At 43.6% G+C, this 72,089-nt stretch overlaps 1 protein-coding gene across 3 annotated transcripts; it reads right to left on the bottom strand.

Moving 5' to 3' along the window:
* Positions 1-44,150: 44,150 nt before the first annotated feature.
* LOC119295899 (protein ABERRANT POLLEN TRANSMISSION 1-like) lies at positions 44,151-67,661 on the bottom strand. 3 transcript variants are annotated; one of them, XM_037574330.1, is made up of 22 exons: positions 67,278-67,661; positions 67,068-67,179; positions 66,666-66,983; positions 66,328-66,593; positions 65,369-65,576; positions 64,485-64,658; positions 64,329-64,406; positions 63,422-63,667; positions 60,403-62,511; positions 58,362-60,159; positions 58,080-58,183; positions 57,016-57,372; positions 56,779-56,897; positions 55,535-55,793; positions 55,098-55,322; positions 48,358-48,497; positions 46,544-46,616; positions 46,194-46,295; positions 45,821-46,099; positions 45,511-45,678; positions 44,971-45,355; positions 44,151-44,514 (listed from the first exon to the last, which is right to left on the bottom strand). In XM_037574330.1, exons 1-22 carry the CDS (start codon positions 67,424-67,426, stop codon positions 44,378-44,380), a joined length of 7,806 nt encoding a protein of 2,601 aa, XP_037430227.1. In that variant the 5' UTR covers positions 67,427-67,661; the 3' UTR covers positions 44,151-44,377. The 3 variants fall into 3 exon arrangements, with proteins under 3 accessions (XP_037430227.1, XP_037430228.1, XP_037430229.1); XM_037574331.1 differs by having other exon boundaries at positions 66,666-66,962; XM_037574332.1 differs by lacking the exons at positions 66,328-66,593; positions 66,666-66,983; positions 67,068-67,179; positions 67,278-67,661 and having other exon boundaries at positions 64,485-64,653; positions 65,369-65,504.
* Positions 67,662-72,089: the final 4,428 nt, after the last annotated feature.

The following is a 72,089-nucleotide window of genomic DNA, read 5'->3' as shown; positions in this document are numbered from 1 at the left end:
AACGGGCATAATTGTAGCTTACGATCAAACACGTGATCATCAATGTCTCACAGATAATAGCATAGTATCTCAAGCAATCAAAAGCAAACAAAGTTTAACCACCAAAGCAAGAGAGAACAAAAGCAACACACTCTCTCTCAAAGCCTATGATCTATACATTTTTCTCCCCCTTTGGCAACAAGTTACCAAAAAGTTCATAGAAAATGCATAGTGCTAGATCGTCTCTTAGGCTTGATCTTCAGGTGGTGGTGTCCGGAGAACTCCAAGAACGAAGGCTTCAGTTGATGTAGAGGGAGCTGGAGGAGTTGGTGCTGGAGTTGGTTGCCCTGGAGCTGTAGGAGCTGTAGCTGCTGCGGATGATGTGGCTCTAGTGTCTGTCATAGGCACGGCAGCTGACCTTCGAGCTCTAGGCACTCTGGCAAATGCATCAGTGGTTGTCTTGCCCTTCCTCTCCTGCATGTCTTCCTGAAGCTGCTCCACAACTGACTGAATCTTAGTTACTTTGACATCTAGATCATAGAATTTTTGTTACATGATTCTTTCCAAGCTCTCCTAGTTTTGAGTTAGGGTGGCCAACCCCTTCTCAATCCTCAGTGTTGATGCTATCAAGTAACCAAGCTGCTCCTGCTTGTTCTTCAAAAAGTACTCAGATGCCTCCTCTTGAGTTGGCATCTTGGCAGCCTTCTCTCTCTTTGCTTTATCCTTCTGCTCTTGAGCTTGCACTGATGATGGTTCATTCTCATTCATGACAACCTGATTGTCCTCAAAGTCTGGATAAAGAGCAAAATGTTCCTTATCCAACAGATATTTCCATGTGCCCATCTTTGAGTTAATCAACTCCTGAATCTATGGGGCATATCCACAACTTCTCTTCTGGTCTCCTGCAGTTCTCTTAATGGTCTCAACCATAAGGCTCATGACCTTGAATTTATGTGGCACATCAAACAAGTGCAGCAAGTTGATAGCATGCCCTCTAATCATGTTGTGGTCACCTGACTTGGGAAAAAGAGTGTGCCTTAGAATCCAGGGCAGCCCTGACAGAAGAAAGTGGACTGATCCAAACTTGAAAGTCTCAAGAGCTTTGTTTGGGATGTCCTTGTACATATGTGACATAGTATTGTGTCCCATTTTCTTCTTGGCATAGACATCCAAGTCATCTTCACTCTCCTTGGGGGCATTGATCAGACTAGCCCATTCCTCTATGGTTGACTGGTACCTCGTACCTTCTGACATCCATACTATCCTGCCATCTGGATAGAAGTGTGTTGTGGAGTAGAATTGCATAATGAGTTCATCATTCCAGTTTGTGAGCTTCTGCCCAATAAAATCTGCAACTCCACAAGCTTCAAAACTGTCATACACTCCAGGATAGTGTTCTTCATTCTCCTTCATGTAGGTCCAGTCGACCCACCTCATATCACACACTATGGGCTTCTTGTCCAACAAGATTGTCTCATAGAAGTCCTGATGTTCCTTTGTATGGAATCTGTAATCAACAGTAGTCCTTCTCCTGGTGGCATATGGATCTGTCATTCTCCATAGCCTCAACCCCAAGTCTCTCCTGATATTCATGTCCTCAGCCACAGGATGAGTATCATTGTGGTCTGGAATCTTGGGCTTTAGCTTCCTCAGGACTTGTCCTTCATCCTCTTCCTCATCAGCAACTTCAGGCACTGGGGCCTTGTTCTTCTCAGCAGCTGGAATACTCCTGGTATTCCTCTTTGGTGCATTCTTGGGCTTGGGGGCAGCTTTGGGTGCTTCTTTGGGCTTTGATGTTGCAGCCCCTGATCTTATAGCATCACCCATCAGTTTTTGTGCCTTGGGTGCTGGTGCAGCAACCTCTTCTTCCTCTTCCATCATGGAAGGTTGCCCAATAACTCTGGCTATGGTCTTTTTGACCATTTCCTTCCTTTTCTTTCCTTCAGCATCAGGCTCTTTGGAATCAGGCTTTTCAGGTATTTGAGTTGACCCTCTGACCTTCAGCATAGGTGTCCTCTTGGCAGGGACCTTCCTATTAAGTCTAGGCTTAGTGGTCTTTGCTGAGCCATACTCCTTTTTGAGCACTACCTTCTTGGAAGTAGCCTCATCTTCTTCTGCCATATAATCCTCATCCTCAGATTCTGAGGTTTTCTTCTTCCTTGACCTGGTGGCAGCTTTAGGCAGATTGCTTGGGGTGCTTCTGCTCCCTTCATCTGAGCTGCTAGAGGGACTAGTGCCCTCACTCATGTGCATCTGCTCTTCTGACTTGTTCTGACTATCACTTTGGTCTGACATGCTGCAAATCACTGACTACTGACCTTGTGAATAGTTATAGATGAGATAGAATGGATGAGCATCACAAAATGCAGAGATTTTTGCAAAAGAATGATTCAAAAACTTAGTTTTAGTTTTCCACAGAAAGCATTTCGGATCAACCGATTTTCAAACTCGGTGATACTGAATCAGTTTTGGAACATAAATTGGTGAACTCGGTGGTACCGAGTCACAGTTCGGTGGCACCGAGACTGCTGGGGTTTCACAAAGTTCAAAAATCGGTCACACCGATTTGTAATTCTCAGTCAGACCGAGAGTTACTAGTGCAATGGCATTAGCCAAATCGGTGGGACCGAGTTTTTCAACTCGGTGGGTCCGAGGTGGTTTCAGCGGAAACCTAACCCTAAATTCTCAAATCACACCTATTCTAAGGATTGTTCTGATTGGATAGGAGTGTTTCAATCATGGCAAGATACATGATGAACACAATGTGCTAGGAATCAGACGAGGATAGCACTGTGTTCGAGTCCATACCCTAGCTCGGCGATGAACTCGCTACGGCGGCAACGGCGGGGGGTGAAATCCGTTGACAGCGGCGGAGACCAGCGACAGGAGGCGGCTGGCGACGAGGAGACGATCTGGAGACCCTGGAGGCAGAGTGAGCAATGCGCGGGCGAAGGGGTTTGGAGGAATTTCCAAATTTTTGCCCGTGACTATATATAGCCCGACCCTGTCGGTGTGACCGAGTGGAACTACTCGGTAGCACCGAGATGCATAACTGTATACAGTTACAGCAACTCGATGTGACCGAAAAGTTCAAATTGGTTGCACCGAGATTGAAAACCTAGACCGACTTAGTGATCTCGGTGGGACCGAAATGGAGGAATCGGTCAGACCGAGAATCACAAAGAAGTTTTGGAAGTTTAAGTCTCTGACGAATCGGGGACTCCGAGTGCTCCTCACATAGAGTGGTTCGAATCTGACTTGATCAAATTTTGTGATGTATCATGAATAGAGTTTGAGACGAGAAAAGCATAGATAGCTAGAGAAGGTTCTTAGGCATTCTTGTTCATCCACTTGGCAAAAGAAAAAGAACCCAAACAATCAAAGCAACAAGTGGATGTCCTCGAATGAGTAAAGTATGCAACCAACATGCTCACACAATAGAATGGCAAATGAAATATGTGGCAAAGCATGTACAACCAATTCTAGCATCTATCAAACAATTGGCGATGACTAGGTCATCTATATATGAGTATATTGACTTAGGAGTCAAATGAGAACATTTGATCATAGGTCACACTCATCGTTTAAGCTCAAGTGGGGTTACCACTTTTACATAATGCATTGATGTGTTCACACCATTAGAGTTGCTTTGACTCATTTCTTAGAGTTAAGCTCCCCCTAGATGTGAGATCCCCTTTTAGAGGGATGAACTAACCTTGGGTTTTGTCGATGATGACTTCATGTAGGTGTTGAAGATGTGGATGCTCAATGTTGACGTAGATCATTTGGAGCAATCCTTTGGAGTGAGTTGCACTTTCAACATGCCTACATGGGTTAGTCCCACAAGGAACAAACAAGAGTATCCATAGACATAGAGTGATGCACACACAAGATGATGTCCATGAAATCATTAGGTTACCTTGTCCCTTGCCTTACCAACATGAGGGTTTGTGACTCCTTGAACTAGTGCAAGATGTGGAAGTTGATTGCACTTGTCCTTGCCATAATGATATGACTGAAGAATGTTGGCGGAGTCACCCTTAAGAACTCTCTAGTTCTTCTTCTTCGGGATCCACATCATCTTGATGGGAATCCTGGGAGTTGTAGTTGTACTTGATGAAGTAGAACTTGACGTAGTCTTGGGAACCCACTTGACCAAGGCCTTGGGTGCTTCTTCAAATGCATCAATCTCCTCTTGAAGCTTGTCCTTGCCTTTGTTCTTGTGGTCTTGTGGTGGAAGATCTTCTTGAGCTTGTGTTCCCTTGAAGGAAGTGGGATCATACTTCTCTTGTTGAGGAACAAACTTCGTCTTGGGGTATTGATCTTCTTCCCACTCAACTCCATTGGCATTGAACTTTCGTTCAAAACCAACACCTTGGTTCTTCCGATGCTGAAAGTGCTAGTTATCGACTAGAGGGGGGGCGAATAGGCGATTTTTATCAAAGTCTTCAAAACATGGAAGTTTCGAAGACAAACGATAGAAATAACCTAATTGATATGCAGCGGAAGATAAACTACAACAAGCAATCCATAGTCAAGTATGCAATAGCGTTAACGTACAAAGACTAATAGCAACTAGGTAGTAGAATCAGGATGGAAGATAGTATGAAGCCAATCAACAATAGTAGTCAAGCAATGAAGTCAATCAGATAAGACATATAAGCAACGACTTCACGAAGACAAACTCAAGGTAAAGGAGGGAAGAGATAGAACCAGTCACTTGTTGAAGACACAGGATTTGTTGGACCAGTTCCAGTTGCTGTGACAACTGTACGTCTGGTTGGGGAGGCTGAGATTCAACTCAGAAGACCGTGTCTTCACCTTATTCCCCTTGAGCTAAGGTCACTTAGTCCTCGCCCAATTACTCTGGTAAGTCTTCAAGGTAGACTTCCAAACCTTCACAGACTTTGTTCACCCGGCAATCCACAATGACTCTTGGATGCTCAGAACGCGACGCCTAACCGGCTGGAGGATGCACAGTCCTCAAGTGTAATAAGTCTTCAGGTCACACAGACAGAAAGACTTCAGTGATGCCTAACACTCTTTGGCTCTGGGTGTTTGGGCTTTGTCCTCGCAAGGATTTCTCTCTCTCAAATGCTTCGAGGTGGGTTGCTCTCAAAACGACAAAAGTCTTATACTAACTCTGAGCAGCCACCAATTTATGGTGTAGGGGTGGGCTATTTATAGCCACAAGGCAACCTGACCTGATTTGTCTGAAATGACCCTGGGTCACTAAGGAACTGACACGTGTTCCAATGGTCAGATTTCAAACACACGCGGCAACTTTACGTGGGCTACAAGCAAAGCTGACTTATCCAACTCTGGATAAGATTTGCTCTCATTGTCTTCGCTTGAAGACATAGGATTTGGGTTGAGCATCACTTTAGTCACTCTGACTTAGTTCACTTGGACCCCACTTAACAGTACGGTGGTTCCTATGACTCAACACAGAAGAAGAGGAAACAACGAAACAACTCAGTCTTCGCGCTCCATAGTCTTCACTCAATGTCTTCTCATGTCATAGTCTTCAATGTGAACCTCTTCACACACCACCATTGTCTTCAATGTCTTCATACATTTTCAGGGGTCATCTCCGGTAGGTAAACCGAATCAATGAGGGACACTACTTGCGTTATCCTGCAATTCTCACAAACGCATTAGTCCCTCAACCAACTTTGTCGTCAATACTCCAAAACCAACTAGGGGTGGCACTAGATGCACTTACAATCTCCCCCTTTTTGGTGATTGATGACAAACTGGTTAAAGTTTTCAACGGGGATTAAGTATGTGAAATTGTAAAGGGTAGGAAATTGTCTTCATAAGTAGCAAGGGCTCCCCCTGAAGATGTGCATATAAGTAATTTTGCTTTTGGAATGCAAATGCACATTGCAGGTTGTACTTGTGGAAATCCACTTCAACTTATGAAGATAATTCATCATGCATGAAATGATATAGCAAATAGGATGACATGCATAATGAAAAATGGACGTCTGCAGGATGATCTAAGTGCGGAAGTTATCATCGCATCACAGTGAAGCAAATAAGTAGCAGACGACCATCAAGTTTAAGTGTTACAACTCAAAGAACGAAGTGTATCAAAGGCAAGAGTTATAAGCACTAGGCAAAAAATAATGCAACCGCCCATATGAACCCGCTTGAAGACTATCAACTCATACGCTTCTCCCCCTTTTGTCAGTAAGGACCAAAAAGGTTTGAAGACATAGAGCATCTACTCGTCCTCATGAGTAGGTGAAGTAGCAGGGTTATCGTCATTGGTTGGCGGTGCAGACGAACTTGGTGCAGTGTCAATGCGTGCAGTTGTAGGAGGTGGTGAAGTAGCATCATCTTCGTCATCGATCACCCTGGCATTGACATTTGCCGTGGAGGAAGAATATTGAGAGTCTTCAAGAGATGGAGTGCGACGTAGGACAGCAGTCCGTGGAGGAGTGGAGTCAAACTGGAATCTTTCATTGAAGCCATCATCTTGAAGATCTGCTTCAGCACTAAGCAGGGTCAAGCTCTTCCATGATCGCCGGCAAGTTTCATGAGCAACAAAGGCATTCTTGGTGGCAAGGTTACGAATGCGATTGACATCCACCAAGAGGCTTTGCATCTGTCTTTTGAGCCAAAAGTGATGTTTATCCTGTTTCTGATGAAGGGCCACAAGAAGTTCTCGGTCGTTGAGAACGCGAGAACGTTTCCGAGGCCTTTGGGCAATGGTGCTTTCAGTGGCTTCAGTAGGTGCTCGATGAGGCAGACGAGTATTTCCAGCCAATGGATAGATTCGTGTTGCTGCTTGAGCACCTTCAATGGGTTGAGTGAAGCTTTGGTGCTCGGCATTCTGAAGACAAAGAGGCTTCTTGGCAGGTTCAGGGTATATAGCTTCAACTGACATATCAACCTCTGGTAGGAAAATCACATGATTGCGAGCAGAAGGTTGATAGTTGATAGATGAGTGTCGCTTGATGAGGCGCATGACCCATGGAGCATAAAACTTCAGACCAAACAGATCAGATCCAGATGCAGCCAGTTGCCTGATGAAGAAATCTTGCGCATTGAAGCTGATGCCATTGAGAATGTAGAAGACCAAAGTCTTCATAGCTCCTTCAAGCTTTGCCGGTGATGAATGTCCTTTGATAGGCCATAGAGTTCGCCTGATGATGTGATATATGGTGCGTGGCAGATACTCAAGGTCTTCAACAAAGAACTCTGTTGGATATTCAGCATCATGTGGCAAAGGCTTCATCATGCTCAACATTTGACTCATATTGGGTTCAGGCTTATGAAAGATGCTTTCCAGAGCATTGCGGTGATTTTGACAACCAGGTTCATAGAGTTCTCCGGGAGTGGATAGGCCTGTAAGCTCAATGATGTCGAGAGCTTTGGCTTCATGATGAACATTTCCTGTCATCCACTCGAGAACCCATGTCTTGATATCTCTCTTGTAGCCGCGAATGTGTAGAGTAGCATAGAATTGAAGCAATAGCTCTTCATTCCAGTGTTCTTTATCTGTGACAAAACTGAGCAGCCCAGCATCACGAAAGCAGTCTAGTGCTTCTTTTAAGCAGGGCAGTCCAGTAATGGCTTCAGTGTCGAGACGCATATGAGGGAAAATGCGCCCTTGATCATACAGAACACAGGAGTAATAGCTTCGCTACTGATGACTCCAGAACCGATCTGATGATATCCTTGGCTTCGTGTAGGGGTTCTTTGAGCTGTCAAAAAATGTGTTGTGGCTCTTGAAGCCATTTGCATTGAAAGACCCTGGTGAGTTTGCAGTACTTGGAAACCTTGGCAGTCTTGGCTTGGGCTTCTGGACCAGAGGCCTATGCTCAATGTGATAGTCAAATTGAGGACCAGAGACATTAGGCAGAGGGACCAGAACGGGCCATCTTACTATGATTAGCTCGCCATGGTTGTATGCTTGCTCGATGGTATAGGGCCGTGGTGGCGGAACAGGAGCAGTGGCAGCAACTGAGGCTTCAGGCTGCACAACAGGTGCTTCAGGAGCAGTTGCGTCATTAGCTTCAGGTGCAGTGGCCTCATTAGCTTCAGGCACACTGGTTGGTTCAAGTTCCACATTAGCCATGACAACGTCATTGGCTTCACTTGCGTTGGTTGTGGCAGCTCCAGGATTTTCAACCTCCACTTGAGGAGCTGGAGGGTCAAGCACAGACACGTTCACTTCATGAACTGTTTCTTCAGGCATGGGGGGAGTTTGGACACGTTCTTCTTGACGTTCCTCATCGGCTGATGCAGCCGGATTGTCTTCAACAGCTTGTGCTTCAGACATAGAGACATTCACAGTTGGAGTGGATTCAGAGAACACTTGACGTGCAACAGGTTGACGGTGCACTTCTCCTTCTGGAACGCTCGGAAGAGAGACTTGAGGCCTTGGTCCTTTGCGAAGCCTTTGTAGTACAGGTGACGCTTTTGGAGATGGAGTGGGAAGGTCCTCATCCTCTTCAACTTGGACGGACGGTGTGGTTTGTTGTTGTTGGGGAGTACTGGGGGAGTCTTGTTGCTGTGGGTGATCAGCCCATGATGCATCCTGAGCAATTGGCGTCAGAGGACGACCAATGCTGATGATTTCCCTGTTCGTACGAACAGGCGATGATACCACATTATATTCGATCTGAGGAAGAACTTCATCATCTTCAACATTGTCATGATGACCAATGTCTTCAGCAACGGTGGGTTCAGCTGCTGGTATATCTTCAGCTTCAGGAGCCTATGTGGAAGCAGGCTCATGAACAGTCATGCGAAGTTCTTGGGATGCAGATGCAGGACGAACCACTGAGATGGGTTCAACAACAAGGGGCTCTGTGGGAGCAGCCCGACTCTTCTTGGTCTTGCGCTTCTTCTTGGAGGGAGCGGCATCAGAGGCTTCAGTGTTCTTCCTTTTTCTGGCTTTAGCCTCGGCAGCCCTCGTCTTCTTCTGTTCTGAAGCGGTTGTGGTGACCTTTGGCTTCGAGCCAGTCATGCTGCTCGGGAAGATAATGCGAGGGGCTTCTTGGCTTGAAGGTGCAGGCTGGTCAGCAGGAAGCTTCTTCTTTTTCTTTGCAGCCATCCTGGGGTCAATGCCAGGACGGCCAAGTGACTTGCGCTTCTCAGCCTCATTGTAGGCAAGCACACACTTATCAGCCAAACTCTTCATGCGCTCACGAGAGCCTTGAGCTTCTTGGCGCTTCTTCAGAAAAGCTTCTTTAAGCTCATGCAGCATGACCTTGAAGTTTCTGACGTCTTGAACACTGAGCTTCGCCACATGCTTCTTGAATTGAGCCTTCTCATAATCAATTTTGTTCTTCAGCTCAACGATGCGCTGAGCAAGAGCTAGCTCAGAAGCAATGGCGCCATTGAAAGCGACGCTGAGGCCAATGGGAAGCTGCAAATCTTCAAAGCTTAGATTGGGGGTGTCGAACCACTCATCAATGAAGCTATGGATGATGGCCACGTCAAAGAGAGGCAAGTTGTTGAAGATTTCTGCTTCTTCCTTGCTCTTTATCAGCTGCTCAAGGGCATCATCAGCAAGATCTTCATCGCTGGATAGATCAATGGGCTCTTCACGCAAAATAGTAGCAGGAGTCAGAGCTTGATCAGTACGCCTAACAAGTTGCTTTTTCTTCTCCGTCTTCTTGGAGATGCGGGATTGATCTTCAGACTGCACACTGGCTTCAGGAGGTGCAGTGGCCAGTGGCTTCACACGAGAAGATTTTGTAGGTGCAGCTGATGATGAAGCCTTAATTTTCTTTGGCTTCTGCGGTGTTGGAGTAGGAGCTGGGGCTTCATCAGAATCAGCATCATTGTTAGAATGATCCACTTTGGCACCTTGTACCTTGATATAGGTGATAAGACCATCAAGGTTTGCAAAGGGGCCGATTATGTTTTCTTCAGCTTCACGTGTGCCATCATCACAGGGAGCAGAGGGGCCAGGATTGAAGTCTAATCCCCATGACTTCTTGTTTTCCTTTGCCGAAGCCTTAGCAAACTGAAGGTTGCGCTTGAAGAGATTGTCTTCACGACACCAGAGCAATGATGATGGGTCGGCTTCTTCAGGTTGTGGTCCACGGACCATGCAAGGATAGAATTCTTGCGCAATGGCTTCAGCTTTGTTCTTGGGGGGAAGGCCTCGATAGAGAATATCACCCCAAGGGCTCTTGATAGCATTTTTCTCTGCGTACTCTTGGGTGACGAACTTGTACTTGTACCACTGTTCAGCCCAATAGTGTCGAATCCATTAGATTCGAGTCTTGCACTGATTGTAATCTTCTTCAGGATCTGTTTTATACATTTCTACCAGATCATCAGGCAGATCCTTTGAAGTTCCCCCACGATGCTATCTGCCACCCTTCCTGACAGATTTCTCCGTAGCCATGAACTTCAAACTGAATGGTTTCAATATGTTCAAAGGCTTCAAAGGCTTTCGCTTGCTGGTCAGACAGGAACTGGCTTCAGGAGAATCAATGTGTTGCTGTAAGAATTCTGCAAACGAATGCAGACTATGAGAACCTAGGGATTCTCCCACAGACATGTACCTGTGACAACATTAGAGATGCGAGGGAAGGGGAAGAGGTCATATGCATTCTCAGAAGATTTTGAAGATAAATCAGTTTGAAGACATTGACCTCATGATGCGAAGACATTCACTTATATGAGGTGAGTTGGTTCCAGATTTGTACCAATCCGTGAATAAGTACAAGTGAGGAATCAAACTAGATAGGAAATCTAAGTGAATAGACTAGGCATAATGAGATGCAGACAGAATAGATCTAACATTGAGTAGGGAGAAACCACTTTCGGTAAATAGGATCAATCTATGAAGATCAAAAAGGTGGTAAAAATAGAGTTATAATTACCGCACGAAGAACTGCTAGATTGGATGAATAGGAGACCGAGCAGTTCAGCCCACCGTGCCCTAACTTGGCGACGGAGGACACATACGGCGACGGCGGAGAGGACGATGTCCACGGCCGGCGTGAGGACGGTGTCGGAGAAGTCACGGCAGCTAAGCGCTTCGTCGCCGGCGTCGTCGAGAGCTAGCGGTGGCGCTAGGGTTTTGACGAGGTGGAGAGGTGGAAGAAGGTTTTCTTGATCGCAGGGGACACGTATTTATAAGTAGGTCTGCGGCACAGCACAATTACGCAGGTGCCCCTGTCTGTTCACATCCGTGGAACACGTGGCAAGCATGCAACATACTTAGGGTTGTCCCACGTTTCCACGCCCGCCAAGTTTGTCAGATGTTCGTTCCGGCTTCTTTGGATATCGACAATAAAGATGAATCATTTAAATAAGACTTGATGTTTGTCTCTGTGTCTTCTGCTGACTAGGACGCAGAGAAGACATTTGACAGTTTCAATAGAATGCATATGATTTGGACAGATTGAGTTTGAGATAGAAAGCATAGAGGGGTTAGGGTCTGATCACATTCACTTAGTTCAAAAGATTCAACTTGAAGACATAGCTATAAGTGAATGCTGTAGAGGACAGAACACTAGTATATGTATATGCAATCAAATCATCATAGCGCAGAAAATCATGAAGATAAATTGAAACTGAAGACAAACCAAATGCGAAGTCTTTGCATAAGTAACGCCATGAGTGAAACACTTCAAACAGAGAAATTTGGTGGTGCCGTTACCCACCGTATAGGAAGTATTAGACCCAGACACGGCGCACAATTATCGTGGCGCTCCGAAGTCAAATTCCATGTTAATGTATTCACACTCAGAGTGTAAGTCTTCATTGATTGAAGATATACCTTACTTCGTGTGTTGCACATCTAAGTCATCAACATGCATAAGTGTTAGGATGTGTGCCTGATCACAGGACATTAGAGGATTCCAAGATATTTAGCTCACACCGTAACTTGCAAAACCTTTTCTCATCCAAGGGCTTTGTGAAGATATCTGCAAGTTGTTCTTCTGTGTTGACGTGAATGATGTCAATATATTTCTTCATGACATGATCTCTGAGAAAATGATGACGAATTTCAATGTGCTTTGTCTTCGAGTGCTGAACTGGATTGTTGGCTATCTTGATGGCACTCTCGTTGTCGCAGAAGAGAGGTACTTGTTTCAGGTTGATGCCATAGTCCTTGAGAGTTTGCTTCATCCACAGAAGCTGAGCACAACAGGATCCAGCAGCAATGTATTCAGATTCAGCAGTAGAGAGTGATACACAATTCTGCTTCTTTGAAGACCAACAGACAAGTGATCGACCAAGAAAATGACATGTGCCTGATGTAGACTTGCGATCCACCTTGTCACCAGCATATTCAGCATCCGCGAATCCAACTAGGTCAAACCTTGAGCCCTTTGGATACCATAATCCGAGTGTTGGGGTGTAAGCCAAATATCGAAGAATTCGCTTCACAGCTAAGTGATGCGATTCCTTTGGTGCCGCTTGGAATCGAGCACACATGCAAACACTAAGCATAATATCTGGCCTAGATGCACATAAATAAAGTAAAGAACCAATCATGGAGTGGTATACCTTTTGATCGAACTCTTTACCATTGTCGTCGGGACCAAGATGATGTTTGGCTGGCATTGGCGTCGTGTAGCCTTTTCAATCTTGCATGCCGAACTTCTTCAGGCAGTCTTTGAGATATTTTTCTTGAGATATGAAGACGCCATTTCTTTGCTGACGAATTTGAAGACCAAGGAAGAACTTCAGCTCACCCATAATGGACATCTGATATTGCTCTTGCATCATGTATCCAAACTCATCACTATACTTTTGGTTGGTGCAGCCGAAGACTATGTCATCCACATATATTTGGCACACAAACAGTTCACCATCATATGTCTTCGTGAAGAGTGTGGGATCTAGAGATCCTGGTTTGAAGCCCTTGCTCTTCAGCAAGTCTTTGATTGTATCATACCAAGCGCGAGGAGCTTGTTTGAGGCCATACAGTGCTTTGTTGAGTTTGTACACCATATCAGGATGTTTTGGATCTTCAAAGCTAGGTGGTTGAGCAACATACACTTCTTCTTCAATCTTGACATTAAGAAATGCACTCTTCACATCCATTTGATATAGCAAGATGTTGTGATGATTAGCATAGGCTAGCAGTATGCGAATAGCTTCAAGCCTAGCAACAGGAGCAAATGTTTCATCGAAGTCAATTCCTTCAACTTGAGTATATCCTTGAGCCACAAGATGTGCTTTGTTTCTGATGACTTGACCATGCTCATCTTGCTTGTTTCGATATATCCATTTCGTTCCAATAATGTTATGCTTGCGAGGGTCGGGTCGCTTGACAAGTTCCCAAACACTATTCAGCTTGAACTGTTGAAGTTCTTCTTGCATGGCTTGAATCCATTCAGGTTCCATAAAAGCTTCAGCAACTTTCTTGGGTTCTGATATTGACACAAATGAAAAGTGCCCACAGAATTTTGCTAACTATGCTGCTCTTGAGCGAGTAAGCGGACCAGTCGCATTGATGCTCTCAATTATCTTCTCAATTTGTACTTCATTTGCAACACGAGGATGAACTGGACGAAGACCTTGCTCATGTTGATCATTGTCATCATTGGAAGTATTGTCTTCGGTCTGAGCATTGTCTTCAGGTTGGTTTGGTGCAGAAATGATAAGTTCCTCTTCAGGCTGTGCTTCAGAGGGCATGATTTCACCAGTTCCCATCAGCTTGATAGATTCACTAGAAGGAGCTTCATCAAGTGTGCTTGGCAGGAGCTCTCATTGTGAACCATTGGTTTCATCAAATCGCACATCCACTGTTTCAACGATTTTGTAGTGGAAGAGGTTGAAGACTCTGTAAGAGTGCGGATCCTTTCCATAGCCAAGCATGAAGCCTTCGTGAGCTTTGGGTTCAAATTTTGACTTGTGATGGGTATCCTTGATCCATCACCTAGCACCAAAGACTCTGAAGTAGCTGACATTTGGCTTCTTGCCAGTAAGGAGCTCATAGGATGTTTTGCCCAGAAGCTTATGGATGTAGACACGGTTGATGATGTGACAAGCTGTATCAATGGCTTCAGGCCAGAACTTTCTTGGTGTCTTGTACTCGTCAAGCATTGTTCGAGCCATCTCGATGAGGGTTCTGTTCTTGCACTCTACAATGCCGTTTTGCTGAGGTGTGTATGGAGTAGAAAATTCATGAGTGATTCCCATTGTATCCAGATAAAGATCAAGCCCGGTGTTCTTGAATTCAGTGTCGTTATCACTTCTGATATGCTTGATCTTGATGCCATAATTGTTTATTGCTCGATTGGCGAATCATCTGAAGACATCTTGTACTTCAGTCTTGTAGAGAATTATGTGCACCCATGTATATCTTGAGTAGTCATCAACAATGACGAAGCCATAGAGACATGCCGTTATTGTGAGGGTGGAGTAGTGAGTAGGGCCAAATAACTCCATGTGCAACAGCTCAAAGGGTTGAGATGTCGTCATGATTGTCTTCGAGGGGTGCTTGGCCCTTGTCATCTTCCCAGCTTCGCAAGCACCACACAAATGATCTTTCTTGAATTTGACACCTTCGATGCCTATGACATGCTTCTTCTTGACGAGAGCGTGCAAGTTCCTCATGCTAGCATGCGCCAGCCTTCGATGCCAAAGTCAGCATTCTGAAGCTTTTGCAAGAAGACATACGGCAAGCTGTGGACCTGCTGAGAAATCTACCATGTATAGATCACCTTTCTTATACCCTTCAAAGACTAGAGACTTGTCAGATTCCATTGGTACAAGGCAACGATATTTTCCAAATATCACAATCATGTTTAAGTCACAAAGCATTGAGACAGACATTAAGTTGAATCCAAGGGATTCAACAAGCATCACTTTATCCATGTGTTGATCCTTTGAGATTGCAACTCTACCTAGACCCAATACCTTGCCTTTACAAGTGTCAGCAAAAGTGATTTGACTCTTGTCGGATGGACGTAAGGTTGAGTCCATAAGAAGACTTCGATCACCAGTCATATGATTAGTGCATCCGCTATCAATAATCCATTCTGAAGCTTTTGGTGACATGCCCTACAGTGCAGTTAGGAGGATAGGCTTCACAAGGTATGTTGTGAAGCATAAGCATTTGATGCACATTTGGATTATCACAGCATAGATGAAAGTTAGCACACAGTATGACAGGTAAGTGATTCATATGTGGAATACATAGTAAGTTATTTTATCATGCGTCCCTTTGTGTTTTAGGTCCCCAGCAATTATATCGGACGCCTTTGATTGCTGGCTGGAGACCACATTCTGCAAAAGAGAGTTAATTCTTCTTCACCACCCACATTTTCAGGGGTGGCTTAGAAGCAATGAGTCTAAGTGCAGCATCTGAGAATTTCGGCTTTGAAGCCCTAGCAAATAGCCTTGCAGGAGATGAATGATACTCATGTGAATAAGCAGAAAAGTTCTTAGTTCTATGAACATAGCGGTTTGAAGACACATGCTCATATTCATGAGTCTGAGTATGATTTCCCTGCAAAACATTGGCGTTAGGGTGACTCAAGTGAGTCCTATATTCGTATGAAGCCGTTGGACCATATGATGCCTTGGTCTGGGGCTTGTCTTCTTCCCTGGTGGTGTCATGATGACATTCACTGGAAGATTCTCAAGGCAGCTTTTGGGAACCCAGATCTTCTTCATAGGAGGTCCATTCCTGCAGTTAGTACCAATTTACCTGGCAAACACTTCACCATTCTGATTTTTGAACAGTTTATAGTTTGCATCAAAGGATTCATCAATGATAATAGGATTAGCACAGGTAAAGCCAGATAAAGTGGATGGATTAGCACAGGCAACCCATGTGGTTTTGGGATACTGCTCAGGCTTCCAGTAGGAACCATCGGCATTCATTTTCCTCTCGAACCCAACACCCTCTTTCCTAGTGTTTCGGTTCAGAATCTGCTTTTTGAGGACATCACAAAGTGTCTGATGCCCTTTCAGACTTTTATACATCCCTGTTTCAAGCAATGTCTTCAACCTAGCATTTTCATCAGCAATAGTAGTGGTATCCTCAGAAGAGGGGTTAGTTACCACATCAGTAGTTGAAGACAGAGAAACAGTAGCAGCAATGGAACATTCAGCAACAGAAGCAGCGTTATCATGCTCAATGCATTTTAAACATCGTGGTTCAAATCCATCCTGAGTGGGACTGATCTGTTGAGCGCGAAGTGACTCATTCTCTATTTGAAGATCTTCATGAGTCGCTTTCAATTTCTCAAGCTCTTGCTTCCTTTGAAGATAATCATAGGAGAGCTTTTCATATGTGGTTGAGAGCGTCTCATGAAGACTTTCAAGTTCTTGGTACTTAGCATGAAGATTTTTTATGTCTTCTACTAAGGACTGTGAACGTGTCATTTCCGCGTCCAACAGGTCATCGCTTTTGTCTAATAGTTTTTGAGTATGTTCCATAGCCCTTTGTTGTTCAGTAGCAATTTTAGCAAGTGTTTTGTAGCTGGGTTTGGATTCACAATCAGAGTCATCTTCACTTGATGTTTGAAAGTAAGCATCGCGTGATTTTACCTTGGCACCACGTGCCATGAAGCAGTAGGTGGGAGCAGGATCGTCCATGTCATCAGCTTCAGCGTTGGTGTTGAAGTCATTGCCTTCAGTGTTGAAGATGGACTTGGGAACATAGGCTGTGGCTAGAGCCAGACTTGCAATGCCAGGGTCGGACTCCTCTCCAGATTCCACCTCTGCCTCCTCAGAAGCAGACTCCTCCTCTAAATTCATTTCCTTGCCAACAAAAGCACGAGCCTTGCCAGATGAGCTCTTCTTATGAGATGAAGACTTTGATGTGGACTTGGAAGAAGACTTTGATGATTTCTTCTTCTTCTTGTCATTAGAGTCATATTCCTTGCTCTTCTTCTTCTTCTTCTCGTTGTCCCACTAAGGACACTCAGAGATGTAGTGCCCAGGCTTCTTACACTTGTGACATGTTCTCTTCTTGTTGTCTTGAGTGGAAGCTTCATCATTTCTTGAACTGGATCGTGAAGACTTTCTGAAGCCCTTCTTGTTGGTGAATTTCTGGAACTTCTTCACAAGCATAGCAAGCTCCCTTCCAATGTCTTCAGGATCATCAGAACCGCAGTCAGATTCTTCTTCTTCAAATGAGGAAACAACTTTTGCCTTCAAAGCACGAGTTCAGCCATAGTTGGGGCCATAGATATCTCTTTTCTCAGAAAGCTGGAACTCATGTGTATTGAGCCTCTCAAGTATATCAGACGGATCGAGTGTCTTGAAGTCAGGACGTTCTTGTATCATGAGGGCAAGGGTGTCAAAGGAGCTGTCAAGGGATCTCAGCAGCGTCTTGACGATTTCATGCTTGGTGATCTCAGTGGCGCCAAGAGCCTGAAGCTCATTTGTGATGTCGGTGAGGCGTCAAACGTGAGCTGGACATTTTCATTGTCGTTTCTCTTGAAGCGGTTGAAGAGGTTGCGAAGAACACTGATCCTTTGATCTCTCTGTGTTGAGACGCCTTCATTGACCTTGGATAGCCAGTCCCAGACTAGCTTTGACGTTTCCAGAGCACTCACACGGCCCTACTGTCCTTTTGTCAGATGACCATAGATGATGTTGTTTGCAGTCGAGTCCAGTTGAATGAACTTCTTGACATCAGTAGGGGTGACACCTTCACCAGTTTTGGGTACGCCATTCTTGACGACATACCAGAGGTCGACATCAATGGCTTCAAGATGCATGCGCATCTTATTCTTCCAGTAGGGATATTCACTTCCATCGAACACGGGGCAGGCAGCGGAGACTTTGATTATCCCTGCAGTCGACATAGCTAAACTCCAGGTGGTTAAACCGAATCACACAGAACAAGGGAGTACCTTGCTCTGATACCAACTGAAAGTGCTAGTTATCGACTAGAGGGGGGTGAATAGGCGATTTTTATCAAAGTCTTCAAAACATGGAAGTTTCAAAGACAAACGATAGAAATAACCTAATTGATATGCAGCGGAAGATAAACTACAACAAGCAAGCCATAGTCAAGTATGCAATAGCGTTAATGTACGAAGACTAATAACAGCTAGGTAGTAGAATCAGGATGGAAGATAGTATGAAGCCAATCAACAATAGTAGTCAAGCAATGAAGTCAATCAGATAAGACAGATAAGCAACGACTTCACGAAGACAAACTCAAGGTAAAGGAGGGAAGAGATAGAACCAGTCACTTGTTGAAGACACAGGATTTGTTGGACCAGTTCCAGTTGCTGTGACAACTGTACGTCTGGTTGGGGAGGCTGAGATTCAACTCAGAAGACCGTGTCTTCACCTTATTCCCCTTGAGCTAAGGTCACTTAGTCCTCGCCCAATTACTCTGGTAAGTCTTCAAGGTAGACTTCCAAACCTTCACAGACTTTGTTCACCTGGCAATCCACAATGACTCTTGGATGCTCAGAACGCGACGCCTAACCGGCTGGAGGATGCACAGTCCTCAAGTGTAATAAGTCTTCAGGTCACACAGACAGAAAGACTTCAGTGATGCCTAACACTCTTTGGCTCTGGGTGTTTGGGCTTTGTCCTCGCAAGGATTTCTCTCTCTCAAATGCTTCAAGGTGGGTTGCTCTCAAAACGACAAAAGTCGTATACTAACTCTGAGCAGCCAATTTATGGTGTAGGGGGTGGGCTATTTATAGCCACAAGGCAACCCGACCTGATTTTTCCGAAATGACCCTGGGTCACTAAGGAACTGACACGTGTTCCAACGGTCAGATTTCAAACACACACGGCAACTTTACTTGGGCTACAAGCAAAGCTGACTTATCCAACTCTGGATAAGATTTGCTCTCATTGTCTTCGCTCGAAGACATAGGATTTGGGTTGAGCATCACTTCAGTCACTCTGACTTAGTTCACTTGGACCCCACTTAACAGTACGGTGGTTCCTATGACTCAACACAGAAGAAGAGGAAACAACGAAACAACTCAGTCTTCGCGCTCCATAGTCTTCACTCAATGTCTTCTCATGTCATAGTCTTCAATGTGAACCTCTTCACACACCACCATTGTCTTCAATGTCTTCATACATTTTTAGGGGTCATATCCGGTAGGTAAACCGAATCAATGAGGGACACTACCTACGTTATCCTGCAATTCTCACAAATGCATTAGTCCCTCAACCAACTTTGTCGTCAATACTCCAAAACCAACTAGGAGTGGCACTAGATGCACTTACATTCCTTGCTTGCGTACAATTTCCTTGAATTGCTTACTCCCTGCAAGGCTCTTGTATACACCTTTCTCTATAATTCCCTTCAATAAGCTATTTTCTTGCTCAAATGTAACTTGGCTAAGAGAATCATTAGTGGAATCAAGAGAACTACTAGAAGCAACAATATTTGATTTAACATAATTATTGTTACTACTAGAGGAAGGACCTTTCTTGTTCTTGTTACTAGACTTGACTTGAGGCATGTAAGTGGATAAGAGTAAACGCTTGGCAATGTAGAAGAACTTTTCTTACGAAGATCATCATTGATTGCTTGCAAGAACTCATGTTCTTGCTCAAGATTGAGATTTTCAAAGCGTAACTTCTCATGAGCCCTTAAAAGTTCTCGATGATCTTCGAAGATAGTTTCATGAGCTAACTTAAGAGTGTTTAGTTCTTTAGTTAGAAGCTCAATCTTCTCCTTATCATTGTCATTCGTTTTATCTTGACTAGCATGACTAATTGACGTTTCATCATAGTATTCATCACTAGAGTTGTCAACAAGTAAATCATCATCACCTAGCAAGTCATCTTCATCACTATTGAAATCAACATACTCAGGATGTGTTACCTTTGGACCTTTGGCCATGAAGCATCTTCCAATTCCTTCATTTGGTGAGTCAAATATGTCGTAGGAGTTGGTTGACACAAGTGCTAGACCGGCAACACCTTCATCTTGAGTATATTCGGAGTCGGAGTGATAGCTTCTCTCGGAGTGATGGTCGGAGTCGGAGCCGGATACCCATTCACCAACATGAGCTTGATGTCTTCGTTTTGTGTAGCTCCTTGATGACTTGTCCTTCCTTTCCGAATCCTTGCTTCTCCGTGAGGGTCTTCGTTCATAATGATCATCTCTACTCCTCCTCTCTCTTGGTGGTGATTCTTCTCTTTTGCTTCTTCTTTTTGGAGAATCTTCTCTTCTTTTGTAGGGTGTCGTACACTCATTGGAGTAGTGTCCAGGTCTCCCACAATTGTAGCAATTGCGCTCTCGACTAAAAGATCTTTTGTCATTGTATGACCTTGACTTGGAGCTTCTTTCTTTGCTTCTACTCTTGTTGTGAAGTTCTTCACCATTAAGCTCAATTCTTCATTGAAGGTTTCTTTCTCACTTGATGATGTGGGGGCTTCACATGAGGCTTTGTAAGCACCACTTGACTTGTTGTGAAGTTCTTCCTTATCCTTGAGTGACATCTCATGAGCAACAATTCTTCCAATGACTTCCGTTGGCTTGAGATCTTTGTAGTTTGGCATCATTTGGATCAATGTGCACACGGTATCATACTTTCCATCCAATGCTCTTAGGATCTTCTTGATGATGAATCTGCCGGTCATCTCTTCACTCCCTAAGCCGGCAATCTCATTTGTGATAAGAGCAAGCCTAGAGTACATTTCAGCGACACCTTCACCATGCTTCATCTTGAACTTGTCAAGCTGACTTTGGAGCACATCCAGCTTGGATTCCTTGACGAAGTCAGTACCTTCATGCATATCAATCAAAGTATCCCAAATTTCCTTTGCATTCTCAAGACGGCTGATTTTTTTGAATTCTTCGGGGCATAATCCGTTGAAGATGATATCACAAGGTTGAGCGTTGTATTGCAGCATCTTCAATTCTTTCGCATTAGCTTCACGGTTGGGCTCTCTCCCATCAAAGAATTCACCTTGCAAGCCAATACAAATAATAGCCCAAACGGCGTGGTTATGTCCGAGAATATGCATTTTCATATTATGTTTCCAACTAGCAAAATTAGTGCCATCAAAGTAAGGACCTCTACGGTGATAATTTCACTAGACGCATACTCTCCAAGGTTGTGAAACCAAAGCTATGACCACCAAAAGCTATGGGAATCAAAACAAATGGAGACCAAAGCTCTGATACCACTTGTAGGACCTTGAAGTATGTCTAGAGGGGGGTAGACTACTTGACTAATTAAAAACTTAACCTTTTCCCAATTTTAGAGTTTGGCAGATTTTAGCAATCTTTGGACAAGTCAAGCAACCATCATTCAAATCAGGCAAGCATGCAAAGAGTATATAGGCAACGGAAATTAAAGCATGCAACTTGCAAGAAAGTAAAGGGAAGGGTTTGGAGGATTCAAACGCAATTGGAGACACGGATGTTTTTGTCGTGGTTCCGATAGGTGGTGCTATCGTACATCCACATTGATGGAGACTTCAACCCACGAAGGGTAATGGTTGCGTGAGTCCACGGAGGGCTCCACCCACGAAGGGTCCACGAAGAAGCAACCTTGTCTATTCCACCATGGCCGTCGCCCACGAAGGACTTGCCTCACTAGCGGTAGATCTTCATGAAGTAAGCGATCTCCTTGCCCTTACAAACTCATTGGTTCAACTCCACAATCTTTTCGGAGGCTCCCAAGTGACACCTAGCCAATCTAGAAGACACCACTCTCCAAGAAGTAACAAATGGTGCGTTGATGATGAAATCCTTGCTCTTGTGCTTCAAATGATAGTCTCCCCAACACTCAACTCTCTCTCATAGGATTTGGATCTGGTGGAAAGAAGATTTGAGTGGAAAGCAACTTGGGGAAGGCTAGAGATCAAGATTAATATGGTAGGAATGAAATATCTTGGCCTCAACACATGAGTAGGTGGTTCTCTCTCAGAAATGGTAAGTTGGAAGTGTAGGTTTGTTCTGATGGCTCTCTCCACGAATGAAGAGGAGGTGGAGGGGTATATATAGCCTCCACACAAAATCTAACCGTTACACACAATTTACCAAACTCGGTGGGACTGAATCAACAAACTCGGTCGGACTGATTCAGCAAATTTAGTGACCGTTAGGATTTTCGGTGGGACCGAAATGCAACTCGGCAGGACCGATATGGTTAGGGTTAGGGCATAACGTAATCTCGGTGAGACCGATTACACAAACTCGGTGAGACCGATTTTGGTAATTAGCTAACCAGAGAGTTGGTCAGGTAAACTCGGTGGGACCGATTTGCTCTTTTCGATGAGACCGGAATGTTACAAAAGGGAAACAGAGAGTTTACATTGCAATCTCGGTGGGACCGATCACTCACTTTGGTTAGACCGAAACGTTACGAAGAGAAACAGAGAGATTACAATCCCATCTCGGTGAGACCGAGATCCCTATCGGTAGGACCGATTTGCCTAGGGTTTGTGGCAGTGGCTATGACATATGAACTCGGTGGCGCCGGATAGAAAGAATCGGTGTGACCGATTTTGGCTTTAGGTTTAGGTCATATGAGGATGTGAGAAAGTAGTTGAGGGTATTTGGAGTATATCACTAAGCACTTGAAGCAAGAGGCTCATTAAGCAACACCTCATCCCTCCTTGATAGTATTGGCTTTTCCTATAGACTCAATGTGATCTTGGATCACTAAAATGTAAAATGAAGAGTCTTGAGCTTTTGAGTTTGAGCCAATCCTTTATCCTTGATATTTTGACGGCTGCACTTTCATCATCCATGCCATGCCATTCATTGAGCTTTCCTGAAATAACAGTCTTGGAATAGCATTAGCTCAATGAGCTATATGTTGTTATGAATTACCAAAACCACCTAGGGATAGTTGCACTTTCAGTACTCAACAAGTCGACCCGACTTTAGTCACCATCTGTATAGTATGTATATATGTATAGTATATACCCGTGATCACCTCCCGAGTGATCACGGCCCGGTAGTATAGCAAGGCAGACTGACAAGAATGTAGGGCCAATGATGATAAACTACCATCCTATACTAGTCATTTAGGATTGCGGGTAAGGTATCAATGACTGTAGCAACAATCACAGGCTATGCAACAGAATAGGAGTAACCGAACAGTAACATGCTACACTACTCTAATGCAAGCATTAGAGAGGAGAATAGGCGATATCTGGTGATCAAAGGGGGGGGCTTGCCTGGTTGCTCTGGCAAGAAGGAGGGGTCGTCAACTCCGTAGTCGAACTGGGCAGCAGCAGCATCGGTCTCGTAGTCTACCGGAGAGAAGAAGAGGGGGAAGAAACAGTAAATACAATGCAAACATAAGCATGACGATGCATGAAATGACACTGAGCGGTGTTAGGTGTGCCCTAACGCGGTAGTAGGTGATACCAGCGAAAGGGGGAAACATCCCGGAAAGTATCCCCGGTGTTTTGCATTTTTGGTCAGATGAACCGGAGGAGGAAAGTTGTGGGTTCACTAAGCTAGGGACGCGTGGCGGTATCTGGATTCGTCTCGTCGTTCTGAGCAACTTTCATGTAGAAAGTATTTTCATCTGAGCTACGGTTTATTTTATATGATTTTCTAAAGTTCTAAATCATTTTTAGAATTTATTTAATTAATTTAATTCAACATTATCCAGAACAGTGTTTGCTGACGTCATCATGATGTTAGTAGTCAACAAAGGTGTTGACTGGTCAAACTGATGTGTGGGTCCAGTGGGACCCACCTGTCATACACTATTTAGGTTAATTAGAGTTTAAGTTAATTAGTTAGGCTTAATTAGTTAACTAAAACGATTAGGTTAAACTAATACAGAATTAATTAAGTTAATTAATTCTTTAATTAATTATTTTTATTTATTATTATTATTATTATTATTATTATTAAATTCCTTTTTTTATAAAACCGTTTTGAGGCGCTGGGGCCAGTTTGTCATTGGGCCAGGGGGCCTTAGCGGTTACGGGCGAGCAACGGGGCGGGGCGCCCGAACTGGCGCGAGCCCGAGGGGTGCTGGGCGCGCACGGCGCACGCCGGTGCCGGCGGCCAGGGCCAGGGGAGGCGGGGCTCACGGCGAGGAGCGTGGCGGACGCGAGCCCGTCCGGAGCTCAGGCGCGGGGCGCACGGGGGAAAGGGGGGCGCGGCGCGAGGCGAGGACGAACGAGGCGCGGGCGAAGCGAGGCAGGGTCGGGGTAAGGGCACGGCGATGCGCGGGCGGTGAGCGCGCGCGGAGCGCAGGGTGCGGTGTGCGACAGAGGAGGAGAGGAGGAGTCAGGGCTCACTGCGGAATGCAAGGATCGGGGCAGTGGGGCGCGGGGAGGAGACGTAGACAACGGCGACGCGGTGACGAGGTGCAGGTCGGCGAGGAGGAGGAGGCAGGCTAGCGACATGGTGGTGGCGATGACGGGCGGCAGCATCGGGTCGGCGATGAGGTCCGGCGACGGCGTGGCAGCTCCGGGGCGACGGCGGTGAGGTGACGGCGTTGGAGATGGCGAGGCTTGGTGGAGCCGTCGTGGGCGAGGCGAGGAGGCGTGCAGTCCGGCGGAGAGGAAGACAGGGATGACGGCGTAGAGGACGACGGGGGAAGGTCCGGCGAGGTCCAGGTCGATGGCCGACGCGGCCGGCGCGGCGAGAGGCGCCGCTGAGCGCCCGATCCAATCTGGATCGGGGGAGCAGAGGGAGGAGTGGGACGAGTGGGGGCAAGTGGTGCAGTCGGGGTTAGGGTTTGGTCGCCCAGGGGGATAAGGGAGTGAGGGTCGGGGCGCAGCTGGGCCAGCCTGGTTGGCCCAGTTGGGCTGGTGGCCTGCTGGGCCGGAGCCTGGGGGGTGTTTCCTTTCTTTTCTTTTCTTTGTTTTGTTTTTGTTTAGACCTTTTCTTTTTATTTATTTTATTTCTTTACTGTGTCACTTGAAGTTTCTTTTATGTTAGTTTTATAAAATACCAAATGAGCACCTAAATTAGTATTACTAATTAGTCCACTACCACAATTATTTTGGCACACTACTAAATTAGTTATATTATTATAACTTTATAAAAGGCATTTAATTAATTATTTTGCCCTTTGTTTTGGTTGTTTTAGTGCATTTAATTATTATAAGAAATGTTGGTTTCTCCAACATTATTACTCATGAATTTATTTGTCACATTTTGAACATTTTAGTTTTGATGTTTGAAAACTTTTATTGTTAGGTTGATTTTGATTTTGAATTTGAACGCGGACCGGTTTCGTACTAATGGGAGATTAGCAACAGTAATCAGGGTGACGTGGTATCATTAGCAGAGGTTCACTGTAGCTTAAATACCCGGGCGTCACAATTCTCCTCCACTACAAGAAATCTCGTCCCGAGATTTAAGAGGGAGAGTAATGGGGAGAGGATTTGGTTACGAATCTAGCGGGTCTTCTCATCCTGGCTTTCTTTTCGTGAAGAAGTTGATCCCTGTCGTTGATGTCTTCATTTCTCTACTTCAGGTCATCTTGACGAAGTTGCACCCTTTCTTCAGGGTCTATCTCGTACTTACGAATAGGTAAGGGGCAGTTCGACAATGATAGAATGCTATAAGGGTTAACCATCAGGGGTTATCCCATGAATGAACACAGGGGTATCTCTCAAGTTGGTCAAATGAAACACACCATGAGCCAGGCAAGAAGGTATAGTAAGAAGTATCAAGCGGATAGGCAATCGTTCGATGCCCAATTAAAAGGTGAAAGGGTTTCAGGGCACGAGAATAAGTATTGCTTATGATACCAGAGTAGATCACTAGGAAGGTGACCCGTCAGTTACATACAGAGTCAAATGTGAGGACTAACTATTAGAAACAGGGTTGTATAGGATAGTCAGGTTTCCATCCTGTGGAACTATGGGTTATGGGCCCCCCATGTGGGTTAAAAGTAGGAAGGGCAGAGATGTCTTGCGTGATCATGCAAGCAAGGCATATCAGAGGGTAGCCTGTCGATTATGTCGGCAACAACGTCGGTACCAAGGGTGAGGGATGAAGAGAACCATTTCCCTGCTCGTTGAACGAGGCGGACCAATAGGCAAAGTTCTCGTCCATCGATGGCTACCAGAATGTCATCAACAATAGTAAGTACAACAAGGTGTTTACATAAGCAAGGAAATATTACTGCTTATATAATATAGATCACAAGAAGGTTTAAACAAACCAATGGAAAGGAAAAGTGGTTATCAGGTTTAAATAGAACAATGGAAGGGAAAATGTGTATACACACATATTTCGGGGGTATATCATTCCCAAGGATAAGTGGAGCATGATATCCATGATAGGATAGAAAGTAGAAAACCATTTAGGTAAGGGGGAAGGAATCTCATGATATTACCCATACAACAGTGTTAGGATAAATGATAAAGAAAATTTAGCATTGTGCTTCAAATGCTCTTATTGAAAATCAGATTACCACACACATGTTTCGAGATAGCATTGACATGGTCTTCAAGCAAAGGTCAGACTTTGGATACAGGAAGGATCCATCAGGAACAACTTGTAGAATAAGTCTTACAATTTCCTCATGGAAGAATGGATAACCTTGATAATAAGGAAACTATAACAGCAGGTCATCCGGCCAGGTGTGCTAGGCATGCCATCACCTTACCGGGTCATAAAAGACCAGTGTTATAACTCTTGGAAAAATGTTCCAACCATCACATCTGACCGAGATTCAGATCTGATCGGTGTTAGGATACCTCAGACTCAGGATGCCTGAGAAGAAAAGGTGCAAAACAAATTGACGAGACGACATTGTAAGATTCTCGAGAAATTTACTACGGAAGCGAGTTCTGAAACAACAGCTCATCATTAAACAAAAGAAGAGATAACGAGGTAGCTGATGAACTCAACGACAATTCATCGAGACTTCCAAAAGATGGGTTTCCACAATTATGTGAACAAGGAGATAAGATTAGCTAGATCAAATGACTTAATGATGTATGCTCGAGGAAAACATACACAGTTAAACATTGGTTGAATGTGCACCCGAAATATGGGCTAGGTAGCACGATCAATGTTCGAATGATGATTCAATAAGCCATAGACGTAGAATGAAACTATAGACCAATAACTTCAAAGCAATAGGGTTCCTAGAAGTTTAGAATTTACACATCACAGACCATTTGTCGATATTCCGGTTAGAAACAACACGCGGACCAAGAAAAGAATGGTGATGTTAATAAGTATCACTTGTATCAAGAAGTCTTAAGGGTGGTGGATTTCCAAGACATTCTTGACATAAAAGATAGCAATACTCCAAGGTAAAACATAACATAAGTTGGATAGCAAGGATCTCAAGGTACAACACAAGACATGAACAAGTTTGTGTTGAAGGGAAAGCAAGAATGTTGCCGATGATAACACAAATCATCGAGGGGCAAGGATGGTATTTCTCATCATGAACACAGTTGACATCTCGGGACAAGTCAAAGTGTTGAAGGTGATCTGACACATTTGCCGGGAGGTTTCAAGAGGATGCAATCAAACAACAATGGCAACAAGCAAGGAAATGACGAAGTGGCAAGTTATAGGATCAATATATAAGATGCAATCTCAGAACCAAAGTTGCCTTTCAAGATAAGCAACATGATGTTGAAAGCTCGACCTAAGTCGTGCTCACACACTAATGAATTCGTGCACCAGAGAAGGACGAGGTAGCACAGTCAAAGATAGCAAGACCAGGATGCAGCCGATAGTCTAGGAATGACCAGATTGGGTTTAGAATTTCCCAGTAAAAATACTAGGGGTATTTGACTTGTAGTGCGGAATAACTTCACTAGTCGGTGCCCTCAGTTGACAACAACCCAGAACCCGTGGAGTGACTATGACGGGGAAAGGTACTACTTCATCAGAAATTCATAAGATGTAGTGTAATGGCTTGATATCCTCGAGATACCGGGGGGTAATACTCGACGAAAGATCAAAGTAAAGGTTGGACTGGTGGATTGATCCACAGAGGACAAGTGCCTAAACTTGCCCGAGAAATGGGATCTAAGAAGAACATATGGTTGAAACCACGATTGCAAAGGATCAATTCACTGATACCAAAGGATATTATATCAAGGAAATAGTTATTACAACAAGAAGCTTCCATGATAAGTTCCACATCGGGTCCATGGGCATGAACACAAAAATCAAGGTCCACTCCCACTTCTCCAATGCATGACCTTCCATTCACTTCTCGTTTTTCTTAAATGACATTAGTTGTTGAAAGTTTTACCCGGTGCAATACCAGATAAGTATGACCCATGAAATCTTTCGGGTTCACACAAATTAGGAAAGGCGTTGGTTCAACCTATCAGGGCATCTTAGGAACATATACCACAAACTTCAGGAGCGAATAACTCAAGCTCGGGAGCAGAGCATTGTTGACAAAAGCAGGGATACAATTTACCAAAGGCATATGTATCTGAGGAAAGGCTCACAAGGTTATCGAATATGAAGGATGGTGTCGGATAAAATCCAATAAAGGATCTGGTGGTCCATAAGGGATCTGATGTGAGCATCGGTACTCAACTAGAAGAAGAAAGAATGCAAGTGGATCAGATGATAGAAACAACTAACTAACTCCAAGCTCAATTGCACACGAATTACGAATTCCAAGTCAAGGAATTAGAAGCAATGCTCTGATTAGGGATGGATAAGTTGAATAGTCAACCGACGATAATTTGATTGGTCGAGAACTAGCTCCAATTAAAAATGAAGGCTGAGCCGGAAAGATAATTTATAAAGATCAATTGATGTTTGTGGGCATTTGCAACATAGTGAATCAATGGACTCAAAATGATAATGACAAGGGATGCCAATAAGATTACGAGACTTATGGGATTAACCATAATGCAAGCAAGCAAGAATTTTAGAAGCAATAGGCTGCTTAGGATTTTCAAAAAATCAAAAAGTATTCTGAAGAATTATGTGAGACACATGAACAATTGAGAAGATCGGATCCTCGATAAATGTGAGGAAAAACCTGTAAGGGTTTTCATGCAAAATAAAACTGCAAGACAGTAAACTCAAAGGATTCTCGGGACAACGGCGAATATTTTGAAGCATCTTGTAACAACAAGAGCGACGAGGAATGATCAAGAGAATGACAAGTGCATACAGATATCCATAGGGATATATAGATGACAGTGGATTGCAGAGGCGATGAGCACAACGGTCTCGGGAAAATATCGAGGGTTTATCCTCAGAATCTTCTGACGAAGCAGGTGATCTTCCAGAATGAGGGCTCTCCGGGAGAAATAGTTATGCAAACCTAGAGTTAGAGTTAGCAAAGTCATTTAACCCGAATAGAGGAGAGATCAGAGTCCCAGAGTAAAGGTCGAGAAGTAAAAGATCCTAATACCACCTAATGGCGACGTGGGCCCATGGGCCGCACAGCCATGTTAGTAAAAGTTGTGTAAAGTCTAGACTCGACTTCGACCAAGGAGTGTGGAAGGGGGATTCCTACAGGCAGTCGGCTCTGATACCAACTTGTGACACCCCCCATTCAATCGTACACTAATCATACACGCAAACGTGTACGATCAAGATCAGGGACTCACGGGAAAATATCACAACACAACTCTAAAAATAAAATAAGTCATACAAGCATCATAATACAAGCCAGGGGCCTTGAGGGCTCGAATACAAGTGCTCGATCATAGACGAGTCAGCGGAAGCAACAATATCTGAGTACAGACATAAGTTAAACAAGTTGCCATAAGATGGCTAGCACAAACTGGGATACAGATCAAAGAGGCGCAGGCCTCCTTCCTGGGATCCTCCTAAACTACTCCTGGTCATCGTCAGCGGCCTGCACATAGTAGTAGGCACCTCCAATGTAGTAGGAGTCGTCATCGACGGTGGCGTCTGGATCCTTGGCTCCAACGTCTGGTTGCGGCATCCGAGAAGAAAAGGAAAGAGTGGGAAAAGAGGGAGCAAAGCAACCGTGAGTACTCATCCAAAGTACTCGCAAGCAAGGATCTACAGTACATATGCATGGGTATATGTGTAAAAAGGCAAGGTGTACTGAACTGCATAATGCCAGAATTAGAGGGGGATAGCTAGTCCTATCGAAGACTACGCTTCTGGCAGCCTCCATCTTGCAGCATGTAAAAGAGAGTAGAATGAAGTCCTCCAAGTAGCATCACATAGCATAATCCTACCCGGCGATCCTCCCCTCGTCGCCCAGTGGAAAAGCGATCACCGGGTCGTCTGTGGAACTTGTCTGGGTGTGTTTTATTAAGTATCCGGTTCTAGTTGTCATAAGGTCAAGGTACAACTCCGGGTCATCCTTTTACCGAGGGCCACGGCTATTCGAATAGATAAACTTTCCTGCGGGGATGCACCACATAACCCAACACACTCGATCCCATTTGGCCGGACACACTTTCCTGGGTCATGCCCAGCCTCGGAAGATCAACACGTCGCAGCCCCACCTAGGCACAACAAAGAGGTCAGCACACCGGTCTAAATCCTATGGCGCAGGGGTCTGGGCCCATCGCCCTTTGCACACCTGCACGTTGTGAACCGGCCGGAAGCAGACCTAGCCTCCCTAATACAAGAGCAGGCGTTCCAGTCCAATCCGGCGCACGCCGCTTAGTCGCTGACGTCACGAAGGCTTCGGCTGATACCACGACGTCGACTGCCCATAACTGTTCCCGCGTAGTTGGTTAGTGCGTATAGGCCAGTGGCCAGACTCGGATCAAATACCAAGATCTCGTTAAGCGTGTTATTGAAGTAACCGCGGATGCCGACCAGGGCCAGGCCCACCTCTCGCCTAGGTGGTCTCAACCTGCCATGTTGCTCCGCCTCAAAGTAACAGTCGGGGGGCGTCGGGAACCCAGGCCCACCTCTACCGGGATGGAGCCACCTGTCCTTCCAGCCCCCACATCGGAATCATGTGTGGGTACCCAACAAGTCGACCCGACTTTAGTCACCATTTATATAGTATGTATATATGTATAGTATATACCCGTGATCACCTCCCGAGTGATCATGGCCTGATAGTATAGCAAGGCAGACTGACAAGAATGTAGGGCCAATGATGATAAACTAGCATCCTATACTAGGCATTTAGGATTGCGGGTAAGGTATCAATGACTATAGCAACAATGATAGGCTATGCAACAGAATAGGAGTAACCGAACAGTAACATGCTACACTACTCTAATTCAAGCAGTAGAGAGAAGAATAGGCGATATCTGGTGATCAAAGGGGGGGCTTGCCTGGTTGCTCTGGCAAGAAGGAGGGGTCGTCAACTCCGTAGTCGAACTGGGCAGCAGCAGCGTCGGTCTTGTAGTCTACCGGAGAGAAGAAGAGGGGGAAGAAACAGTAAATACAATGCAAACATAAGCATGACGATGCATGACATGGCAATGAGCGGTGTTAGGTGTGCCCTAACGCGGTAGTAGGTGATACCAGCGAAAGGGGGAAACATCCGGGAAAGTATCCCCGGTGTTTTGCGTTTTCGGACAAATGAACCAGAGGAGGAAAGTTGCGGGCTCACTAAGCTAGGGACGCGTGGCGGACGAACCGGCTGCATATCTGGATTTGTCTCGTCGTTCTGAGCAACTTTCATGTAGAAAGTATTTTCATCTGAGCTACGGTTTATTTTATATGATTTTCTAAAGTTTTAAATCATTTTTAGAATTTATTTAATTAATTTAATTCAACATTATCCAGAACAGTGTTTGCTGACGTCATCATGACGTCAGTAGTCAACAGAGGTGTTGACTGGTCAAACTGATGTGTGGGTCTAGTGGGACCCACCTGTCATACACTGTTTAGGTTAATTAGGGTTTAGGTTAATTAGTTAGGCTTAATTAGTTAACTAAAACGATTAGGTTAAACTAATAGAAAATTAATTAAGTTAATCAATTATTTTTATTTATTATTATTTTTAAATTCCTTTTTTTATAAAACCGTTCTGAGGTGCTGGGGGCCGTTTATCATTGGGCCGGGGGGGCCTTAGCGGTTACGGCGAGCAACGGGGCGGGGCGCCCGAACGGGCACGAGCCCGAGGGGCGCTGGGCGCGCATGGGCATGCCGGCGCCGGCGGCCAGGGCCAGGAGAGGCGGGGCTCACGGTGACGAGCGCGGCGGACGCGAGCCCGTCCGGAGCTCGGGTGCGGGGCGCATGGGGTAAAGGGGGGGCGCGGTGCGAGGCGTGGACGAACAAGGCGCGGGTGAAGCGAGGCAAATCCAGGGTGAGGGCACGACGATGCGCGGGCGGTGAGCGCGCGCGGAGCGCAGGGTGCGGCGTGCGACAGAGGAGGAGAGGAGGAGTCAGGGCTCACTGCGGGATGCACGGATCAGGGCAGTGGGGCGCAGGGAGGAGATGGAGACGAGGCGACGCGTTGACGAGGTGCAGGCTGGCGAGGAGGAGGAGGCAGGCCGGCGACGTGGTGGTGGCGACGAGGGCGACGGCATCGGGTCGGCGACGAGATCCGGCGACGGCGTGGCAGCTCCGGGGCGACGGCGGTGAGGTGACAGCATTGGGGATGGTGAGGCTTGGTGGAGCCGTCGAGGGTGAGGCGAGGAGGCGTGTAGTCCGGCGGAGAGGAAGACAGGGATGACGACGTAGAGGACAGCAGGGGAAGGTCCGGCGAGGTCCAGGTCGATGGCCGACGCGGCCGGCACGGCGAGAGGTGCCGCCGAGCACCCGATCCAATATGGATCGGGGGAGCAGAGGGAGGGGTGGGACGAGTGGGGGCAAGTGGTGCGGTCGGGGTTAGGGTTTGGTCGCCCAGGGGGATAAGGGTGTGAGGGTCGGGGCGCGGCTGGGCCGGCCTGGTTGGCCCAGTTGGGCTAGTGGCCTACTGGGCCGGACCCTGGGGGGTGTTTTCTTTCTTTTCTTTTCTTTGTTTTGTTTTTGTTTAGACCTTTTCTTTTTATTTATTTTATTGCTTTACTGTGTCACTTGAAGTTTCTTTTATGTTATTTTTATAAAATACCAAATGAGCACCTAAATTAGTATTACTAATTAGTCCACTGCCACAATTATTTTGGCACACTACTAAATTAGTTATATTATTATAACTTTATAAAAGGCATTTAATTTATTATTTTTCCCTCTGTTTTTGGTTGTTTTAGTGCATTTAATTATTATAAGAAATGTTGGTTTCTCCAACATTATTACTCATGAATTTATTTGTCACATTTTGAACATTTTAGTTTTGATGTTTGAAAACTTTTATTGTTAGGTTGATTTTGATTTTGAATTTGAACGCGGACCGGTTTCGAACTAATGGGAGATTAGCAACAGTAATCGGGGTGACGTGGCATCATTAGCAGAGGTTCACTGTAGCTTGAATACTCGGGCGTCACAGTTTATTAGCCCTCGAAGCAAAGTACTACTATGCATGCCCCTAGGGGGATAGATTGATAGAAAAAGACCATCGCTCGTCCCTGACAACCACTCATGAGGAAGACAATCAATAATAAATCTTACTCCAATTTCATAGCACAATGAGAGACCATATGTGCATGCTTCGGGAATCACAAACCTTAACACCAATATTCTTACTAAACCACACTTACTCACTATCATGACTCTAATATCACTATCTTTATATCTCAAAACAAACTGAAAGAATCAAACTTCTCACATATTCAATGATCTTCATGAAAGTTTTTATTATATCCCTCTTGAATACCCATCATATTATGACTAAATTCATAACCCAAGCAAATTGCCATACTATTTATAAGACTCACAAAATAATATAAGTGAAGCATGAGAGTTCATCAATTTCTTAAAATTATAGCCACCGTCGTGCTCTCAAAGATATAAGTGAAGTAGTAGAGCAACTGCCTAGCTTAAAAGATATAAATAAAGCTCGAGGAGTATACTAATAAATTCACAATTAATGTGTGTCCCTCTAAAAAAGGTGTGTCCAGCAAGGATAATTGTGGAAAACTAAAAAGCAAATAAAGCAAAGACTCATATAATACAAGACGCTCCAAGCAAAACACATATCATGTAGTGAATAAAAATACGGCCTCAAGTAATTTACCGATGGATTGTAGACAAAAGAGGGGATGTCATCCAGGGCATCCCCAAGCTTAGACGCTTGGTTATCCTTGAATATTACCTTGGGGTGCCATGGGCATCCCCAAGCTTAGGCTCTTTCCACTCCTTATTCCATAGCCCATCAAAACTTCACCCAAAACTTGAAAACTTCACAACACAAAACTCAACAGAAAACTCGTGAGATACATTAGTATAATAAAGCAAATCACCACTTGAGGTACTATTGTAAACTCATTCCAATTTTATATTTGCATTATATCTATTGTATTCTAACTTCACCATGGCTCATACCCCCCCCCCCGATACAATCCATAGATTCATCAAAACAAGCGAACAACACAATGAAAACAGAATCTGTCAAAAATAGAATAGTCTGTAGTAATATGGACATTAGCTAAACTTTCGTAACTCCAAAAACTATGAAACATTAGGACAACGTAGAGATTTTTTATATTAATCTTGTGTAAAAAAATCAGAATTTTATCACTCTCTAGCAAATTTTAACAATTCTGCTACTGGACGCAAAAGTTTCTGTTTTTTTTTTCACAGAATCAAATCAACAATCTTCTAAATCATCCCAAAGGTCTTACTTGGCACAAACATTAATTAAGACAAAAGAACATCATCATAATCAGAAGTATTATGGTATATTTATTGAAAAACAGAACAAAAAGCAAGAAAAACAAAAATTATTGGGTTACCTCCCAGCAAGCGCTATTGTTTTACGCCCCTAGCTAGCCATATTGCATACATCTAGGTTTTGCCATCTTAGGTATTCTTTGCCATAGATGCATTTTTATCGGGAGGTTTTTCAAATATAACATGAAACATATCATCCATAGAGATTTTAGCATTATCAAGTTTCCCATTTGCAAATTCCCCTTGATTACCGGCTACAATCCAAGAATATTGTTGATTAACATCATTGAAACCTTGTTGGATCATACTAAAAAGAGGAACTTCCTTTTTAAGGTTCTCATCAAAGATGTGATAGTTGCGCATTAAATACCTTAATAAATAATCACTATTATAAAGTATCTCATCTATTACCGGTTTTTTACAGTTCATACCATAAAAGTCAAAGATTTCCCAAGCCTCCATTACTATGTGATCAAACTCATTCATAAGGACAAGGGTGGCTATCTTTTTAGCTCTAGGATATTTTATAACATGCAACTCATAAAACAATCTTTGCAATGTAGGATGAGTGCGAATATATCTTCTCTCAAGTTTAAGAACAAGTGCGGAAATAGCTTTTCCACAAGTTTGAGTTCTTTTAAGTATAGGAGCATCATCACAAGTCAAATTTCCAATGCAATTAAAGAATTCTTGGATGACACTTTTTCCTATAACATTCCCTTGTCCCAAGACAAAAGTTTTGGAATCAAGATTAGTGGAACTTCCAGTTTTAGGAGTTCTACCATCATCTGTTTCTGCCATAGCAAAATTACTCATGATGGAAGTTTCAAGGCAAGCAATCTAGCACACAAACAAACAAGAAGCAAACGAAAAGGCAAACAGAAAGAAGGCAAATAAAAAGACAGATATTTTTGTAATTTTTTGGAAAAAATTTAGAAGTGGGGGAGAGGAAAACGAGAGGCAAATGGAAAATAATGTAAATGCAACAGATGAGAGTTTATGATAGGTACTTGTTAGGCTTGATGTAGATCCTCCCCGGCAACGGCGCTAGAAGTTGTTCCTGCTACTTCTTGAACTTGCATTGGTTTTTCCTTTGAAGAGGAAAGGGTGATGCAGCAAAGTAGAGATAAGTATTTCCCTTAGTTAATAACCAAGGTATCAATCCAGTAGAAGGAACACACAAGTCTCTAATAATTGCACCTGCACAAACAGATACTTGCACCCAACGCGATAAAGGGGTTGTCAATCTCTTCACCTTTACTTGCAACGATGAGATCTGATAGCGATGGATATAAAAGATAAGTAAATGTGCGGAATAAAATAAAAGTAAATAAATTGTAGCAAGGTATTTTTTGTGTTTTTCATTTTGTAGTTCTGAATATAATATGATAAAAGATAGACCCGGGAGCCATAGTTTTCACTAGAGGCTTCTCTCTTGAAAGAAAGCATATTGTTCAGCAATTGATAGAAAAGCACATAGTTATGACGATATCCAAGGCAATGATCATGTATATAGGTATCACATCCAAGACAAATACACCGACTCCTGCCTGTATCTACTACTATTACTCCGCACATCGACCGCTATCCAGCATGCATCTAGTGTATTAAGTTAACAAGAACGGAGTAACGCCTTAAGCAAAATGACATGATGTAGAGGGACAGATCCAATAAATATGAACAAACCCCATCTTTTTATCCTTAATGGCAACAATACAAATATGTGTCATGTCCCTTTCTGCCACTGGGATTTAGCACTGCAAGATTGAACCCACTACGAAGCACCTCTCCCATTGCAAGAAAAATCACTCTAGTTGGCCAAACCAAATCAATAAATCGGAGAGAAATACTAAGCTACATAAATCATGCATAAAAGAGTTCAGAGAAGACTCAAATAATATCCATAGGTAATCTGATCATGAACTCACAATTCATCGGAACTCAACAAACACACCGCAAAAGAAGATTACATCGACTAGATCTCCAAGAACATCGAGGAGAACATTGTATTGAAGATCAAAGAGAGAGAAGAAGCCATCTAGCTACTTGCTACGGACCCGTAGGTATGTGGTAAACTACTCACACATCATCGGTAGGGCAGCAAGGTTGGTGTAGAAGCCATCCGTGATCGAATCCCCCTTCGGCAGAGTACCGAAAAAGGTCCCAAAAACAAAAATAAAGAAAAAACAGCAACTGGCACTGGGCACTAAGTTAATAATTTAGTCCCAAAAATGGTATAAAATAGCAAAATAATGCATATAAAAACATCCGAGATTGATAATATAATAGCGTGGAATAATAAAAAAATTATAGATACGTTGGAGACGTATCAGCCACCGCTGGCTGTCGAGGTTACCGCGGAGGTCCGAGCGGAGCTGTCGGCTTACATTGGCGACTAAAGAGATAGTGCTTTGTCCTGGGTGGTCACAAAGACAGCCCCGCTGGTCTTCTCTATGCCCTTCCTCTCCACTGAGATGCTCAACGTCTCTACCATAGACAATGTCAAGTATCTGATTAACAAGTTCCTTATCTCCATCCAGAAGGATGAGGTGGAGCCTGACGCAATACCACCGCTGGTCCAAGTGTGGTTGTACATCTATGGCTCCCATAAGGGGGGAAATTTGAGCACAGTCTGAAGGCCATCTCTGAGCTTTTAGGCAAGCTTCTGACGATCGATATTGACTCCTTGGAGGGGGATGGCCCGGCTCGCATCAAGGTCCTATGCCAGTCTCCCGACGACATCGACGGCCTATCTCTGGTCTTCTGCTTTGGTAAGACTAGGGGTTGCACCTCACCTACGAGCTGGACCTTAAGGCTCTGGAGGGGAGAACGGGAGACATACCACTGCCCGTGCCGCCCACGCCACTTGCGTCTAGACAGTATGGGGGTGACGACCCGTTTGAGGACAGTTCCACATACACGGACGGTAGGCATGACTCTTTGGCGCCGGCCGCGTGTCACCCCGGACTTTCAGTTGCCGAGGAGGCGCCGGCTCTCGCTGATGTGCCAGCATCTTCGTCAGACTCTGTGTCTAAGGAGGACTCCCTGAGTGTGAAGATTGACGTGCACCCTCCGTCATCCCCGCGTTCGCCTGGGGTGATGTGCTACACCCGCTCGCCTGGGACCCCACCCTTTCCAGCCTTGGGGTCCCTGGCGCTCGTGCTCGCTATGCCTATGATGTCGGTCCTGGGGGTTGGCACGACCTACCTCGACTCCCTCATGGCCAGATCGGTCCCTTCCCCTTCAGTGGTGCCCAGGCAGAGCACACGCCTGAGTCAGACTCAGACCCTCCCGGATGGTCGAGTTCTGATGATCCCGAAGAAGGTGGCCATGCACGTGGCTGCTCGTGACCTCACTCCAGATATGATTTTATCCCCCTCTGGCCCATCCTGCTCCGGTTCCCATTTTGCATTCCTTGGTTCTATTCCACTTGCACACCTTGGCGATGTAGTTTCAGATTGCGACATTGTGTTTTGAGGAGAGAAGGGCCCCCGTCTTGAGCAGATTTCTGCCATCTGCGCCAAGAAGAGCATGGATGGAATGTTGGCACAGGCCCGTGCTCAAGCGAAGCATGGGACTATGTGTGGCCTAGACCCACCATCCCTGGGAATAGAGAGGCCAGGGATGTGTCGGGGCCCAGTCGCCTGTCCACTGGGCCTGATCCCCTTGGTTGCCCTTCAGTAGGAAGGGCACTGAGATGATGGCTGCCTACGTGCCTCCATCCTGCTGAGCAGCAGATGTTGGTTTGTGGTGCTAATGTCGGGCTCCCCCTAGGGAGGACATGGCCGCCGGTGGCCCCATTAAGATGGGGCACCGCGGCAGACCGGCAAAGCAGTTGCCCCGTCCTACAAATTGCGGTCGGACAAGTTCGGCCCCACTCAAGGGGCTTATTAACTCAGCTACAATTCCTGTATGAAGCTCCTACGAAGGAACATTAGCGGCTTCGGCAACTTGTGTCGGCGGCGCCAGTTGATAGACTACATCCGATAGGAAGATGTCGATTAGTAGGTCTGCAAGCAACGATTCATCGGGACTTTTCCATTCAGGAACTCTAGGGGATTTCCTGGCACTCGTTCACCTGGCAATGGTCCCTGAGGTTGGCCTCTCTTTCTTCTAGGTTCAGGATATGGACCAAGGGGAATCCTTAGGATGTTTGTTACTGACTGGCGTGTGAACCTCAGTTGGGAGGTGGTCATTGTCTATGGCCCAGTTGATCACGGGAGGTGGCGGACTACCTGGCCGAGTTAAAGGATAAGGTGGAGTGCTACACTACTCTGGTTGTAGTGACTGATGACTTCATCCTTATTAGACAAGATGTGGATAAGAGCTCTCCTACTATCGACCTGATGCGTATGCGCATGTTCGACTACATAGCTGATATGGCCCTACATGAGATAGCCCGTGTAGGGGCTAGGTTCACATGGACTAATAAACAGGTGGACCCTATCAAGCAAGGTCCTGGTGTCTGTCCAATGGGATATTATGTTCCCACTGTGCTCGCTTAGGGCGGTTACCCGGATTGGCTCCGATCACATCCCCCTATTGTTCTCGTCAGGGGAAGGGTCTCCACCGCAGTCAAGGCGCTTCCACTTCAAACCATCATGGCTACTACAGTCGGGGTTCTTTGACATGGCATGGGACCGTTGGGTACAAGTGTCATCCAATCCGCCGCAGGTATTTTGTGCTATAGATATCTGGCACCATTGCTCTAGCTAAGATCACCCGCCAATTTATGTGGGGATGGGGCGCAAACCTGGGTGATGATCTCAGGGCCCGCAAAGGGGCTCTGTTGGACCAGATTAAGGCTCTAGACATGTCTACTGATACAGTGGGTTTGTCGGCTGACGACTGGTTGAGGCGGTACTCCCTTGAGTCCTCATTTATGGAGATCATCAAGGGAGAAGAATTGTTCTGCAATGTCAGGGGGCCAGAAATGGCTCCTCCAAGGCAATGCTAATACAGCTTACATCTAGGCGATTGCTAATGGGTGGCGCCGGATGTGCTCTATCCCGTGTCTCTGGGAGGAAGACAGCCTTTCGGAACACCCGGATGAGATTAGGTCCCACATTTACTCTCTTTTTAAGGGGCTCTTTTCGGCAAAACCCCGTGGTGGGGTGTCTTTGGCGGATAACTTCTGGCCGCTTGCAGACAATGTATCTGACATTGAGAATGCGGAATTAACTATCGCATTCTCACCAAAAAAGGTGGGTAGGGCTATCGCCTCTATGAAGGCGAGGTCAGCACCGGGGCCTGACGGCTTGCCAGTGGCCTTCTTCCAGAAATTCTAGAATGTCCTAAAACTAGTGATCATGTCGATGTTCCATGAATTCTATATTGAGACATTCAATATACAAGATGAACACATCTGGTACCTGGTGCTCGATCTCCATGATCTTGGGTACCTGCAAGTATGAAGCGTGGACAAAACAAGAGACATCTACGGAACAATTCCATTTCACACATATGGGATGCTAATTAAAAGCCCTTCCATTGATCCCCACAACAAATACAGAGGGTTGCAAGGCTCATGCCTCAACCCATACCTAAACGAATTACTCACACATGGAGATCAGATCGCGAGAAGAAAACATTGTAGAACACATGTTGAAGAATGATTGATTGCAGATATGTCTTACATTGGATGCCTTGTGCGATGCACGATTACAAGTATGAACTAGATGAGGAAGCACTATGGTGGTGATGGTGGCTATGGAGATGTAAATGGTGGCAGCTAGGGTTTGTGGATGATGATGATGTTCTGGCTATTGTCGACTGAAAGGACCACGATGTCGCCTAGAGGGGGGGGGGGGTTGAATAGGCGTTTTAAAATCTTTTACGGATTTGGCTATATCCTAATGCGGAAATAAACTAAGCGGATACTTTTCAAGCACAAATCCTAAATATACTAGGCTCACTAAGTGCACCAACAACTTAGCATAAACAAGATGAGAACAACAGGATATGAGTAAGCACAAGTAAGTCACACAAACTTACTCAGTGTATATCACGAGGTATGGAAATGAATAATACACACAACCACAAGTAAGCAATGCAAGCTTACACAAATTGTATCACAATATATGGAATTTAATGATACAAGCGAACTCAAGTAAGTTACACAAACTTACTTGAGCAATATCACCATATATGGAAGTTTATAACACAAGTTAGAAATTCACACTAATCACAATGTATATCAATAGTGGCAAGTATGAATTGCGGAATATGAAGTGTAGGCCTAAATAATCTCTACAAGGAAATGGCCAACACAATATAATCAACCACCACAATATAATGAGGACAACAAGATATAGTAAATGCACGGTCAAATGACCAAAGTCAACCACAAGTAAGGAGTTAGGGTTAGGGATAACCAAAGTCACGGAGACGAGGATGTATCCCGATGTTCACTTCCTTGGAGGGAAGCTAGTCACCGTTAGAGAGGTGGATGTTACCACGAAGGCACACCAACGCCACGAAGGCTCACCCTATTCTCCTTGAGATATCACCACGAAGGCAATTCTCAACCACTAGTGGTAGACCTTGAGGCGGCCTCCAAACCTTCACAAACTTTCCGGGGGACAAATCACAAGTTGATTCCTCACCGGAGCACTCCTACCGCCTAGGAGTCTCCAACCTCCAAGAGTAACAAGATCAAGGGGAAAATGCTCAAGACTTGCTCAAATCACGAATTGCTTTGGTCACAAGAGGGAGAGGGAGAGGATCTATCTTTTGATTGGAACAACTCTCAAGAACACTCACTAATCTCTCCGGGATCTAAGATTTGGTGTAGGAGAAGTGAGAAGGAGCCACTTGTATTCTTGGGACGATTTGGGATGAAGTGCTCAACCCTCTCCCGGAGTGGGAGAGGGATATTTATACCCCCAAAGAAAATAGAGCCGTTTCCCGCAGTTGTTGACCTGCCCGGATGATCTGGACGCATACCCGGATGATCCGGGCAATGCCCGGATGATCCGGGAAGGTCAATATACAATGCGGTGAAGTAGATACCCGGATGTCCGGGGACATAGCCGGATGATCTGGGCAATTCCCGGATGATCCGGGTGGGTAGCCGGATGATCCGGCTAGCGGAATAAGCTTCTGTGATGAATTTTACGAATGACCCGGATGATATGGGAGAGGACCCGGATGATCCGGCCAAACCAAACTGCTGCAGCCTAGAAACTGAAACAGGCACAACTTTTACATCCGGACTTCGATTTTGATGATCTTGGGCTCGTTTTGAAGCTATGAAAAAAACCCAGGTCCTCACATAGAGAACACCCAAGATGAACCAAAATGGAGGATGCAAAATATGCAAAGGTTTTATCATGTATTTGGGTAACCTATTTGGCTTTGGATTTTCTTTGGTATATAGGATATGAGTGGAATTGTGTAGAGAAGATGTTGACTTGAGCAAATCTATCACGAACCCCTTTGATCCCCTCTTAATAGTGCGGGATCCCTATAACTCAAGAATCATAAAAGGTCTGCACTACATAGCTATCAATAATCCATTCTTGAGTGTATGTGTTCCTTCGGTGTTCATCACTCCACAACACTAACGTCGAAGGAACTAATACCTTTGACTCGAGCCTTTCACTTGAGCTTGAAGTTGAAGTTTCTTCTTGGATCAAGTTGAATGGCAAGACATTGGTGAAGTCTTCAAGTAGCTCCCCCATACACAATGTGGGAAGCTTTGCTTTGTATTTATCTTCATGTGATCATCCACAAGCTTCAAGCATGTAATCCTTCGGGATAGTTATCTTGAACTTGCCCTTGTCAACCATGATCATCAACACTTGATGTCATCCTCTCATAGACACTTGAAATATCTCTCTCGATGCGAGCCCATGAGAATCTCCTCTCAAAAACATAGGCAACACATAGTATGGGTTAGTACACAAAGCGCAATTGACAAATTCTTACCATACCACAAGATCTCACGTGGCACATGATTTGCGCTTGTGTGTTGACCATCTTTGAATTCAATCTTCGATCTTCATCTTGGTCAACCTTAATCTTTGCTCCATGATTAATCTTGATGCACAACTACATGTATATGGCATTCATTCCGAATCCATTCAATATCCTTCTTGCATCACCCATGGAACAAACCTTCCTATATAACTTGATGTAATTGTTTCTTCATAGGAATTGTCATTCATTATCAAGTCTCAATGCATATATAGATGTTGATGGATTTCATCCACCAATTCATCCAATATTCTTCATGCATTGCAAATGGAACTTTCCTTCAAATGTATATCTCAGTGCAAACATTAGTCCATTAGGATTATCATTTAATTACCAAAACCACACATGTGGACTACATGTACTTTCGACGCTCTCCTCCAACTCTTCTGTTGATATTTCGATGGAGTCCCCTTTATAAAAGTTGTCCAGGTGGACGATCTTCCACGGTTTCCACGCCATACGAACACCATCTTTTGTGTTGTTTTCGCAGAAACGCCTCCTGTTGACTCCTGCTTTCTCCATTTTCCTTCCTTCCATTTCAACACATGATCTCTTCCCTTTTTAGTCAATTTCCAATGGAAACACATAAAGAGAGGATTTGTGTAATCCTTCGCATTCATTAGTCATTAGTAGCAATATCGGACAGGACTGGACTATGGATTGCCCTACCACTGGTGCTACCGGACTATCCGGACATTGTGTCTTGGTGGCTCGCTCCGACGATGAAGTTTCCGGTGAGCACAACATACCATGCTTTATGCCAGTCGTCGTTATGGAAAACCCCCTTACCCCTAAAGATTAAGATCTTTGTGTGGCAGTTATTAAGCGATCGCATTCCTTTAGGGACAGAGGTTCTTAAGCGGCACAGCCCGGGTGGTGGCATGTGCCCCCTCTGCGCGGTACCAGAGACTGGGACATGTATCCTATTCTCCTATACGGCGGCGCGGGTGTTATGGACGTTCGTCCGCGTGGCGCTGGGGCCCGACTGGGAGGCCCTGAACCTCGCAGAGTTCCTCCAGTGCAGGGCTACACAATAGTCTCAACATAACCGCTTATTCTGGCTTATCTTTGCAGCGATGTCATCGACACTTTCGATAAGTCGTAATAAAATGATGATTGAGAAGGTCTTTCTAAGAAAAGCGTCTCACTCCTTCAGGCACCCGCTCTCGAGGCAGCATGACCACGATCGTCTCAGCCGCATGATGGATGCGCGTCTAGCTATAGCGTGTCAAGCATCATCCTCGTCGCGCCGCTTGGCGGCAACCACTAGATGGCTTTTTTTTCCTATTTCTTTTATCTGTTCTTGGGCATGAGTGCGCTATTAACCCGCCGTTCTTGGTAAGATGTTTGGATGTGGTGGTATGAATCGTTGCTTTATTTATAAAGCGGGACAAAAACCTATTTTGAGAAAGAGAACATTCTTCAAGCAAGTGAAAGATGAGTATATCATCAATCTCCCCCAAAAAGGGATTGTAGAGTTATATTATAATTTCCTTTGCTGTTTCGTAATCCTTCTTAATTGTTAGACATCGCATACTTTGCTACTATTATCGATATATGGTCATTGACTCATTGATGATGCTATGTTACTGCACATTTGTTGTCCTATTATACTGCACTGCAAAAAAAAAATACCAAGGAGCAAATTCCTATGGCTTTGCCATGAAAGGAAGGAGACTTGAGATACTAGCACTACAGCTCACACACAGACACAGCTTATTTCAACGCCTTATTTTCAGAAGCTCGGTAAAATAATGCTTCATATGCGTCAACAATATTTCTCCTGGATTAAAGCATTTATTCAGGCGCAGCTGTTTTAGTCCACAAACTAGAAGCATCCATCCAGCTTTTACTGGACCAAAGAATCGTCCACGCCTACGCCTATGCTGCCTAATCTTTCGGGCTCATTTCCACCTGCGATGGCTCATCGTTGTCAGAAGAGGATGAAGAGGAGGAGGACGACGAGTCCATATGGTGCCCAGAAGGGCCGCGCGGTGGCAACTCTGACCCGTGTTCTTGCTGATTACCTGGACAAGAAGAAAACACACTATCACAATGAGAATAGATTTGTTCCAGCTCACACACACTAGTCTCCAATTTGTTCAGGCATGTTCCTCAGATAGTCTTAACAATCTATAAATTGTTTCAATAATAATGAGAATAATAATGCGCATGATGATACCATTTGGATATGGGGTCCATACAGTTTCCAAGTGCTTGCTTGTAGCACAAAATACGGCAATTTCCTTAACCCTGTATACTAACGAATGCAAGAAATATTGTTTTAACTATACAAGCTAGAGCGGTCGCACGATTAGGCAGGTACTCTTACAGACAGACCAATTAGATCTTCTCTTTATTTATTTTCAAACAAGGAAAATATTTCAATGATTAAAATGCCTGACCAGTGCTATTTCTTCCTGTATTTCTACTTCAGTTAGAGCTGACAAATAGAATCACTGAAGCCATGATTCGTATCTCACCTGCATTTTGGGGAACTTTAGACTGTAACTTTTTCGTGTGCTTCCTTATAAGCTTCTTTGTTTTTGTTATAGTCAACTGCCGAGCAAATGGAGAAAACTCGATATCATTCTCACTCCGTTCACCCTGAAAATCCTGATCACCATCTCCTTTCATAGTCTTCAGGACAAAATGCATTGCTTTCTTTTTTTGTGAACTGAACAATCCCTTCACAGAGGTGGCAAATCCATCACCAGCACCATCACTTGGTTTTCTAAGGAAAGCTGGTAGTTGATCAGAGTTCCCACTTTCATCACCATCGCTGTCACTCAAATTTAAATCACTGGCAGCGATTAATCCTGCAGTTGGCTCTTTTTGGCTAGTGGATTTAGCTTTAAACTTTTTACCCTGTAAAAAAGAAGTGACGTCTAAGTCAAAGGATTGCCTTGACAACCTTAAAGATCCATACAAGGCATCACACGATGTGCTATTTAACTACTTAGCATTCAATACGGAATGCCATTCAACTTCAAAAGTTAGAAAGCAAAATGAAAGAAAAGCACCTGCATGCCAGTTACTGACTTCAGTACTCCCCATACAATATGTTTCTTCACTCGTGAAAACAGTCTTGGCCATGTCCCAGTAAAATCTTCACGATGAAAGGTATCCATGAGTAGCCTTACATCACTAACAGCAAATGGCAATCCCTCATACGTGAGAAGCAATTCGACCTAGCATATCATCAAAAGCTTACATTATATGGAATAACAGCGAGCGTATGAAAGAAAAGGACAATTGTTTCAGCAGGCTGTGTACTACGGTTACTACGTGGCATAAATAGAACATCATTTGATGAAGTATATACCAACCAACCTGGCTTATCTTTATATTGCGGAAGTCCATCATCTTCTGAGGTCTAGATTGCTTCACCTCATTAGGTTCTACAGGCTTCTTCTCTTCACGAGCAGAACGAGTTTGGGCATTTGACTGACCCTGGATTTGTGAAACAAGTTCATTAGCTACAGATTCAGCCACATTTTCCTCCCATGTTCTGTCAAATGATGACTGGTTACTGGGACTGTTTGTTTCTGCAACAGAAGTGCCTTTCTTAACTCGCCGTGTCCCTGCTGTAGTAGAGACTTTGAAAAGTTCCTATATAAGGAAAAGGACAAGCACAAAATGAGCAACAAAGGAGAAAGCATAATTAATAAATCACAGCACAAATACCATGAAATGATAGTTTAACCTGCCGCTTTTGTGGGTGCTGCTCATCACCAGGGAAGAAATATCCCCACATCATTCTGTACATTGATTCTGTTAAATAAATTTTCAGTGGATAGATGTCCACCTACATTAACAAGGTAGAAAGGAAACACTGTCATTCACCAAACTGTTTCTTTTGAGCAAAATTATTCACTATGCATGTATATACACAACCGAAAATAACCTGACAGTAATACTGTTTAATGTGTATTCATACAGCCTGATTTGTTACTCTTGTTCATGTAAACTACAGAGGTGGGTAAAGCTTGCAATCAAAGGAAAATATTGGTCGCTAAACATCAGTTCATCAAATTTAAAATCCACTGAACCTACCAGCAAACTCTCAATTACTGAGTTTCCATCAGTCGGAGCTCCTTGCCTAGCATTAACACGAAGCATTGCATTCCTGCATTGAAAATTAGTGTTGAACCATGGTTGCTCAGAATGGAGAATAGATGTTCTTCCAAGCTAAAATGAATCAAATACATATGAATCAGGAAAAAGAACAGAAAATGAAGAACAAACTGTAAGAACAAAAGTTCAGATTCAAATATCACACTCGGCATCCATGCCTTTAGCTTAGTTCACTCCTTTGTCTAAATGGAGCCACGGTTAATCTTGGATGTACTTCTGCTGAGCTCAACTCACACAGAAATGAATAGAATCAGAACCCATAGTCCATGAACTCTACATGTGTCACTTATTAGTAATGCGCGATGCAGATGCTTGGAGACATGCTTACCAAAAATAAAATGTTATTTCTTGCCCCGCAGCAAAGGCAGGGTGCTAGATTTTTAGTGCCGGTGCTTGATTAGACACTACTAGTGTTAAGGTTCTTATGCTTGATCACCATCTAAGCTTCTATAAAGAGGTGCTTGCATAGGAGATAACTCTCAGACAGGTGCTTGGTGCCGTGGCTATGCTTCTCTTTAAGTGCCCATTCAGAAGCTGAGCATTGTGCCTTTGTGCATGCTATTATATATTTCATTCTTAGTAGTATTCCAAAGTTACACTGAGATATATTTCAGTGTAGCTATCTCCAGCAAGTAAACTATACAACCATCTAAGCACCCACAAAGAGGTGCTTGCATTGGCGGAGATAACATCAGACGGATGCTTTGTGATACTTCTTGCGCTGCACCTTTGTGATGTCCATCTAAGCACTCACAAAGTGTAGCTGTTTTCTCTCTCTCTTTAAGTGCCCATGCAGAAACTTCTTGCGCTGCACCTTTGTGATGCCCAGCGGCGAGTCTACTGGACAGGCTTAAACAGGCTCAAGCCTGCCCTCCAAAAAACAATATTTTTTTACTACTACTAATACTTTCATCCCAGCTCAATGGTACATCTACGATCGAGAGCAAACACACAACACCACACATGCACAGCGAACATGCACCACAAACGAATCCCAGCATCCATCTACTGTGTAATTACTAGTTCATGTACAGTTAACTAATTTAGTGTACAATACAACTTATTTGCGAAAAAAAAGAGTACAAAAATGAGTATGCATGCACGTACTCCTCACGCTGAACGTGAACCTATCCCAGCTAATATGAACCCAGATACCCTTCCCTTAACTATTGTGATTGTAATCCCTCCTCCACCTTATATGGACAACAAGATGGGGAGATAATGGTTATTTTGCAAGATAAATTCAAATTTTGATTCAAAATTAGATATATATTTTCAAAAATCCTAGAAAAAATCCAGTTAATGCTACATCTTGTAAGTAGTAATTTGGAAAATTCCGAGCTTATTTTGACAACAATATTAGGACATCATGGTTTTTTTTTTCCAAAAGAGAGCTTAGTTTTCTTGCCATTGACTTGAGCTTACCTTCATTTTCTTCCTAGATTCGCCACTGGTGATGCCCTTATATATTTCACAGTTAGCAGTGCAAAGTTGCTTTAAGATATATTTTGTGTGTGACAAAGTTTCACATAGGCAATATTCCTGTTGTTGGAAAATGCAGATCCCAGACTAAAAGTAATATCTTACAAAATGAAAGAATTTGCAATTAAGTTGGCAAAATGAGAGGCTGAAGAGTCCACACATGCCTAAAAGAAATCTCACGTCACTTCATTCTTGTAAGAGAGATATTGTAGTTACTATGGCTTAATACTGCAAGGGAGAAGCATCCTTACTTGCCCCATTCAGACGGTGGATTCCAGGGTGCAACAACAGTGTCTGATTTTGCATTAGCAAGACCATTTCTGAGAACAAATAACTTGGTTGTCAACTGAGCAATGCCTATGTCTTTGTAGTCCCGGTCAAAATCATAAATCTACAGATACATACAGAAAAGTCAGCAAAAGATCTAAATAAGCATGCACATTCTGTTATTCGGAGAAGAAACTAACGATAATGTTGTATGTGAGCCCATGTTCAGTCCGGCCCATAAGGCCCAGGCCAGTTCCAAAAAAAAAGAAGTTGTACTGCTACTTTTCTGTTCGCCATCTTTTTCTTTCTTTTAGGGCTTCTTGAGTTGTGCCCAGCAGAACCCTTTTGCACTTTGTCTATCTGCTACTTCTGCGTGTGTGTGCGGCGTGAACATTTGTTGGATCTTGTGGCTCTGGTGGTTTGTTTTATATATAAAGCGGGGCGAAAACCTTTTTTGGGAGAAAAAAAGAAGAGGAGCCGGACTCCACTCAAAACAAAAAAGAGGAGCCAGATTGCCTTCAAAAAAAAGAGGAGCCAGATCGTATCCGGTCAGAAGCGCCGCTCCACACTAGAAAAGCACGTGCTGCTCTCTCTCTCTCTCTCTCTCTCTCTCTCTCTCTCTCTCTCTCTCTCAACATGGTATCAGACCAGGTCAGGGCACTGGAGCCGGCGGCGGGGTCCGGTGAGGAGGCGGCGGCGCATCTGGGCGTGGCTGCTGTGCGCCAGCTGCACGGGCGACGGCGGCCGGCTGGGTCCGGTGAAGAGGTGAAGCTGGAGGCGGCGAGCTTGGCTGAGGAGAGGAGAAGGAGCTGCAGCTGCTGCTGCTGAGAAGGGGAGGAGGTGATTGGAGAGAAGGAGGAGCTGCGGTTGCTGCGTGCTGTTTGTGGTGAGAGGGAACGACATGCAGTGTTGCGCTGCTGCTGATTTGCTTCTGTGTGCTTGCTGATTGGAGAAGAAGGGTTTGAGTGACCAGACTGCGACCAGACTGTCCGGTAGGGGCTGTGGTCCTGAAGGTGGCAGTGACTGCTGCTGCTGTTGCTACTCAGCTGCTGGAGTTGGTGCTAGTAGAGAAGAAGAGAGAGTGTGACTGGAGCTGCTGCTGCTGCTGCTGCTGGGCTCCTGGAGTTGGTGGCTAGTTTCGTGGTGCTAGCGCGCGTAGAAGAGCTGAGTGGCTGCTGATTGCAGAGGAACAAGGCAGCACTAGAGGTGGCACAGCTAGGAGAAAAAGAGGTGGAGGCAGTCATGGGGGCTGAACTGATCGCTGCTATAAAGAAACTTGCGCAAGTCATGACTGCGAAGGCTGCGAGGGGTCAACTCTTCCAGGTGGCGTAATTGTTGTGCCTAGCAGATCAGGGATTCAAGCTTGAGCTCATGCCAAATGATGTCAAGCTGAACGGCAGGCCTTGTGCCAAATTGAAGACAGGGTCCATGCTCATGTCCCAAATTGAAGCAATTGCAGTGTCTGTTGAGGCATTGCTGAATGCTTTTGCTATGTGGAGCCTGCTGTCCGTGAGGTCTTCCGGTAAGGGCACCAGATGCTCATGTCCCAAATTGAAGACAGGGTCCATGTTGTTCCTCAAGGTGATAGAGGTGTGAGTATGTGCAACGCCCCGACCAAACCCATCAGTTCACCCATCAGTTCCTGGCCGTTGCGCCTGGGATCTAGACTGGCCCCACAAACCAACACTAGTCTTTCCTGCGCTTAACTTTGAGGTTCCTTTTGGATGGGCTCCCGGAAAAGAAGCTGCACCTTGTTGATATGAGTAGTCTTCCATTCCTATTAAGTCGGGATGTCACATATACCCCCCTCAAAGGAATCGACGTCCCCATCGGCCCAGCAGGAACGTTCTCTCTTGGCACACATCTGTTCGTGCTAGTACCAGCATCCGCATGTGCCCTGTGTATGCATCACTAACCCGCACACGGCCATGTAACCACGAGGGTCGGCTCTGATACCAATTGTAACACCTCGACCAAACCCACTGATTCCTGGCCGTTGCGCCTGGGATCTAGAGTCTTTTCTGCGCATTTTGTCCACACTCTGCGCACCCAAGATCAATTTCCCAGTTGGTCACCCATCCTGAAATTGCTCCAAGCAAAGCACGCTTAACTTTGAGGTTCCTTTCGAATGGGCCCCGGAAAAGAAGGTGCACCTTTGTTCATATGAGTAATCTTTCATTCCTATCAAATCGGGATGTCACATTATGTGAATGAGCTGCAACATTTTTGGGCAGATCTAGATCAGTGTGATCCCGTTGAGCTTCCACATGCAAAGTCCATGGAGATTGCCAGGAATTGGGTTGAGCGCAAGCGTGTGATGCAATTTCTCAAAGGTCTAGATCAAGATTTTGAGAGCAGCACAACATGCTGCTTCATTAGCGACGCTTTTGTCCTTGATGAGGCCATTGTTGCGATGTCCCAAGAAGAGGTACGCTCTAGTCGAGAAGAGGAGATGGAAATGAATCTGCTTATAGAGTGGCTGGCCAGTGAGGTTTTGGGGGTATTATAATTGTGGTCAAACGGGGCATATGAGTCATTTCTGCAGTGGACCCAGAAGAGGCAGAGGCCGAGGGTACAGTTGCAGTAGCAGCCTAGGTGGTCAGAATGGGAGTGGCGGTTCTTGGAATGCTGCTCATTGAAATGTTCCCAAGGTAAATGTAGCTGCTTCAGTTGAAGGGAAGCAGCCTGCAGGAGGACAGGAGACTGCTACGAGCTATGCCAATTTTGTCGATACAAACGAAGGTAACATTGAACATGCATCAATAGCAACCCCATAAAATAAACTTGGGATGGGTGCTTGACTCTGGAGCATCACAATGTGTTGCTGGAGACTTTAATGAGTTTAAATCTCATGTTCCACACTCTCTCGCACATCAGAAGAACATTCATTCATACAGCAGATGGCACAACCCAGCCCATCACAAGTGTTGGGACAGTCAGCTGCACACCGAGTATTGAATTATCCTTGGTGTTGCATGTGCCAGCTTTTCCCGTGAACTTAGTGCCCTTGAGTGCTTTGGTTGACCAAATTGATTGCCGAATAATTCTTGACAAGGTAGTGTTCTTGATCCAGGAGAGATCGGCAAGCAGGAGTCTTGGAACTGGAACGAGGCGTAGGGGGTTGTGGTGCATGGACTGCAACATGACGGACCAAGAGAGAATGCACAGGCTAGCTGCAGTTGTTGAGGATAAGGAGACTAGAGCCCTGATCCATCACTGCAGGATGGGACATGTGTCTTTTGATAAGTATTTCTTGATGTCATGAGTGGTATGGACAAGAGCAAACTGCATTGTGATGCGTGTGAGTTTGCTAAACATATCGTAAACTCACATGTGAGTAAGGGGATCATGAGCATATCTCCTTTTGTGTTAATCCACTCTGATGTATGGACATATCCAGTGTTATTTGTCAGTGGTGCGAAGTATTTCCTTATGTTCATGATTGCTATTCTCGGGTGACTTGGGTCTATCTTTTGAAAGATAAATATGAAGTGTTTCAGTGTTTCAAAGTTTTTTATGCACTTGTTCAGCCTTAATTTAATGTGAAAATTCAAGCACTCAGATCTGAAATGGCATTGAGTATGTTAACAAGACCATTGGTGCCTTCATGTCGGACAAGGGCATCCTGCATCAAACATCTTGTCTGGACACACCTCTTCAGAATGGGGTGGTAGAGAGGAAAAATCGCCACCTGCTGGAGGTTGGCCCGGGCATTGATGTTCACCATGAATGTGCCCAAGTTCATGTGGAGTGAAGCTATCATGATGGCCACCTTGATCCGCATGCCATCCCGGGTGATAGGTATGAAATCAGTGTGAGTTGATTTTCACCGAAAATAAATTCCATGTTCCTCCCAAGGTGTTCGGTTGCACTTGCTTTGTTCGTGATCATAGGCCATCAGTCAACAAATTGGATCCAAAGGCAGTCAAGTGTATCTTTATTGGGTATTCTTCACGACAAAGAGGGTACAAATGTTGGAGTCCGTTTGTGAGGCGGACATTTGTGAGCATGGATGTTACGTTCCATGAATCAAAACCCTTTTATGGTGAGAAAACTGATCTCAGTGTCATGTTTGAAGAACTTGACCAATGTCTCCCTCCGGAGATTGGTCGAGAGAGGGAAAGTAGTAGCACACAGACGCAAATGAAAAAGTTACCTTCCGTAACTCCTATGGCTCTTGTGATACAAGCATCAACTTCCACTGGTTATGTGCAGGTTGGCACTCCTACTCAGACTGGTAGTGTGCTGAGGTGGACAGCAGAGCAAGCAGCTAAAGGTGTGTTCACTGAAGCATGCATTGGCTCAGATTGGTAGTGTGCCAAGGTGGACAATAGAGCAAGAGGAGCAGTTAAAGGTATATTTACGAAAGCGAGGTGATGGTCTTGCACATCAGGGGGAGCAACTAGATCAACCACCGACGGAATAACAGGGTACTACTGATGTGATTTCCATCTCCTTTGACGGGGATCAGGCTGAAGGGTCAATTAAAGGGAAATTGCTTTGAGGAGAACTACTCGAGCAACAGTAGGGATACCAAAGAAACAGTATGGGTTCGATGACAATGGTATTGGAAATTATGTTTCTTATAAAGCATTATCTCCAGCCCACAGAGCATTTGTTGCTTCTCCTCGGTCTGTGGTCTGTTCGGACTGACTGGAAGAAGGTAAAGGAGAACTCAAGGTGGCGGGTGGCCATGGTGGAAGAGCTGGAGGCCCTGTGTGAGAACAAGACATGGGTACTAACACCTCTTCCAACAGGAAAGAAGGTAGCCAGTTGCAAGTGGATATACACTGTGAAGCAGAATGCAGAAGGAAAGGTTGAAAGGTACAGAGAAAGGCTCTTGTGGTGAGGGGGTACAGCCAGACATACGACATTGACTACGATGAGACCTTTGCTCCAGTAGCAAAGATGAACACCATGAGGATTCTGATCTCCTGTGCAGCAAATTCCGGGTGGCCACTACACCAACTTGATGTGAAGGGTGCGTTCTTGCATAGGTACTTGCTGGAGGAGGTATACATGGTGATTCCACCTGGGTTCTCGACTTCTGAGACCGTTGGCAAGGTAAGAAGGCTGAAGAGAGTAGACCCGGGCATGGACAGCCCGGCCCGGACAGCCCGACATCCCGGCCTGGCTCGGGCTCAGCTTTTCCGCCCAAAGCCCGGCCTGGAAGCCCGAAGATAAGCCCGAACAGGGCATAAATCATTATTTTATTAGATATATAGGTATAATATATATTTTAAATATCCTGAAATTATTATTTTAATCAAAAAATGCACTGATTATTTATTTCTGGCCGGGCCGGGCTCGGGCTTGAGAATTTAAGGTCGGGCTTTGTAAAGCCTGGCCCCGAGAATGCCCAGGTTTAGACGAAAGCCCTTTACGGACTGAAGCAGTCTCCAAGAGCTTGGTTTGACAAGTTTAGACGGGCGGTGTGTGACATAGGGTATGGACAATGCACTGGTGATCATACATTGTTTTATAGACACTCTAAAGGGAAACTAACCATCCTTGCAGTTTATGTTGATACCATTATCACCGGTGATGATGACGTAGAGATAGCAAGGTTAAAGGGGTGTCTGAGTAAGGCCTTTGAAGTTGAACATCTTGGTCCACTCAAGTACTTCCTTGGTATAGAAGTGGCCAGTTCTGAAAAAGGAATAATTCTTTCTCAAAGAAAGGTACGCATGACCTCCTCTGTGATGTTGGCATGCTAGGTTGTCGAGCTGCTTCAACCCCAATTGATCAAAACCATAATGTCTGCCTAATCAAGTGATCTAGTGGATAAAGAAAATATCATCGATTTGTGGGAAGATTATTGTACTTGTGTCATGCACGACCAGACATTGCATTTGCAGTAAGTTGTGAGCAGATATATGCATGATGCATGAGCCTAGGCAGTACATAGAATCTTGAGATACTTGCAGAGTTGTCCTGGAAAGGACTGATATACATTAGTCATGGACACCTCGTCGTGGATGGTTATTGTGATGCTGATTGGGCTAGCTGCCTGGATGACAGGAGATCAACATCATGCCATTGTGTTTTCATAGGAGGAAATCTAGTGTCTTGTAGAAGCAAGAGACAACCAGTTGTTTTTAAATCAACTGCAGAGGCTGAATACAGAGCCATGTCTCAAGGGTTGAGTGAGTTATTATGGACAAGGAATCTATTAGAAGAGCTGAAGATATTGAAGATCAGTTGTATGAATGTATGGTGCGACAACAAGTCAGCAATTAACATAGCAAACAACTCAGTTCAACATGATAGAACCAAATATGTGGAGATTGACAGATTCTTTATCAAGGAAAAACTGGATACGGGGATTAGCAAGATAGAGTATGTGAGCTCAAGGCAACAGATCGCCTATTTAGCTTGGGTAACCCTTTAAATTGAATTTCTATTTTCAAGAATGGGGTTTACCAAAATTTTCAAGACTCTGAGGTTCAACCCAATCCATCTCTTCTTTCTTTTTCCTTCCTATACTAAAAAAAGATTGAAAAGGATAAAATTTTGTCATATCACGAAGAAATCTATCCCTCCCATAGCAATAACTAGAATTAAAAAATGGGAATGACAAAGCATCTGGGAATAAACGATTAATTTTCCTCCCTCTCTCCAGATAATTGTTCGCCGGCATCTTTTGAAAAGGCACTCCTAGTCTTTGAGCTATTAGAAATCACAAACGTAATATTATACTTGGCTGGAGAAAAAATAAACTTACAATATCATTTATCTCAGCTTCAGAAAAGGCTTTTCCATCTGCTAACATGCTCCACCCGACCTTGTTTATCCTCACCGAAACTCTCATGGCACATGAAGGGCTTTTGTTCTTTTCCTTTTCCATCAACCTCAACTGTGCAGCTTTCTGCATAGCACTTCTCAGCATAGAATATGCTTCTTTCCTACCATTTCGGACATTCACAAGTTCTTTCTTCAGACGTTTTACCTGGCAAAGCCATGATGGTAAACTCAGATTGAAGTAGTTTATTCATAAGATGCATGCTAATGAGAGCTTAAGTATTTGCTTCATTAGTGTTAAGTAAGTACAAAAAAAGATATGAACTAACCAATGAAGTTTACAAACAAATACAATTTACAGGAAGCAAAATATTATTTATGCCTGTGTGGACAGACAACAACTGTAACTCTCATACATACCAGCATTGACTTTGAACCAGTAACAATTGATGTAGAATCATCGGATTTTGGCGACTGACTCGGATCACCAGATAATTCACTACCGGTAGACAAGATTCTGATATCATCAAACAGTATCTTCCGTTCTCTTTCTTTTACTTCAACATGGATCTTCGCTAATTCGACCTCTTCGACTCCATCTGGTACAACTGCATCAGATTCTTCAGCAATGTCGCTATCATCATCATCAAGGGGATAGCACAGATTACTCTTCCGAGTTCTGAAAAATGGAGTAGTTTCATTAGTACGAAGCAAATATCACCCAAGATATATATTGCCCAGTCAAGTTTACAGATGAATACAGCTAGCAGAAACCAAAATGCTATTACGAACTAAATAAACTTATTTCGGTTTTTATTTTAAGAAATATATTCATGTTTATAAATTCCAAGGGAGTGCCAACGAATGTGGAGATTTTGGGGTCACAAAAAAAATGAATTTGGAGATAGTATTTAGAATTTGCACTTGGTAGGTGGCAGGTCGTTAAGTTTTTGCAGCAAGTACTAGAAAACAGAGGTGGTGTGATAGTGATTGAAGCCTCACCCGTCGATGAGCAAAGCATGGTGGATTCTAGGGATTATCCCAAATCTATACCATATTAGAGAGCATGAGAAGGGATTTAAACATTGATAAATGTGCAACTTGTTCAAACTAGCAATATAGATATGTAGAAGGGATTTATGGGCCACATGGGCCAAGGCATCCTTCGCTGTATATAGATTAGAGAGTATATATCACACTTGACATTTAGCACTGACAAGTGATACTCCATCAATTCGTAAATACATGACTTCCCAAAAAGCATTCGGTCAAAAAAATAATAATTCTGACTACAATTATGTGAACTATTTTTCAGATTTGTAAGGTCAAAATAGTACCATATAATTTTTCATAAAGACATTTTCATAATATACTATGCTACAAAAAGTAACGGTCAAAGATACATATTGGAGACCGTGTCAATGCCTAAAACTTCATCTCTTTACAACCGGAGGGATTATATGACAAAAGCTCATATAAAACTAAAAAATGTCATGTTTGTTAGTACCCATATGAACAAACACCCAATTATCATTATTGGAGTATTTCCTAGTGTTTTTTTAAGGAATCTACCACGTTAGATCTTCCCAATCTGTTGTGAAGGTACTGATAGCATAATAGTATTCAAATGCTAAAATGGAAGTAATACAAGATAGACAGAATACCTGGGAGCTCTCGCAAACAGCAGATTAGTCAAAACATCCATCATAACCTGAAATTGGCGTGATGTCATACCAGCAGTTATATCTGGAGAGTTAAATGCCAGCTCTTTCAGTGGCTTGACCTGCATCACCAAAAAAGAGTAAACACATACACTTGCTACCTCCACTGAGGCACTGACCATGCCAAAAGATGCTCCGGAAATGGTGCAAAGCAACTTCAAATTATGGCAGAGAATAGACCTTTAGTTCAGGATTTCCTCCCTTGTGTCTTGTGATGCGGAAGTACATTTGGCATGGCATAAATACCCTCTCAAGTAAAGCACCAGTTCTTTTGACTTCTGACGATCTGCGGTGTATTTTTGGCAGCCACTGAATACCAGCACCGGGGTCAACATCAGTTGGAGCAACATGAGCCTGAACATGCTCCAACATTACAGAAACCTCAAAACGTGACCAGGTCATTTCTGGCTTGGACTCTCCGATGGATACGTTGCTGGCGCCAAGTGCTTTCTCAAACATTTCTTGACCAACTTGTACAACTGACTGAAATGAACGAACCATCACCCGTCCACTACCAGCAGCTAGCAAAAACCTACCCTGATGTAGTTGTAACAGATATCTCAATCATTGCAACAGTGTTCCTAAATATATTGTATTATCAAAACTGAAATCATTCTTCCATAAACACGACACTGAGTTAGTAAGGAAATAACAAACAATGAGCTTGAAAGTAAATTCGCTAGCTGTCAAGGAGTGTTCACACGCAATCTATGTGCCTGCAATCCATCGTACTGAAATTGTGAAGTTTTGGCACCATTTGGAACGTGGGAATTTCATAGGACATTAATCAAAACATCCATTCTCACTGAGAGTAGAATTTCTTACAAATTTATCCATATGGGAATCGTATGTTCCAAACGGGACCTTGAGTTTCATCGAAATTTATATATTATCCAATTATATGGCAGTAATTTGTGTGTGAGATGCAAATATCAAATGTAGTTGCATTTATGTTTTAAAATCAAATACGAACTTCTGGCCCATTAAAATGTGAAAATCACGTCAGAGTCATTTGTTATTCGAATTCTCTTATTTAGTAGACTGACAAGTACTATCAGCTTAGGTCCACTATTTCTTGTATGGGTAACATTGGTTATAGTCATTATCTGCCAGTAATGTACTGAAGATGAAGGTTTGTGCATAGTTTTGAGTTTTGACAAGCCTGTGACTGAAGGAAAAACAATATGATATTTCTTAAAATGCTAATATGAACTGCCAAAAAAGCAGGGCGGCAGTCTACTCACATTTGCTTCTTCTGAATGCAGATTGAACTGAGGTTGGACAATATTAACCATGAAAAGTCTCGTGCCTTCATCTTCAGAATCACTACTGTTTGAAGGCTTCGTTGCTACATCACAAGTTACTAGTCAAAGTAAGAAACTATTAATGCAGCTGCTAAATTTTCCCAAGTGTTTAGTGCAAAGCTACTAAGACATTTTTGAAGATAATAAAACAAAAAGATACCAACTTAGTTCTGGGGTCAGTACAAACAGCTAGCACGAAAAGGGATTCTGTGATAAGCATACCAGTTTCACTACTTGATGTTGGCTCTAGCTTGCTGGATCCGATGGAAGAAGCTGGGTCTGAACTCTTGGTTTGTTGGAGAGGATCTGAAGACTGTGATGCTGAGGGTGAAGAGTTGGGAGCACCATCATTAGACATCTCAGCTTCTTTAATTGCCTGCTTTTTGTCAAGAATCTTTCTTTGGGTGTATTGGCGAGAAGGAGATGGTTTTGGAGGCTGAAATGCTTGGGTTAAACCACCAACCCAAGATAAGATAGCGGCTCTATTTTCTAGACTCCACAGAATTTTTAATCCATGAACGAATACTCGCTGACAATTGTCAGCAACAACAACATTAAACCCCTCCTCATCACTACCTGATTGCGCATCGTCACTTTCATCACCCCCATCAAACTCAGACTTGAATGATGTCACCTCAGATTTTTTCCTGCCATCCTCCTGCCATGCTGATAATCTAGCAGCATCGGCCTTGGGAGCTTGTTTTCGTATTGTGAAATAATCAGAGTACAGAAAAAATCCATCATCCCGGCTTTTCTCAGTCGATCTAGTTTTTGTTTTGCTCTTTTCACAAGCAGGATTATCTGCAACTTTGGTATGCAGACTCTTGCTTTCTACCTGGGCATCCTTCGAACTTGTTTGTTCAGGAGTATTATTAATAAATACCTTCAATAAGTGCATGTCTATGCCCATGTAGACAAGATCAAGAGGTTCGCGCTTGCAGTCAAAAGTAAATATCTGCTTACCACGACTGGAAGAAATTTCCAACCTGAGCTTTGTGAAGTGCAGTGTCAGACCTTTAGCAGGATCATCAGCCTGTAGTGGTATATTGTTGATCTGCAATAATGTAGCATCAAAACGAATACACTGTTCGGTCATAACTCTATCAAGTGGCAGGTTTCCGGACCGGATAAATCTAGGAACTCCAAACCGTGGAAACCTAGAGAAAAGTCTTAATTTATGGGGAGGAAGAAAAAATAAGTTCCACCACTTTGATAGCCAGACCAAATCATGAGCTCCAACATTCAGAGTCGGAGAATCATTTGAAGATGCTTGGGTTTTTCGTTTACTCTCCATAGGTTCAGCAGTACTAGGTTTAAGTGAAAAGCTCCACTTTAGTGAGAGTGAAGTTGACCGAAATGGATCAAGTACTTTGTCTCGCGGTTTTCCCTCTACAGGTAGAGTAAATATATAATGATCCATAGGGTTGCCTGAATCACATCCCCACTCTATTGCAATGTCCATGAAAAAGGAGGGTGTTTCAAGGAAAGGTATAGTTGTATGAGGTGGAGGTTCTAGAGTGCACTTCTTCGCAAGACTCTCTAGGCTAGTGATGTACACCTTTAGACACTTTGAAGACAGACTGACATAACCATCCACATATCGTATTTCTATATAGCCAGTTGTGATTAGCAATTGATCTAGCTTCTCATAAGGACTTGTTGCAGCAGGGAGATGCCACATTGTTTCAGCAAGACATAAGCTGAATTTACCGTGGATGTAGTTCCGCATATCATCCCACCAGGGTAAACTGCGCTCTCTTCTAGGGGGTTCGGGGCGCTCAAAGTACCATCTTTTAGCAAGATTTGCCCTGCGCAATGCACATGTAAAAGCATAGCTTATATCGGCAAAAACTGGCTCATAGCCGACTCCAAAGGAGACCTCCCCTCTTTGAAAAGACAACAGTATGTCAGCATATGTTTTCATTGGTGGGGTATAGCCAGTAGCGGACCGTAGCAGATTTACTCGCCACCATTTCCCAACATAAACATCTTGTCGAACTTGGGGCTGAAAACAAGTCGCCTGCCACCAGAAACAAATAATTATATAATTTGAAATGATATTTGACCAGGACAATTTTTTTTCAAATGTATGAAGTACATATTGCAGAAATTATTTTTAATTCCCTAGCTTTAACTCAATTATGTATTTGAACAAAGAGAGAAATTGCAGCTATATGATGTTTGAGTACTATTGCCAAAGGGTGAGTTTATAGTTCTAATAGTATTCCATAGATGAAAGGAGTGAACAGCATCAAAGGCTAACCTGCTGGGCAAGCACAAGCCGTCCATCACATTTAGCAGAGGTTCCAGAAAAGAGTGGAAATGTGTAATCTCTTATATACGCAGATAATGATTTAGCTTTCAAAGTAAAATTGCTGCCATACAACCGGGAAAATGGAATATCATTTTTTGCACAAACAGGATCCACGCTTTTAACAAAACTAATCATTCCTTCATCACCCCCATCAATCTTTGATAGGCTCACGTCAACATCTTTTGCACAGATTGACATAACTGATGCTCTCTGTTTACTCATCTTAAATCCTGACTGGAAGCCACTTGAACATGAACCTGACCCTTCTGATACTGACAACTTCTGACATGCCTGGTAATATGATTTAAATGCCTGTATATGGATTTCTTCTCTAAGCTTTTCAAGAGATTGCATGCCAGGCGCATCAACATAAACATCAGGGCTGTCATTGCTCTTTTCAGAAGCAGAGGCATCCAATTTTGCCTTGGGGGAGTCTTTGTTTTTGGCTGACTCAAGCTGATCGAGCAGATCCAACCTAACTATGGACTCATTAAATACATTCTTCATTAAAGTCATATGCTCATCAAGCCAACCTTGGAGAGGTTCTTCCTCAATTTCTGCTGTGAGGTCACGTACAATTAACCTGATATACCGAAATGCCGTGGATTTTGATTTGCTCTTTTTACTGCTGCTGCTGCTGCTGCTGCTGCTAGATTTCTTCTCAGGAAATAATACCGATGTTTTTGCTGCAGAAATAAGTTTAAATGCCCGCAATGTATCTTCAACTGCATCATCAATAGCCCGCAGCTGCAACCTAAAAGGCAGACATATATAAGCATCTCGCAATTGAATAACCCAATCACATGTAGTTGCAGACTGAAACTTCTTATCAGGAAGGCTGTCCGAAACAGAAATCGGGATGCGTGAAATCTGCATACGGCTGCTTTTGAAAAGCTGTGCATCACAAAAAATAATCGCAACCCCTTCAATCAAAACACCAATCTTGGCATTCTCAGAAAAAATGGAGCCAACATGAACCATTGCTTCAACCCCATCAGCAAGTTCACCTGAAATTTTCAATGATTCCACATCAATGGCAATAACTGATTCCCTTTTCTTTTGTGCCTTCTCTTGCTGGCTATTGTCTGTAGGATCTTTTTTTGTCAAAGTATCCATGTGCGCTGTTTCATCTTTTACCTCAGTAGCAGAATTCTGGAGTTTCAGCCTGTGCAGAACTGATTTAAGCCGCGTGCCTACTTCAAGTAATTCCAGGCAGGGATCTGGCTCATACTTGACTGCTATATCTGTCACATTGATGAGGGAGCAGACTGCATTGTCATTCTGCCCACCAGAACGCTTGACGAACTTTGCCTTTTGCACATCAAAAAGTGTAACCTCCTCTGCAGGATTATCATCAAATTGATATTCTTTATGTGTTAATCTGGATCTTCCAAGTTCAACCTGCATGGAGTGCTTTTCCTTGTTCAGACATACACCAAATCGATTAATCTCAAGAGAAGTGGAGAAGTTAACATTCTTATTATCTGGAAACCTGGTCGAGTTTACATAGGCCATCCTTGGGCCACCATTAGCATCATCGATTATCATAACACGGCCACCCTGTGTACCAAAATTTACACGCTTTGGATCTGCTACGGACATATCTTCAAGCCTCATGTCACCAACATACAAAATAGAGCACTGTTCAACACTAATCTTCACTAGCTGTGCTCCTTTAGCATTATTGGTAGATTTTTGAGAAGTCTCATGTACAGGTCGTTTCTTATGGGGGCGAATGCTTTTCAAAAAACCCTTGTAGGACATTGCAGTTGTACAAAGCAACTCAAGGTAATAAAAACAGAAATGCATTCCTATTCCAGATATATTAACAGAGAGAGCAGATTTAGCATGGTCAACACCACTATCTTTGCCTGCCTCCTTTTGCTCCAGATCAAGAGTTGAGCGACTAATGTGCAGTAAGGTGCCCGAAATGCTTTCATTTATCAACTGTTGATGTTTCACAGCAACAAGGAATTTTAATTCTTCAAGCTTTGCATGCAGTTCAGGTCCTTGGTTTACCAACTTACTTGCAGAAAAATGAGTAGACAGCAAGCAACACTGCATGATCCAGTATTTACAGCTAAGGTTAGCAGTTATAAATGGCAACATACCAATTTGATGTGATTCATAATTTGGACACATGAAAGCTTGAAACCTTAATATTTCTGCAGTACCAAGCAGACATGAATCTCATAATTCATTAAATCATGTTGGCATGGTCTTGATAAATGGGATGTGGGCAGACAGCAATTTCTATTATTAAGAAAGTAATAACTACATTTACTTCACAAGCACATAATCTCCAAGAGTTTCAAGGATAAGTGCCTTCGAAGTGGAACAATATGCTACTGTAAAATTAAGTTGATCCCATCTGGTCATATCCAACGTTTAGGCAGTTTGGCATGCAGGTGAGTGAACAGAACAGCAAAAGGAATTGACTGTCAAATTACATTTTATGATATAGTATTGCTATGGCTACGACAAGGAATATCGCAGAAATGGATCTAGCATTTGGCCTCCATGAGTGTATGAATAGGCAAAAGATTGGTCCGATTTAAAATTAGCATAGACAAGGAATGTTCTAAATTAATTTCTCTAGGAAATGCTGAAATGCCAATTGATTTTTAAACTTTTCAAAGCTCACATAATACCTTAAAATGACGTTATTATTGAAAGAACAAATGTAAACCAGAACACCTTGAAATCATTTGCAAGTGCTACATTACCAGGGTTCAGTCATGACATCATACAATTATATTACCATGGCTCAGTCATTATAAATGTGGAGCATTTTGAGAATATTCTTCTTAAAAATGTAAAAAGAAACAAACAACACACTGAAATAATTCGTGATTTGTACTGTGTATATCAAGCATCAGTATAGCTTAATGAAGTAGTCATGTTACAAGAATTGTTCAAAGACTCATGGACATTCAGAGTAGAACAGAGCGCATTATAAGGAACTTACATGGAACAGAGGTATGTCATCAAGACTATAAAGCACAACAGACAACTCGGGTACTGAGAATGTAAGTACCAAAGCCAGTGCTAATTTTTCTTTGGGCACCTTGTCTTGTTGTGGACTTTCATGAAGAACAAGGGGCTTCTTTTTAGCTGACTTCATCAAGATCAGTGGCTTAATTCTGCTTATAATAAGATTACATTGGCCCCCACTGATCTTGATATTTACTTCCACTCGAATTGGCTCTGTTGACTGAGAGAAGGCAATGCATCAACACATATGCTATGAGGAAGATATTACACACAAAAAAGTATAACAAAAAAAAACAGGGATGTGAAAAAAGTTGTCTTCCTGAAAACAAGGACATGACAGCCTACGATTTGCTCAATCCTATAAGAACTGACCATATGATCACCTCCTTTGCATGCACATGTGAGGATGCATATGCATGAATGCAAGACATGACAATGTACCAAACATCACCTACATACGGTAGACACACCAAGCTTTTGGACCCACTCTATTGGCCATGAAAACAGCTTTGGCGAAGTCAAGTATGCAAATTACCAAGATTTTCTCTAGTCATATATTGGCAATTAACGATCTCAAAGCAATACCTCAGACAGAGATTTCAAAAGAAGTGGATATGGCTGTACCACATCACTGGAAGATACAACTAGTGTAATGGTAGTTTTATTCCATAGTTAATACAGGTGTTACTTTTGTTTGCACAGCGACCTAGTCAAGCCAAAATTAAGAAAGAACTGTAAATCTATTGGTTCATAAGTGAAGTGTTTTCCAACAAATGCAGCAATTTACAGTAAAGATCAAGTTGAAGCCGGCAGAAATTTCTTAAGAGAAATCATTAGATCAACAGCAGTACAAATTGACAATGCAAGCAAACCAAACTGACCTGAGTGGGAATATTAGCTGAAACAATAGTTGCAATTTTCACAACCTCTAATACAGATGTAGAACCATCCATCAGAAGCTGAAGAAACAAATAATCATCATAACGTAATCTAAGTTGAAAAAACTAGATCACTCATAGGAGAACACAGAAACATACATGAATATCTGTCACGTCAGTTTCCAACCAAAGGTGTGTTGGAGCCACCCCTAAGTCATTCTGAGGCTGTGACTTCATAAGTCTCACAGAAATGCTACCAATTTCGTTGTTGATCGAGAGGCCATGGTGCTTTGGCAAAAACTTCAGATCTAGCTTGGACATATTGAAGCTAACCTTCCAAAGAACAACTGCATTTTAGTGAATGGTAACCCGGCAGCCAACTTACATTAAAAAAAATGTAACATGTAACAGTTTCAAATGGCAAAACAAAGAGCTGTAGAAGATGCTGAGGTGATGCCAACAATAAATATTTGAAATAGCACCTGGAGTATATACAATTGTTATGAACTACAGTACATGTGTTACTCCTTCCGTAAAGAGATACAAGAGCGTTTTGATCACTAAAGTAGTGATCTAAACGCTCTTATATCTCTTTACAGAGGGAGTACATGTTATATCATATCAGCTCATGATATTTGTGTTGGACACTTCTTAGAGTACTAGCATGTTTTCAATCAAAGAGTCATAGTTAAATGTATTAAGAGGCAGAGGATTGTTTTTCCATGCTAAAATATTACAAGTGGAGAACAGTAGTTAGGTAACTGAAAAACATAAAGAATAACACATCTTAGCCTGGTTGTGCATTCATCGAGAATTTGAATTATCTAGCCTACAAAAATATTGGTGTGTTGCGGAGCTAAGTGAATATAACTAAGAATATTGTGAACTCATCCATTTGGTGGACAAAAGTGGCCTATGTGGGTCTTGTTTAATAATGTCACAAGAAGAAGCTAGAAAGCATAGAACTATATATGGAGAAAGACAATGCCCATATATAACAAAAAATGGTAAACATCAGTGGTACTGCAGGATATAAATACAACCTTTTCAGGAATCAAATCGATCTTCTTATTCAATGACAAAAGCTTGCTCCCCTCGGATTTGGCAGCTGATTTATTATCCACAATAGATTCATCCTTCTGATCAGCAGCAGTAGAAGCAGAGGGCTTCTTGGTGAATAGTTTTTCTTCCAGGTTCACAGCAATTGGACCAAACATCAGATCCAAATTCTTGACTCTAATTCTTTTATCCCTAAAGAGTGTTATAAATAATGTTACAACTGCAAAATACTCAAGTGGATCACATGTATTCAGGCTGAATGGGCCAATATATAGGAGTGCAGGAGATGAGCTAAAGCAAGCCAACTCAATCTGGTACCGACATCACACTACCACACATATACACTCTTAACAAATAATAGTTAAGTTTTTGCTCTTTCACAACAACGAATGATGCAACACATGCAGTTTCTGTAATCGAATGGGTTCCCCGAATACGATCAAAACAGCTAGGGTGGCAATTTAAGCTTCACATAGGCATAGAACAATTGTTATATGACTCTGATTGTTAGCCTTGGGATAATTGATTATCCTGAACTTCATTGAACAAAAGTAGACTGAAATGCACATTTTCTTTGAGGCTTATCGATAAGTTCTGGGGGTGCAGGAAGTAACTTATGGATAGATAAAACCACCTTATCCACCGCAGAGTATTAGAGGCAAAAGTTGAATCACAGAAGGTGGTTTCCGAAATTATATTTGTGACTGCTATGGCTCACATGAGTACATTATGGTTATGTTGCAGTAAGAAGCATTAAAAAGGTACAGCAAATAGCAATCAGTTGTGTGCGGAGACATTTGATGGAAATAGTAATCAGTTAATCGCCAACAGCTACTACTTCTCAATCAAAACACCGGAGATCCTAGCCATCAATGACTAGATTTCTACTAAAATGACCATACAGTGTCGAGAGTGTTTGCAAAGCATCCCCTTGAGGGGTTACCTCTGATGAAGCTCACACGAGAGTGCTATATCCTCAAGCAAGATAGAGCTGCAGTCAGTAGTGTCCATAGCTGAAGGGTATTGTCCACTCACCCACCAATCCAATTTGTTAAATGGTGATGAAGAATCATTTTCCGTGCCATCTACCTCTAACGCTTGTACAAATAAAGGTATCAGGTGTATTTGAACATTAAGGACTGGATGCAGTGCTCCAGATTTAGATAAATCAATCTTAAAGTCCTTGATGCCAAGAGCAGCTTTTGGAGTCTACAGTAAGAAAATGACAAGTTATCCGTCAAAAGTAACATCACTAAAAAAATTGACAGAGAAGGGAGGTACCTTGAGCCTGAGGTCCACTAGAGAAAGTGATAAAAGGCTGGCAACATTTGTTATAAGCCTCCATTTTGCTTGGCCTTTGGAATTTCCTTTTGGTTTGGGCGATGAGGCTGAGGTTGGCTTGCGCGGGGCAGGTTTCTTTTCGTTTGCAGATTTGGCGGGTTGCCTGAGCACAATGTGCAATTCAGAAATTCGCAGTTGCAGGACTGGGCCTTGAGTTAGTATGGTGAGCCCCAGCTGGGTGAGTGGCTTGCGCAGGCCGAGTCTAATTTCACCGACAGAGATGGACTGGAGCGGTCCCTGAAAAAAGAAGGATTGGCACTGGTTGTGAGCAAGTAATAAAATACTACTCCGTACTACTGTACTTACTACAGTAATGATGAAGCAGGGCAGGGAGATGCATACTTTAGGAGAGTTAATGGTGATGCCCCTGAGATAATTGAAACCATAGGAGCGGCAGCCGATGGAGAGCTTGGCCGTGCGACGGAGCACCCATGCCAGAGCCTTGGCAAACAAGCTGCGTTGTTTGTTTGTTTGTTTGTTAGACATTATACAAGAGAAAAATCCCAAGAAAAGTGAAGAGCAGGTGCAAGAGAGAAGAACCAAAGGGCATACAGGACGGCGACACACGAGGCCGTGGCGGCCAAGGCGGCAAGGAGTAGGAGCTTGAGGGTGGAGAGGAGGAGGCCGTAGCGGAGGACGAACTCGAGGGCCTCCCAGGAGACGACGAACCCCACCAGCAGCTGCACGAGGCCGAGCATCATCGCCGCTGCTGCTGCATTCACCACCGTCCCGTGGCCGCATCAAACTGGGAATTCTCCGTGGGGTGGGGTGGGGTGGGGTTGGCCGTGCGTATGTCGCGGTGGATTGGATCCGATCGACGGGGGGAAGGAGAAGGCGGAGTGGAGGGATCGCAAAGTAAAGTAGTGGTGGAGAGGAGGAGTGGAGAGGAGGTGGTGCGCCATTTCCGGAACAAGCAGAGGAGAGAGAACGGGAAGAACCGAAGAAATGCCACCGCACTACGGTTACACACGTCTTCTTCATCTTAACCCAAAAATCTTTTTTTTTAACACAAGACCCTTAGACACGCACATGCACAATATAGAACAAGCGGTCATATACACGCTCATACACTCACCCCTATGAATGCACATCCTACTCCTATGAGCACCTCGGAAAGACTGAGCCGACATATCATCTTGAAATTTACGAAGTCACCGTAGGCACCTCGTTGTCGATGGGAACGTCTCCTCCCACTGAATTCGCATGTATATGAGCGCTATGAGCACCTCCTAGAGACTGAATCGGCATATCATCTTAAGGTTAATGAACTCGCCATAAATGCCTTCGTAGTTGACGAGAACATCTCCCCTCGTGTTTTCGTAATATCACTGTCCTCCTAAATTCAGGCTCATGTGGAGTTCATTGGTCCTAAAATAGAGATGACGACCGTCATGGAGAATCTGAAGACTTGGATCGTTATGGATCAGTGCGACATTGGAAAGTCGGAAGAGATTACCGTGTGAGATTTGCGGCAGAAAATCCGCACCTCGTGCAGGCGGAGTATGAGTTCTGAACGTTGTGGAATAATGTAGTGAAGAACGAGGTGAGGAAGAAGAAGGAGGAGGAGGACAAGGCTGGGCCCTCGATGGTAATCAAGCTTAGTTTGGACGTCGTGAAGAACGAGGACGACGAGTCGAGCTCCGACATTGACTAAGACAACTTGTGAGTAGTTTGCAGTAGTTTTTAGTCGAAGTATCCTCTTTGTCGAATACGCATAAGTGTGCGTATCATTCATTAAAGAAAGAGGGGAGAGACTCTCAAAAGCTATACGATGATACAAAATATTGACATGTCGATTTTATCCGACACCGCTTCACTCTCTGTGCAAACTATTCCTGGTCTATCCACACTCCACTTGCTTCCTCGAAGCCATTTATCTCTCCCTTAAACATTTGTGCTTTTGCCCAGAGCCTACCCTCTTCTCGGATTCTTTCCGTGGTCCTAGCCAGTGATTGGGAAGCCCCGTTGAACACAATGTTGTTTTGATGTTTCCAGATCATCCACGTGTCAAGGAGGCACTTGGCTCGCGTACTTTGATCCTGCCTGATGCACTAGTAGCTTATAGTCTCATCATGCCTCGACTCAAACTCCCGTCTGCCGGTGACCGTGCCCATCCAATGCCAGACTTGTCGTGCGAAAAACGGGTGATTAGGAGGTGTTGAACTGTTTCATCCTGTTGATCATAAAGTGGGCATGCATCCTGATGAGGTAGCCCATGTTTGGTTAGTCTGTCAGATGTCCAACATCAGTTCTGGATGGCAATCTAGGAGAAGAATCGGCACTGCATGGATGCTCTAGTCTTCCAGGTGAACGATGTCGTTGGCGACACTTCGAGGCACATGAACTTGGCCGCATGCTACTTCTTGAACTTGTGTTGATTTTTCCCTTGAAGAGAAAAGGGGTGATGCAACAAAGTTGAGATAAGTATTTCCCTCGGTTTGAGAACCAAGGTATCAATCCAGTAGGAGGTACACGCAAGTCTCCAACCTATGCACCTGGACAAACAATCAAACACTTGCACCCAACGCGATAAAGGGGATGTCAATCCCTTCACGGTCATTTGCAAAGATGAGATCTGATGGAGATAGATATAAAAGGTTACTAAAATGTAAAACAATGTAAAAACAAATAAATTACAGCAAGGTATTTTTGAGTTTTTTGGTTTATAGATCTAAAAATATATGAAGGAAAATAGACCCGGGGGCCATAGGTTCACTAGAGGCTTCTCTCCTGAAAGAAAGCATACGGTGGGTGAACAAATTACTGTCGAGCAATTGATAGAAAAGTGCAAAGTTATGACGATATCTAAGGCAATGATTATGAATATAGACATCACGTCCGTGTCAAGTAGACCGACTCCTGCCTGCATCTACTACTATTACTCCACACATCAACCGTTATCCAGCATGCATCTAGAGTATTAAGTTCATAAGAATGGAGTAACACCTTAAGTAAGATGACATGATGTAGAGGGATAAACTCAAGCAATATAATGAAAACCCCGTCCTTTGACCCTTAATGGCAACAATACAATATGTGCCTCGCTACCCCTACTTTGTCACTGGGTGAGGACACGGCAAGATTGAACCGAAAACTAAGCACCTCTCCTAATGCAAGAAGAACCAATCTAGTTGGCCAAACCAAATCGATAGTTCGAAGAGAAATACAAAGATATCAAATCATGCATATAAGAATTCAGAGAAAACTCAAATAATATTCATAGATAATCTGATCATAAATCCATAATTCATTGAATCTTGACAAACACGCCACAAAATAATATTGCATCAGATAGATCTCCAAGAACATCGAGGAGAACATTGTATTGAAGATCAAAGAGAGAGAATAAGTCATCTAGCTACTAGCTATGGACTCGTAGGTCTGCGGTAAACTACTCACGCTTTATTGAAAAGGGCAATAGAGTTGATGTAGAAGCCCTCCGTGATCGAATCCCCCTCCGGCAGGGTGCCGAAAAAGGCCCCAAGATGGGATCTCACAGGAACAGAAGGTTACGGCGGCGGAAGAGTATTTTGGTGGACGCTTCTGGTCGTTTGGGAATATTTGGGAATTTATAGCAAAAGAATTAGGGTTGGAGGAGTCCCGTGGGGCCCACAAGCCAGGGGGGCGCGCCCTAAGGGCTTGTGGAACCCTCGGGTCTCTTTTGGCCCCCTCTCCAACTCTGCCGGGTATCTTCTGGTCCAAGAAAAATCATCGCGAAAGTTTTATTTCGTTTGGACTCCTTTTGATATTCCTTTTCTGTAAAACTCAAAAACAAGGAAAAAACAGAAACTGGCACTGGGCTCTAGGTTAATAAGTTAGTCCCAAAAATAATGTAAAATAGCATATTAATGCATATAAAACATCCAAAATAGGTAATATAATAGCATGGAACAATAAAAAATTATAGATATGTTGGAGACGTATCAAGCATCCCCATGCTTAATTCCTACTCATCCTCGAGTAGGTAAATGATAAAAACAGAATTTTTGATGCGGAATGCTACCTAACATATTTATCCATGTAATTTTCTTTATTGTGGCATAAATATTCGGAACCATAAGATTCAGAGCAAAAGTTTAATGTTGACATAAAAACAAGAATACTTCAAGCATACTAATAAAGCAATCATGTCTTCTCAAAATAACATGGCCAAAGAAAGTTATCTCTACAAAATCATATAGTCTGGCTATGCTCCATCTTCATCACACAAAGTTTTAAATCATGGACAACCCGGATGACAAGTCAAGCAATTGTTTCATACTTTTGATGTTCTCAAAATTTTTCAACTTTCACGCAATATATGAGCGTGAGCCATGAATATAGCACTATAGGTGGAATAGAATATGGTGGTTGTGGAGAAGAAAAAAAGAAGGAGAAAGTCTCACATCAACTAGGCATATTAATGGGCTATGGATATGCCCATCAATAGATATCAATGTGAGTGAGTAGGGATTGCCATGCAACAGATGCACTAGAGCTATAAGTGTATGAAAGTTCAAAAAGAAACTAAGTGGGTGTGCATCCAACTCGCTTGCTCACGAAGACCTAGGGAAATTTGAGTAAGCCCATCATTGGAATATACAAGTCAAGTTCTATAATGAAAAATTCCCACTAGTATATGAAAGCGGCAGCATAGGAGACTCTCCATCATGAAGATCGTGGTGCTACTTTGAAGCACAAGTATGGTAAAAGGATAGTAGCATTGTCTCTTCTATCTTTTCTCTCATTTTTTCGGTGGGCTTCTTTGGCCTCCTTTTTTATTTGGGCTTCTTTGACCTCTTTTATTTTTTGTAAAGTCCGGAGACTCATCCCAACTTGTGAGGGAATCATAGCTTCCATCATCCTTTCCGCACATGGGACAATGCTCTAATAATGATGATCATCACACTTTTATTTACTTACAACTCAAGAATTACAACTCGATTCTAGAACAAAATATGACTCTATATGAATGCCTTCGGCAATGTGCCGGGATGAGCTATGATCTAGCGTAGCAATGACATCAAAAAATGGACAAGCCATGAAAACATCATGCTAGCTATCTTGCGAACATGCAAAGCAATATGAAAATGATGGTGCGTGTCATAATAAACGAAACGGTAGAAGTTGCATGGCAATATATCTCGGAATGGCTATGAAAATGCCATAATAGGTGGATATGGTGGCTGTTTTGAGGAAAGTATATGGTGGGTTTAATGCACCGGCGAAAGTTGTGCGGTACTAGAGAGGCTAGCAATGGTGGAAGGGTGAGAGTGCATATAATCCATGGACTCAACAATAGTCATAAAGAACTCACATACTTATTGCAAAAATTTATTAGCTATCGAAACAAAGTACTACACACATGCTCCTAGGGGGATAGAT

Source organism: Triticum dicoccoides, chromosome 4B (assembly GCF_002162155.2).
Source record: "Triticum dicoccoides isolate Atlit2015 ecotype Zavitan chromosome 4B, WEW_v2.0, whole genome shotgun sequence".
NCBI classification, from domain to species: domain Eukaryota; kingdom Viridiplantae; phylum Streptophyta; class Magnoliopsida; order Poales; family Poaceae; genus Triticum; species Triticum dicoccoides.
Note: the sequence above shows the minus strand (reverse complement) of the source record. Positions and strands in the feature narration are given on the sequence as shown.

Bases quoted from the DNA above. Each gene is read 5' to 3' on its own strand.
- LOC119295899 (XM_037574330.1), bottom strand. From the start codon at position 67,426: ATGATGCTCGGCCTCGTGCAGCTGCTGGTGGGGTTCGTCGTCTCCTGG. The intron at 56,898-57,015 runs GTCTATTCTCTG...TTGGTGATGCAG, and splicing joins GAGGAAATCCTGAACTAAAG to GTCAAGCCACTGAAAGAGCT. The intron at 44,515-44,970 runs GTGAGATACGAA...CTTCTTGTCCAG, and splicing joins TAAAGTTCCCCAAAATGCAG to GTAATCAGCAAGAACACGGG.